The 60,948-nt window shown below is 33.5% G+C and overlaps 5 protein-coding genes, 1 long non-coding RNA gene and 1 pseudogene across 10 annotated transcripts in view; 1 reads left to right on the plus strand and 6 right to left on the minus strand.

The window, feature by feature from the left end:
* The window catches only part of LOC145606737 (COP1-interacting protein 7-like), an 8,573-nt gene extending 4,923 nt beyond the window's left edge, over positions 1 to 3,650 (minus strand). Inside the window, exons 1-8 of the mRNA XM_081662562.1 lie at positions 3,129 to 3,650; positions 1,897 to 2,076; positions 1,637 to 1,757; positions 1,481 to 1,520; positions 1,222 to 1,274; positions 1,080 to 1,132; positions 844 to 996; positions 490 to 707 (exon numbers count right to left, since the gene is read on the minus strand). Of these exons, the coding sequence (XP_081518688.1) occupies positions 490 to 707; positions 844 to 996; positions 1,080 to 1,132; positions 1,222 to 1,274; positions 1,481 to 1,520; positions 1,637 to 1,757; positions 1,897 to 2,076; positions 3,129 to 3,196 (886 nt within the window). The 5' untranslated portion in view covers positions 3,197 to 3,650. The remainder of the gene's footprint in view (positions 1 to 489; positions 708 to 843; positions 997 to 1,079; positions 1,133 to 1,221; positions 1,275 to 1,480; positions 1,521 to 1,636; positions 1,758 to 1,896; positions 2,077 to 3,128) is intronic.
* Positions 3,651 to 9,175: 5,525 nt separating this feature from the next.
* Positions 9,176 to 12,204, minus strand: LOC145607398 (epsin-3-like). Its single transcript, XM_081663065.1, has 4 exons — positions 12,110 to 12,204; positions 11,262 to 11,384; positions 10,628 to 10,789; positions 9,176 to 9,710 (listed from the first exon to the last, which is right to left on the minus strand). The coding sequence occupies exons 1-4, from the start codon at positions 12,202 to 12,204 to the stop codon at positions 9,176 to 9,178; spliced, it is 915 nt and encodes a 304-aa protein (XP_081519191.1).
* A 2,129-nt stretch (positions 12,205 to 14,333) lies between these two features.
* LOC145608542 (uncharacterized) lies at positions 14,334 to 28,944 on the plus strand. Of its 3 annotated transcripts, none has more exons than XR_014105829.1 (8): positions 14,334 to 14,421; positions 14,851 to 14,928; positions 15,074 to 15,156; positions 18,188 to 18,276; positions 21,332 to 21,599; positions 24,178 to 24,271; positions 28,021 to 28,432; positions 28,543 to 28,944. It is a non-coding gene; the product is annotated as an uncharacterized LOC145608542 (long non-coding RNA). The 3 variants fall into 3 exon arrangements; XR_014105830.1 differs by having other exon boundaries at positions 24,183 to 24,271; XR_014105831.1 differs by lacking the exon at positions 14,851 to 14,928 and having other exon boundaries at positions 14,336 to 14,421.
* Positions 28,945 to 30,962: 2,018 nt separating this feature from the next.
* Positions 30,963 to 37,789, minus strand: LOC145608975 (casein kinase 1-like protein 10). 2 transcript variants are annotated; one of them, XM_081664551.1, is made up of 14 exons: positions 36,983 to 37,789; positions 36,851 to 36,891; positions 36,219 to 36,288; positions 35,965 to 36,113; positions 35,790 to 35,885; positions 34,072 to 34,142; positions 33,187 to 33,248; positions 32,976 to 33,039; positions 32,797 to 32,881; positions 32,529 to 32,655; positions 32,331 to 32,404; positions 32,185 to 32,245; positions 31,926 to 32,053; positions 30,963 to 31,665 (listed from the first exon to the last, which is right to left on the minus strand). In XM_081664551.1, exons 1-14 carry the CDS (start codon positions 37,056 to 37,058, stop codon positions 31,387 to 31,389), a joined length of 1,383 nt encoding a protein of 460 aa, XP_081520677.1. In that variant the 5' UTR covers positions 37,059 to 37,789; the 3' UTR covers positions 30,963 to 31,386. The 2 variants fall into 2 exon arrangements, with proteins under 2 accessions (XP_081520677.1, XP_081520678.1); XM_081664552.1 differs by having other exon boundaries at positions 31,926 to 32,050; positions 36,983 to 37,788.
* Positions 37,790 to 43,722: 5,933 nt separating this feature from the next.
* On the minus strand, positions 43,723 to 46,028 carry LOC145609599 (putative pentatricopeptide repeat-containing protein At3g23330 pseudogene; annotated as a pseudogene).
* A 609-nt stretch (positions 46,029 to 46,637) lies between these two features.
* On the minus strand, positions 46,638 to 49,030 carry LOC145609223 (uncharacterized protein At4g14342-like). The gene is made up of 4 exons (XM_081664763.1): positions 48,905 to 49,030; positions 47,539 to 47,624; positions 47,323 to 47,446; positions 46,638 to 46,919 (listed from the first exon to the last, which is right to left on the minus strand). The coding sequence occupies exons 1-4, from the start codon at positions 48,908 to 48,910 to the stop codon at positions 46,872 to 46,874; spliced, it is 264 nt and encodes an 87-aa protein (XP_081520889.1). The 5' UTR covers positions 48,911 to 49,030; the 3' UTR covers positions 46,638 to 46,871.
* A 1,156-nt stretch (positions 49,031 to 50,186) lies between these two features.
* LOC145606610 (AGC (cAMP-dependent, cGMP-dependent and protein kinase C) kinase family protein) lies at positions 50,187 to 59,382 on the minus strand. Of its 2 annotated transcripts, none has more exons than XM_081662402.1 (14): positions 59,172 to 59,382; positions 58,236 to 58,627; positions 55,444 to 55,618; positions 54,312 to 54,395; positions 53,982 to 54,223; positions 53,671 to 53,890; positions 53,280 to 53,359; positions 53,114 to 53,198; positions 52,367 to 52,498; positions 52,166 to 52,279; positions 52,006 to 52,056; positions 51,202 to 51,286; positions 50,919 to 50,975; positions 50,187 to 50,639 (listed from the first exon to the last, which is right to left on the minus strand). In XM_081662402.1, the coding sequence occupies exons 2-14, from the start codon at positions 58,460 to 58,462 to the stop codon at positions 50,536 to 50,538; spliced, it is 1,656 nt and encodes a 551-aa protein (XP_081518528.1). In that variant the 5' UTR covers positions 58,463 to 58,627; positions 59,172 to 59,382; the 3' UTR covers positions 50,187 to 50,535. The 2 variants fall into 2 exon arrangements, with proteins under 2 accessions (XP_081518528.1, XP_081518527.1); XM_081662401.1 differs by having other exon boundaries at positions 58,236 to 58,632.
* Between the last annotated feature and the right edge of the window lie 1,566 nt (positions 59,383 to 60,948).

Consider the following 60,948-nt stretch of genomic DNA (forward strand, 5'->3'; position numbering starts at 1 on the left):
CATTCACTCAGCAGTCAGCACAATTTCAGCCCAAAAGGGTAGGATATTTTGCAACATTTAAAATCAAACATATGTTTTAAAAAGATAGAAGTTGTGTCTGAAATTCAATTGAAAGTGGATAAGAATTTGACAGAACAAGCGGGCTACCAAGGCCCCCGATTAACTCCAAGCAAGTCCACCCCAAAACATATTGGTATACTTGAACACTTTATTTTTCAAACAGCTCTAAAGTGTCAGTCCACACTCTTACTGTCTGAGATTTATCTAAGAACAGCCAAATTATAGACAAAGTTTATCAACTTATAGAATCTAGGAAGGACTAGGATCCTAAAAGTTCATCTGATCAAACCATATAAAGCTAAATCCTTGAGGCAATAATAAATTAATAAAACCACAATGAACTATGTGCAGACGGTGCAGTCTAAGTTTGCTAGCCTACTCTTGAATGATAAATCTTACAAAAATCACAAGGAAGATTTCATAACCCACCTGTATTAGCCACACATGGTACTCCCTTCTTTTCCTCACCCTGCGGGCTTGATTCCTTGAATTCCTTCTGTTCGCTTGGGTTCAGAAACACAATACCTGCTGCATTTGTAGAAGGCATGTCTGGCCGGCACGACATTGCATCAGCTGCTTCAACTTCAACCCACTGACCACTTTCATGCTTTGCCTTCCATAAGTCCAAAAACTTTTTGCACGCATCCCTGTGGCATGAAAATCACTCATTAGTAAAATAGTATTCCTAAACACAAAAGTAGCCAAAACACATGCAAAATAGAATTATGCTTAATCACTACACAGTTTACAGTTTTACACCACACTGTTTGGTTTGAAGCTTACATCATTCGTGATGCCCCAAAACATTCAGCGAAAGCAAGCAGTGCAGCTATGTTATCAATCTCAAAGCCAGCAGCAACAGCACGTGCAAAAGCCATCCCTTGTTCTTTTTGTAGCACAGATTTACGTGTCTCAAGAACTTGTACAAGTTGAACTCTGATAAAGCATTTCAACTATTAGATCTACAGAGCTAACACTTTACACTTATTTAAGCTCAGTACAACCACTGAAGTGCTTACTTTGAATTCTCCTGTACACTAGATGCATCTTCCTCTGATTGATTGCTGGGGGGCTGCAATACAAAAAGATCAACCATTTTCTTTTTTTTAACCCAGAGGCCAGTTTAACTTCTTTTTTTAACAAAAAAAACGCCAAAGTTACCTGGTAAAGCACAATTGCATTCTCCTCATTACAGCTCGATGCAGGTTTGGTGCCTGTTCAATGTCAAAAGTCGTTATGAAATCACAGTAGATCTTACAGCACTTGAAATAGTCCTTAATTTGCAATTAAATGCTCTTTTATTATTCCTCTGTATCAGAAAAGAAACAGTAAAAAAAATACAAATGCAAATTTTGAATTTGAAGCAGATGATAGTTGAAGAACCCAAAAGTAGTTATATTTATCAAATATTTTGAGGTACCTTCAAGCCTTTCCTCAGATTTTGCTGGAATGCCTTCTACCTGACAAACACAAGATAGTTAATAAAATGCACCAACAACATTAATCTAAGCTAAGTTAGCAGCTGTCATACAAGATAATCTTTATAGATTGTACATTTGACATTGTGTGTACTTACATTGTGCAACCCATTATCATTACTGTTCTGAAGGGAAATTGCTTTATCAATCTGTAAGATTTCTGATTCTATAGTGTAGACCCGCTCAAGGATCTCTGGACTACTCACAAAACGAACAAACCTATATACAAGGACATTAAATCATGTACTTGGAAAAGAAAATGGATAATGAAATAATATTAACTAATGCCAGGCAAAATAATAAGTAAAAGTGACGGGGAATACAAGTACAAGAAACACAGTTTTAGAATCAACAAAACCTTTCCACTGTTCCCTTCGTAAACCATGCTGCATCACTTCCATTCTTTGGTTCAAGGACAATAGAATATCCTCCCTTCCCTATCTGCTCCTCAGCTGCCTTCAAATGAGCTAAGAAAGGTTTCAGCAAACCTGATGCAATCTTCTCACTTTTCCCATTAGCAGTTATTACTAGGTCACACCTGATAAAAGAGTAGCAATTAGATTGACTTCTTCGCAAAATCAGTTGCCGGATAGAGTACTTATCGGCCAAAACATTGTATTTGGTATTGCTACTACATGAGTAAATTTTCTTCTCATAAGATTATTATTTATTAACCCAAGAGCAAAAACTAGATTTAAGTTGCTCCCTTCATTCGAAAATTCTAATCGCATTTGGCCATGACTAATTTGGGATGGTCGGATTCATTTTTTTTACACATAGAGATGTTTTATGAAGTTATAATTGAAAAACCAAAAACACCCAACTAAGAGCAAGCAACAGTGTGAGCATGTGTGGTCCAATTATTACAGCAATGAAGCCATTTCTAATCCTAAACCATGAAAGATTGGGATAATGTGTAAGAAAAATTGGACTGCCAAAACTACTCGGTTAGTCGGTTATAACTGCAACTTAAATACTTGTACTTAAATTCTTAATATCATCCACAAGCACACAGTCAATATTTACATTTTCAAATACCGGTAGGTAAAATTTTCCAAGTTATCAAAATGCAAGATTGGAGAATTTGGTACAAGTTTATCTAATTTTCCAACCCATGACCATGCTATCTTTGCATTATATTGTTCTTGCTCACCCACAAAGGCAACAATCCAATAATTTGTATGCAATAAATATACTAAATACTTTCACAATAATATACAAAAAAATCCAATAATTAGTGCCAATTTTGGCAACATATAATTACTCTATTACGGAGTATTTTAAAAACAAATTATAGGCAACATAATTTTTCACGATAATTTTGACCGAATACATACTCCATCTGTTAAATGGATTATAACAAACCTCATGTAAATAATTAATACAAATAGAAATCACCCATTTCAATCAATAATTTAACAAAAATAAAAGAATCAAAAATTCTACAATTACAAAAAGTAACCCACGAAAATAATGGGACAAATATAAAACAGGCAAGTCCCCCTATATTCAAGTAAAGCAATGCAAAAACACCCACAAAAATAAAATAAAACAAGTTAATTAAGAAGAAATTACAAGTAAAAAATTCACCTGGTTCTAGTGGGTGTGAGCTGAAAGACAATAGAATCAAGGCGAGTACTGGATTTCATTAGCTTCATGAAGAACAATCAATCAAATAAAACTAACCCAAAATTAAAAACAGAAAACCCAATTAATTTTCTTATAATTCTACTATAATTATGTTCAAATTAGCATAATTTTTTCCGGGAAAAATTATAAAAGATCTAATTTCTGGGAAATCTTTAGACTAATAAAAATTACTTTTTTGACAGCTCAAAAAAAACCTTTTTTTTGTCTAAGGAAAAGTATGGAGGAAATTAATGGGTAAAAGAAGAATTAAAAGAGGGTTTTAGCAGAGAAAAGTAGAGCTGCTACTACTTCAATGGAGAGAGAAAATGAGTGAGTGAGACCCACCAAATGGGAGGGTAAAGGTATAACGGCAACAAAGAAATTAAATTAATGAGAGGAAAGAGAAAATTAAACAAGGAAGATCCAAAGATTCCAATTCCAATGAGCATGATGTTGTGTTTTTCTTCTCTTTTCTTTCGCCTTCTTTGTGTTGTTGCCTTGTTGGTAACTCGGTGGTCGTAACTCGTAGGGGTGTTAATGAGACGAGACAAGAATAGCTCGAGTTTTAAGTTTTATTTTACGGAGTAATTCTTGAAATTCTACTTGATATGAGTTAATTGTACGAGATACATTTTATCAAAGATGGTAAATTATACATTATAGAAGGGGAAATTTCATACGGTTTGATCTTTAAACCTTTATGAGATGAAGCGATGTCACTACTCTATTACCCAACAGTCAACATCTTTGATATATCAAGTATAAAGACATTTTAATTTTTACATATAGTGTATTCTACGACTATATAAGTATTCCACAGTTCCTCTAGTTGAATTTGAGACATCAAGTACAAAGAATATTTTACTAAACATAGCTTTGGGAGTGAGGATTTCCTAATTTTCTTACCCCCCTAACTTTTAAAGTGTCTAGCCCGCTAACCTGGGTCGGGAGAATATATGAGAGGTTTTGACTCGATAGGGCCCTTTTCCTTATCAAAAAAGAATATTGTTACTCTGTGATAAATATTTTTTAATTTTTAAACTCGAATCAAGGTTCATAGTAAAAAATCTATACTTAGTATTTAAAAACACAAACCAAAATTGACACATGTCATCATTCTTTCTCACCTTTCTTTATTCATTCTCCCTCCTTATGTTTTCAAAGAAATTCTCTTTTCATCTCCCCCTTTATTTCTCAATAACTTTAATATTTTGTAATCTTTATTTTAATTCAATAACAAATTAAATTTCCTAAACCTTCTCCTCTTCTCATTATTCCATCTATCAATTCAATTTATTCACATTCATAATTCATTTCTTTAATTTGACCCCTTATCTTCCCCCTCTTCTTATATAAATACAAATTTTCAATAAAGATTTTTTCACACTTATTAAGTTTCAAAAACTTAAAAATTAGATAAACATCTCTCAAAATTCTATGTGAAATTTCTACAACAATGAGGATGATGATTGAAAAGGGAAATATTGAGGTGGCAAGAATACTATGGAAATTCCATGGGATGACATTGTTTGCGTGTCATGGGGTTTTAATTTTGAAGATATTAAGCGCAATATAAGAGACATATATTGGTAAAAACTAAAGAAGAATATCATGCCTTCACATTTGATGTAAAAATTGTAAAATTATAATAAGTGTTTGGTATTAACAAAGTAGTTTTTTATACAAATTGTTGATTAATATATCATGCGATAGAGATATGATTTTACGATTTTAAGCTATTTTTTCTACAACTATTAGTCTATTACCACTAATTCATAAAATATTATAATATGTCAAAAGACGATAAAATAATTCATTCAAATAATTTGTAAAGGGTTTTTTGTTTTTTTTTGGTGACAAGATAATTTGTAAAGTTTCAAATAAATTTATAACTTAAGCATAACCCGTGCGTAGAACGGGTCCAAAAGCTAGTTGAAGTCTAAAAATGTTTGACCACAATTAAATAAGTCCCATGAACTACATATTTACTTCCATGGCTTCGAAAATTAATATTGATAAATAAATTAGATAGTACTCCATAATTAATTGAAAAAATATTAGAAAAAGATCTACATTGTCTGATCAGCCATCTTCTAAACGATCACATACAAAATCAAAGTTTTAAGGTACAAATTAAAACCATATACAAGTAGTTATATAATATAATTAGTGACATTATTATTGTTGAATGCATAATGGGACCACTAGGAACATAATATTGTACCTCTGTTAATTAAGATCATGATCTTTTATAATGCAACTTCATGCTTAATTCGTATTAAACTAATTAATTAATTGACAGATCAATCGAAAGATACGTACCAAATTATTGCTAAATCGTTATTTATTTGTGTACAACTACACCCTTGACTTCATAGTATATCCACCCACATTTATTAGGTGCATGTCATGCATCAATTATTGGCACTAGTAATCTAGTATCATACTTGTATATTACAGTACGTAGTGTAGAAATAAATGCAATGTTTCATTAAACGAAATAAATAAATAGCCTCTATAATTTTTTACTCATAAATATTACTCCGTACTAGTGTAGTTTATTACAGAGTATGTATTTCCTTTTTTTTCAAACAGGATGTATTTTCTTTTAATTACTATAGAGTAATTTTAATTGCTTTGTTCGAATCTAATATCATGGATTTATTATTTGTTAAAGAAGAGATTATTTAATCGTAGCATAAACTTGCAAAATGATAGAATGTCCACGGCTCCACACAACACAAATTGCAAACCTCTCAACTAAACATATAGTTTTAAAAAATAATAAAAATGAATAAATAAAAATTAATCTAAATTACGTTAGAATTTGGTCAAGTTTTAATTATCCTCCCTCCTTTCTAAGAATAATTTTATCATTGTCTTAGTTTATTTAGCCGTTTTTGGATAATTATTGCATCAAATTTTTTGGATAGAAATATACCCATATACTTCGTAATTTGTACTAATCTAAGTAATCTTACTTATCCCACTTGCGTTCATTTTTCAAACTTTATATTCTCTTGTCATAGTATCCATACATACTTACAACCTTTTATTTTTTGTGAATAAAAATTTTCCACACTCACTTTAATCAACATATAATATTCTCAACTTGATCAATTTGTAGTTCTCATTTTAATTCACTTGTCTAAAACTTTTACACATAACAATATGCTTATTTAATTTAGAACCAAAAAGTGTATATAATAATATTACTATAATCAAGGATGTGAAATGACATTAATGTTTTTGAATTTTAATTAACTCGCTATGTCGTACGTGGTACTCATTGCATTCAATATTGTAAAAAATTCTAGAAAAAGACGATTAATATTGTTTCATGTTTTAAGGTTATTCTTATTTTGATTGTGAACTAGGTAATTAATAGCAACAACCAACGATCCTTTTTCCTCTCTAAAACAAATCTAAGACAGAAAAAACCAAAACATATATCAACCTAGTTTAGGTTCATCTTACATATCTAATACTCCAAATTTTTGTAGCATAACTCACCCATCAACATACATATAAATATATTGATGGTCCAAATAATAAATCTAGTCTATCTTTTATATTTCTCTTCAAATAAGACAACTAACAAGTATGAATGTATGATGAATTTATAATGGTCCATTGTCCCGCATTTACGCTACACACAAACAAACAATCTTATAGCTACAATTTATTCCATATTTTTGCAGTGGTTCCATGTCTCATATCTCTTTCATTGTCTTTAGTTGTAATTTTTTTTAGGTTACATTATAAAAATCAGATATTGTTAATTTGATATAAACTTTAAGCCTTATACCTGACATGGTTTGACTTTTTCGGATAGTGATTCTTCACTACTACAAAAAAGGGCTTAGAGAACTGTCGAAATAGTCCTTATAGATCGCCTGAGGACCGTTCTTCTGCTAAGCGATGTATAAGGTTTATAGAACGGTTTGAATAGGCGTTTTGTATACTCAACTATAGAGAACGGTTGTGTTTGATCACAGTTCTCTATTCCCGGCCTAAAATGTGATAAAAATGAAGGAAAAGAGAACGGTCATGACACTTAGCCGCTTTGTTTTCCTTCACCATAGAGAACGGTTTGGTATGCCAACAGTTCTCTATTCCTCCTTTTTTAATAAAAAAAAAAGAATTAAAATAATAAATAAATAGTGGAAATCCAAAAGTTAATTGAAAATTCCATTAAATTAATAAATTTTTTTTACAACTTAAATGTAGATGAAAAAGGAATAACAAGATTTAGAAAAAAATCTACAAGAATCTCTTATTCTTTCGAAGTTGTTGTGTTGCTGATCTTCTTTAAGCACAAAATTTGATCTTCTTTAAGCATAGTATTTGATCTTCCATTTATGATTAATCTGCATTAATATGAAAAAATACCATTGTTATACAACTAGCAAAAGAAAAATATCTATATAAATTCTTCTATCAAACGCTTATATCCACAAAACATGTCCAGCAATTAAAACAAAACTCCTACACTGTTAAAACAATTGATGATGAAAAAACATCTAACCAAAATCCAATCAAAACTCTACAATTGTGACAAATACAATTTCAAAATAACATCAAAATTAAGATTTGATTAAGAATCAAGCAAAATCCAACATAAAAAATTGAAATCATACGCATTTGGATATAACGATATCAATACAAATTTTCAATCATATACCAAACACTGATGGGTTTTTGCAGAAGTGTTCAACCAAAAAGACATGATTAATTTGAAATTTAATTTGGCACAACATGAGAAAAAAAAACGAACTTCTCAAATCTAAATCATATATATGTAAAAATAAAAATTTAAATAATGATAGAATCGAAATGGATGAAAAAATATGTCATACAAGATCTGAAACCAAATAAATATGAAATTTAACAAAATAAAGATGAAATGATGAATAATCTACCTTGAAATTGGATCTCATTGACTTCGACCTACTGATACGGCTTTAAAATAGTTCAAAAGGAGTAAAGGACCAACTTAAAATCATCGATTGTGGCCATTGGAGCAATGGGAAATTGCGGCGAAATCAACAGAGGAGTTTCATCATCAGCGTCCGCATCGCTCGCCATTGTCAAGCTTCTCTAATATAAGGTCGATCGAGTATCTCTTTCTCTACAAACAGCCAGATCAGTTAGGATCAAATTCATTGAGGGAAGAACTCTAAACGGATTTGAGGAGAAGAGAAAGAGGAAATCTATGAGAGGGATGAGAAGGAGCGGCTGTTGAAAAGTTAAGATTAAAGGAAGAAAGAGGAGAGTAGTCCTAGGGTTATATTCTTATGTTATCTGATTTTTTTTTTATTTATTATGTTAAATCAAATAGAACGGTTAGCTAAGAAAAGCGTTCTTTATGTAAAGTCATAGTTTTAAAAAAATATAATTAAAAGTCAAATAGAACGGTTAACTAAAGAGGCGTTATATAAGATTCAACATACAAAACGGTCATCTTATCTAGGCGTTCTATAAAATCCTAGAGATCGCCTATCCAACTTAACAGTTGTATACTATGTGTTCCTTATTCCACTTTTTGTAGTAGTGCTTGGCACAAATTAAGTTGTTTGTTGTAAGTCAGTTTATTCCATAATCAACTCTAATAATTAGTCATTGTACGGTTTTGGGTTTTTACATTAGGTAAGGATGCATTTATTCATTAATGCCATTCATTATTTAATATGTATATCAACCATGTTAATAAGACATAAAAGTTTACTACTAAGTACATACCATGCATGCAAGTACAACGGTACATACTATGTATTTTTAAATGACATCCTAATGGATGGTAGAAATCATATTGTTTCACTCTTCATCATAACTTTCTCATGTAGCTAAATTACTACAATTACAAATTCAAGCATTATAACAAATTAAATGATTTTCAATTGGTTGAATTTATGATCAAGTAATATATCGCTTGATTATCAAGCAAAGTTCATTATTTGAAACTTGATGTTCTAATATCTTCTTAGTGAACAATAGTGATCAACTCATCAAGTGTTCTTCTTTCGCTCACTTCCCTTCTTTAATGGGCTATAACCAACATGTTTCGCGCAAATTCCTTTGAAAAAACCTACTTTTTTCTTATTTCGATCTTCATAGTCATCATTCAAATCAATTTCAGTGAAATTTTCTTCAATTGAATTCCAATCCAACATGTCTCTATCATCCGTAAGGAAATTTGTAAGCATTTTATGTTGATAGGCATTCTCTTTCGGAGAATTAGCCTCTAACAAGTCTTGTTGATGATCAAAGGGTTGTCTATTCACTTCGCCGTGTTTTTGGTAATAATTTGTATTCTCATGCCATAATGTAGGGCTAGAAGGAGAACTAGATTCAAATGATGATCGCCATGAGCATGTTGGGGATGCGATTGATGAAGGAGACGACGATGATGAACTTCCAAATCCTTGGATTTCATTTGTAAGTTTTATTGCCTTGGATCGAACTTCTTGAAGTGATGATCCTCCTTGAAGACATTTTAAAATCCTTTCTGTTTTGTTTCTCATGTAATGCCCCCAATTCACCCTACAATAATTACAATATTGAAAATATTAGTCACCTTTTTACAATTGTTCTTGTATTTAACGTGTACAATGTGGTTCAATTATATTGGATTATCAAATTATTATCAATTAGTCATATTCTGAAATTAAAACTATTTATAAGACGCAACTTAAAATATGCATGTTTTCATATTGATACATGCATGAGATCAGTGGCGGATCTAGAATAGATATTTAACGGGGTCAAATAACATTTTACAATTTTTAATGGGGTCAAGTGAGTAATTTTTATGGAAAAAACTTGGTTTTTTTAGAAAAAAGGCTTAAATTTAGAGGAAAAAAATTTCCTTCTTTCAGGTTCAAGTGGGGTCCCTTGACCCCACTTAGTTAATGTAAGTCCGCCACTGCATGAGATAAATATTACGACTATATGATTAGCTCATAATATATTGTGGTATACAAGGTATTATATAGCCAAGAAAATAATATATAAATAATCTAAACTTTTCAATCCATGCATTCCAATTAGGGGTGTCAATTCGGATGATCGGATCGGGTCTGATATGGTCGGGTCGGGTCGGGTAATTTTAGAGTTAAGTCATACTAAATTGTTATGTCCACGTGAGTTCAAATCTGAATCGGATATTTTCGATTCGGTTTCGGGTCGGGTCGGGTGTGCTTTTGACACCTCTAATTCCAATAAGAGAAATCCAAACGGAAAAATGAATTGAAATGCAATATATGTGTAATGATTCTAGCTAGACATTAATAGGACAAAACTAAAAGTGTTGTAATTAGCATAAGACAGATAAATGTAATGTACGAACAAGTTATTTTCTATTACCACCCAATCATCTACGATTAAATGTTCAATAAACAAGACAAATTAACAAATTTTGTAAGGGGCAGGAGGGAAGGGTGTGCATATGAGAAATTTACCCCTTTTTGTCTATGTAACGAAATGTTCCCAACTCCTTAATAACGTCAACATCACTTCTAAATTCTATTGCAAAATCCTCAGGACCATGTGTTATTAAAAATTCCAGCAAGATCAATGAGTTGTAAGATTGTCTCCATTTCTTCCAATTAACATCACACAACCTGCACATTTAATTTATTAGCTAAAATTTCTTTAATTCTATACAAAAATGTTGAGAAAATTTGATACTTTGTACTAGCTAGCCTTTAATATGTTTATGAATTTCAACCAATTTTCAAATACATGTATGTCCTAATCAATTAATTAATGTGTGTATTGTTGTGTAACCTACGCAATTAAATTTTTATTTTTAAAGTGTTTTTTTCTTAAAAAAATTATTGAAGAATAATGAAAATTATGAGATTAATATATCATACTATGTAATAAAAGATGATTTAATTTAGAGTTAGTTTTAAATGTGTATTATAAACATAAAGTTTTAATGATTCATGTTATTAAAATGCAATTGATAGTTTTATTGATAAAGACATGTCACATGATATAAAGCTCGTGAAAAGGTAAACAAAATATATATATGAGTCATAATATAAAAGTTGTCACCATTCTAAAAGACTTAGTTAATTATTATCATACCTTTTGTGGAGGAGATCAACAATTTTCCAATAGCCATCAAAATCATAAGTTGCCTCGGCTATTTGAGCCATGGTTTTGGTATCAGGACACCATGGATTATCATCTGTAACTGCTTCTACTAACCTTTATAAATGTAAATTTAAACATGAAAAGTTATTTCACCATCATGATTTGTGATCGCATTAACTATATAAGTTTTCTTGAAGAAAATAATTGAAAAACATATACGTCATAACAAGTTAATTCGCATTCAAGCTAATCACTTTCTCCATATCTAGATAAATGCATAAGTTTCATTAGCACATGTGTCAATCCACGCCTTGAAATTCCAATGGCGTTCTATTGTGGTTATCCCTTTGAAAAAGCTATATTCTCTCCATTACATAATAATTGACACACTTTGGCCTGGGTTTGTTGTTTTTTTTTTTTTTACTATCCACCTAATAACTTTGGTTATCCCTTTCAAAAAAAAAAAAAAAAAAAAAAAAAAAAAAAAAAAACTTTAGTTATAACTTTTGAATACATATTTAACATGATATTAACTTTTCAATAATTTTAATAAATGTTTAATAAATACTAGTATAAATGGTCAAACTCATGCATTGTTATATTTTTGAGTTTGGCTATGTCTACTCTTATAAAACAGATAAGAGTAGTTTTATATTGTAACTTGAAATTCTCCTAGTTGATTGGAGAACTTGCTTGTTAACTGGAGTGTGTAGCCAACTCAATCGTAGCTGAAATAAGCTCGTAATTTTAAAAAGTAGAAAAAAAGATTAGTAATTAATATTATTGTCATTGTTATTATTTTTGTAAAATTTAACAAAAATAAAACAAATTATACTTACAATTCAGCTTCAGATATATCAGTTAATGCCAATCTTGCTGCTTTATATTTTTCTTGCAAGAAATTTGATGCTTGCCTCATTAACAATGTTCCCATTGTCTAAAATTCTATGTAAATTTGTGAAAGCCTTAAAAAAAATCCCCCCTATAGTAGTATTTATATATATGTTGTTGGCAATGCTCAACTATTGTTTTCTAAATAATTTGGGTTCAATTGTGTTATATATTATGATGCATGATATATATGAGATAAATACGATGATATGCGATTTGGGGAATTGAAGAATACATTTACCTCTAACCATTGGATAAATTTAAAACTAGCTAGAATCTGTGGGTGTCCATTGTTTTTCTCTTTATCTAAGAAATTTGTTGGGTGAAGATTGATTGTTATTTACAAAGGACATATGGCATACTAGCCTTTAATAACTCCTAATCTCCCCCCTTTGCATAAAAAAAATAAATAATAATAATCTCCTATATATGCATAGAAATTAAGTAATATAGTGATTTTAGGCTTTTAATTGAGGTATATGGTGAAACTAAATGATCGATGAATCTGAATTTTGTTTAGGACATTTGAATTTTTTTGGTCACTCAGGTGTAAGGTGTGTATAGTCCCAATAATATCAAGGTGTGGGCTGTGAGCCTTATGTATAAGCTTATCTTAATTCTTTCCCAGCGAATTAAGATGTTCGGATTTTGTTGACTTGAAAATTGTGTTGTGAATACGTAGTAATATAAATAAAATAATTGTGATGAGTCTCATTTTTCATTTTGACCATAATATTAATCACACCATACAATTACTCTAGTACCTCTAATAAGGCTCATGTTGTCCTACATAAAGTCTTACACGTATTATTAAAAAGAGTAAAGTATGCTTGTTATTATAGAACACTTTTATGTTTACTCTTACTTTAAAGTTATGGTAGTTAATAAGTATTGCAGTAAATATAAACAAAAGAATAAGATAAGTGTTGTGATTAGGATATATCTTGCTAACAAGCGCCTCGGGCAGTTAGATAACTAATTAATATATTACTTAAATTAGTATTAAGTTTGGAATGTAGGACAAATCATGCACAGATCAGTGTATTAATGTTAATATTACTTAAATTTACACAATTAGTTCTATTATCTATAGCCCCAGGCACTCGTTAGCTTTTGCCTGGTAAGTATGCTATATTTAATTGGAGCTGAAACTAATAATGAAATACTTGAAAATGATAATATGCTGAAAATGATAATTTGCTATTTGGTTTACTTGCCTAAATTGTTGAGTGTTTTAACTCATATTTAATACAAGTAGTAAATATTTTACTTTGTTTATAAACATAAGATGGTTGTATATATACATTTATTTTCCAAATAGAAACATAGAAAATTAAAATAAAGAAAATTTTGACTTGTTTGATATGTATTTTTTTTTTTTTTAAAAAAAATATAATTTTAATTAGTGATACATGAAAACTAATGCTACTCTATATAATTGATACCATGAATTTACAAGCATGAATCAAATTCAACATAATAAATTCTTACAATCAAGCAATCAAAGAAGTGAAAAAGGCATAAAACCGAATTAAATTTAAACAATTGACTACTCCATACGAACATTTTTTATGTATATACTCGAGTGCACACAGTGACACAGAGATATGTGCTTTTAAGGGTAATTTTTGTTTGGTTATTTACCGTAATATTTTTTTAGCTCATTGAATTTCAAATGAAAAAAATACAAGTACCATCGGATGCACCTTAAACCTTGCACACGAGTGTATATATATATTTTCCCACAAATTCTTATATAAGGCTGGTCACGAACACGGCACACGATCTAGTCATTTAGCCAACCATCATGGGTGTTACTTGTTAGTGTTATAGGGGTTATTCGGTCAATGTTAGAAGTTACTTCGTTAGTGTTAAGGGATTACTCTGTCAGTGTTTTTACTCGGTCAATATTACAAGGGTTACTTAATAAGTGTTATAGGAGTTAATTTAATATTTTACAAGCGTCCACACAGTATGGCTAACTGCACATTAGACAAGCTGAATTTTTTTTTTTACTCGTACTATGTTTTTAGTACGAGTAAATTAAATTGAATAAATGGTAAATTTTTCCATAGATTATCATGATTTATTTACTTAAAATGAATAAAAGGTAAATTAAAATGAATAAATAAATACAAGTATTGATTTTAAGGCAGATCTTTATACAGTATTCTCTTTCTCTCTCAAGTTTCCCAATGAAGCGCACTCCATTCAGTCCATTTCTTACATTTCTATCTTCCATTGAAGCATTACTTTTCAGGTAACACGTTGTTTCCTTTTTAATCATCGAATTTCAATTTCACAATCTAGGGTTTATCGTCAATTTAATTCTCAGTATTCTCAATTTAGGGTTTATTTTCCTTCCTAATTTCGATTATTGAACCATCGTTTATAACTTACTAAACTCGTCGATTTGTTCCTAAAGAAGAAAATTATGAGCTTAATTTGATATTTGAATCAAATTGTCCTTTAATATTATGATGGAGCTATGAAATTAAACCTTTTCTTTCTAATTTTATGTGCTTAATTTGATAATTGAATCAAAATTTGGTTGTTAATGTGTTGAAGAAACCCTTTAATTTTAGGATCAAACTATGAAATTGGCACTTATCTCCCTGCCCTGGGTTTGATTACTTTGATTTGTTGAAGGAGACGAAGGATTTCATTTATTCTGTTTTGGATTTTGTAGATATGATCAATTTGGGTATTTCTTAAAATTCGTTGCTGGCATTGAATGATCTTAAGATTTGAGTACGACGCAGCAACGGTTGAGCTCTTCTTTCTATTACATTTCATTATACTGAGTTTTTGGGGGTGTTTGTTTCCATATGTATATGTTTTTATTTATTTATTTATTTATATTTTTTTATTTAATTTTGGGACTAAGGCTTAGTTGTTGTTCACTTGTTTAGATTTTGCCGTTATTCCGATTACGGTAGCAGTCATGACTCGAGGCCCTGGTTTGAGGCTTAAAAAGAGGAAGGTTACCATCAAGGTACAGTATTTCAAATTATAATTCCTTTTTGTAATTTCAGTTTTTTTTTTTTATTTTTTTTTTTTTTTATTTTATTCTATTTAGTACTATTTTTTCATGATGAATCATACTATAAAAATTGTTTTGAATCCTCCAGATTTATTGTTTTGCTGTAAAGTTGTGTTGCTGTTCATTTCACACATTATTTCTAAACTTATGTTTGGAGTGTGACTTAATCATACTTCCTTCATTCAATGTTGAAATATAGACTACAATTGGAGTTCATTTGTATTTAATGTTCTGTGTGAATTGTATGCACAACTGTTCTTGTAAATTTGTTTTCGTAAGGAAAAGGTATTAAGTTGAAGTCGTAATGAGTTGTGCAATTTCTCTATGATTGAGCATACATTTTGATTGAGATTTAGTACAATTTGGAACTAGGGTAATAATTTTATGACATTACGTGTGCAACTGAAGGTTTTTGGAAATGGAGAAACTATAATTCTTTGATGTGGTTAAGAATAATGTGACGCTTATTGGGGGACCTATATAGTATTTAAGAAGGTATAAGTGTTATTGAGGGGTAATGTTAGACAAGTTAGTAGTGGTTTCATGACTTCTATCATATGCTTATCTTTTTGTCTCCCTTAAATTAACATTAGTGCACACATAGCTACTGCAAAATTTTGAATTAGATCAGTGTGTATAATTGTGGTGCGAAGGTTTATGAATCATGAATATCTCAATGGTATCTTACTTATCGGGTATTAGTTTGAGCAGCCTGCATTTGGAAAGATTTTTAGGCTAATTTGCAATAAATGGAATAATGCTGTCCTCCTCTTCTTGTTTAGACTAACATAAGCACTAATATTGGTTGCCGTTCTATTCTAGACAACCAACATTGAACGAGATCAATCCCCGCCAGCCATCATAAAACTCAAATTTTTGTAACGTCAAATCCGTCTGTGGACTTCTGGTACTGTAAAATTTTTGAGAACCTGAGATTAAGTCAGTGGAGAATTAGAGAATGTACTAATTTATTAACATTATAAACCTATTTTTGTTTCATATACTTTAAATTCTATTATATATAGGCATAGAATTTGTGTAATTGTGTATATGTGTATAATTCTTATAAGATTACATGTTTTTTTGAAAAAACTCATAATGACAACATATTATGCAGTTGTCTCCTTTTGCAATTTTTGCGTAAATAGGTAACCATTAATCTTATTGATGATGTGGCATCTAGCTAATCACATTGCAAACTGAGTTTCTAAAAGCCAAATTTGGGGGCCAGGTGCTTCTTTTGTGTTCCAACAACTAATTATTAAAGCTGACTTTACAATCCTAAGTCTCAGCAATCCTCTTTATGTTTTTAAGAACCCTTTTATGTCCAAGCTACACATGCTACTTCAGCTGAAGTATAGTCAACAAGATTTATAGAATGTAACATTACACTTTCACCTTGTTAGGCTTCTAATCCTATTATTACTCCCTCCATCTGGAAGTAATAGTTACATATACTATTTCAAAATGTGTGGAACAGTTTTGTCACATTTTCTAAAAAGATAATGGGCTTATTATGGGACTACTCTTTGACTTAAGGTTGGCATATTGTTTATAGGAAGATGCCCCCTTTTTTTTTTTTTTCATATTAAATATTTAAAATAAATTTGAACTGAACAAAAATAAGGAAGATTATCTTAGATTTTTAGTTCAGCAAGGATTTTTTTAGTAAATTATTTTCCCTGAAAGAGAATATTTTAGAAATGATTTAGGAAAAAAAAAAAATTAAGGTGAGGTTTCCACGTGTCAGTCTTTGTTATTATTTTAGTAGTAAGTATGAGTATAAATAATTTCCAAAATGTCGTTACTAAAATTAAAGTGGCCACGCTATATAAATGAACCATCATTATGGGTCTTTTCTCAAAAAGATCATGTCATAAACACGGGGTTGACTAAATTTCTTTATTGGCGATAAATTCTCTACAAGCGTATTAGGCCGTTATTTTTGAGTAATTAGTTTGTATTCGGGAGTCAAGCTCTTATAGCCTTTACTCTTTGATTGGAAATCATGACATGACTATGGAAATTTGCTTTAGTCTTTAGTGGTTTTATTTGTATTTTTCTCAACAAAATTTGAGGGCTTTGATAGTATTTTACTAGCTTTATGTTCCTGCTACTTCCTTAAGGGTGTTTTATGTATTGTCCCTTACAAGACAATACAAGACAAGCTTCAAGCAATATGTGTTTTACAGGGTATATATTTGACCTAGCACTTACAAGACAAGCTTTTTCTATGGCCACCATCTCTAAAATGAATGCATAGCATCCATGATGATAATTCAATTCTGTTAACTAGTTATTGTTTTATTTACTCAGAACACAATTTCAGCAAAAAGTATACCTATAAGTCAATTAAAGATACTAATAAGCTTCAAGCAATATGTGTTTTACATGGTATATATTTGGCCAATCATTTGTATGTCTTCTGCAAAAGCAAATGTTGACACTTGTTGTCACTTTGCGACCTTGATGTGTCAAATTTGGCTGATTTCCTTATTCAGATTAATGTAATAATTTATGTTAGTGAATGATACTGTATACACTTTCGTTTTTTCGTAATATCTTGAAAGCACCATCGTATTTTTCATTTTTGTTTGAGTAATTAGAATACAATCCATTTAGAGTTAGTCATGCTCTTGATTTGCAAAGAGAATGATCCTTTCTTTTCTTATACACTCCCTAGTGCCTTGATGGTAGGATGGACATATTTTTCTCATGCAATGACTATTATATGTTATGGTTGATACATTTCCCTAGTCGAACTATTGGGCCGTTTGGGGCCTTTGGGCTGGGTTTGGGCATTCTTCGCTCTTGATGAATGTGTCTGCCACAGTCAAATGCATACGTAGTGTGTTCTTTATATTTAAAATTTTAAATTCTCTGTCTGCATCCTTTTCATTTCTATAGCTTTAACCTTCTGTCACTGTTTTAATGATGTCAGTCTCTGTAATTCTTTATATTGAAGGGTGTTTTATTATTCTAGGTAGCTGAGGTCCTGAAATGGGACTACAAATTACTAAACTCAAGTTTAAATCTGCAATGACATGAAGTGCTCCGAAAATGTAAAATAAGGTACCTCCCTTTTTTTGTTTCGTTTTGTTTAGTACTGCATATGATAAGGATTTCTATGTTGATGTCTTGATGCTAGCTTACCTGTAGTGAACCCTTTCCCCAGCCAAGTGGGTATTACCTAACTAGTGGTTGTCTTCTGGGCTTGGCCCATCAAATGGCAATACTTTCTAGGCTCGGTTTGGCCCTTATTGCGAGTTTGCGACTTGCCTGGAAAGAGAAGAATAATGGGATGGGGGGATATTTTAACTGCTTTAAGAAGAAAATAGATCACAATTAAAGTGGTCAAGTCATTTAATGTTTGTATATTGTTACCACTCTAAATTTTTCCAGTGATTGGACAGTCATGCGTATTTTTCTCTTCTGTGCTTTGCGTTATAGTTTTGTGCCCTGTAAATTGGCTTACATTAAATTGAATGTTTAATGTAAGTACAATTTCCAAGAGATTAATTAGATTACACTTTAAAGTTTTTAATATTGAGAGTTAAGCTATAACTGATTACTTAGCCTTAACTTTGACAATCTCGTAAAGTTTCAAGCAGTTTCTTGTTTCTTTTCTTCTTGAAAATTAACATGCTACTCCCTCTATCCACCTTTATTTGCTCCATTGGGGAATTGTTACTTTTTAAGTTTTTTGTTGAAAAGAAATGAGGAGTTAGAAAGTGGTGGGGGTTAATGGAGTGGTTGGTGAGAGTGAAGATGTGGTCCAGGGAAAATATAATGGGACGAACTAAAAAGGAAAATGGGGCAAACATTAAGGGATAGAGGGAGTATATATGTATATATACAAATTTATATATGTATATATACTTGTACATTTTAAACTATTACACTCCTCATGGTCCCCAATTCTACATTCTTCAAGTCCTCACGAAAATTAGTGTGTATATGTAGTGTGGTGTGATGTGTTGGAAAATTAAAATAGTATACATATATAAATTATTACAAATTATTACAAATATTAAATTTTATATATACAAATTAATATGTCCTTGATAGATCAGCTTGACCATCCCATCCCAATAATCATAGATCTTGATAGTGACCAAACTGGTGATATAGACCAATTTGATCTCACTTTGCGACTCTAAAGACGCATATGGATAATTTTAAAATGTATAAGTATATATACATATATAAATTTGTAATAATTAAATTTGTAATAATTCTACATTCTTCAAGTCCTCACGAAAATTAGTGTGTATAATACTGTATATACATATACGCGTCTTGAGAGTCATTAGTTTTCCAACGCATATGGTCCTCAAGTCCTCACGAAAGTTAGTGTGTAACAAAAATTTTTTTTTTAAAAAAAAGATAAAGTGAGGGAACAACAGATTATTTCAGCTCTAAACATGGCCATTGTATGAGTTTTAGACCCCGTTTGGTGGTAGCGTTTGAGGTATTGGTTAGTGTTTTGACCAAGTTTAAACCCTACTTGAAGGGGGTTTTAAGGTACTGGTTCTAGTAGCAGTCAGTGATGGAGTACCGTTTGGGTAGCTTTTAGCGTTTCAAAGGTAGCGGGTGCGAGGTAGGGGTTATGAGATTTAGTTTCTTTTTTAAACAATACGTATTTTTATAAAAATTTAAACCGCTACTTTTGCCAAACACTCATATTATCCAACTTTACTTTGACAACTAATCTCTTACACTACTAATTGATAGCGATATCCTCTACTCGACCGCGAAAAGAGTAAAAGCTATCCGTTACCGTGCTAGTTTTGCCAAACAAGACCTTAGAGAAATAAAACTGTTGGATTTTGGATGTATTTGGCACTAGCTTTAAAGTAGTTTTTACTAAATAAAAAATTTGAGCGTGTGACAATGTACTAGTTTGGGACCTTTGGGTAGCTTTTAGTGGTGGAGGTAGCTTTTAAAGGTAATTTAATTTATTTAATTTATACTGTTAGGAAAAAGTATTGATTTTTATTTGTAACAGATATTCAACAGCTAAGTTTATCAAACATCCATATTTTAATTATCTCTTTACAACTAACACTTGCCTCCGCAACTATATTTTGCTGAGCACGAATTGACTACTGAATAACTGAATTCATGAAAATTTAAAATAGGTAGATAACTCTTTCAATTTGCCATGTCCGGAGACTCAATGGCTCTTTGAGTTACACATACGGTTAACAAAGTACTAGAAAGAGAAACTGAACTAGCGGGCACCTTCTTCTGTCACCTGAATGACAAGAGAGGATGGGATGTGCATGCAGCCACATCTTTGAAAGATATATGAAAATTAGACAACTACTGAAAAAGAAAATGTTACTGTCACAAGTCTCACCACCTTGGAACCATATGCGTCTTCAGAGTCGCAAAGTGAGATCAAATTGGTCTATATCACCAGTTTGGTCGCTATCAAGATCTATTATTATTGGGATGGGATGGTCAAGCTGATCTATCAAGGGCATTAAATTTGCGTTGCTGCTTTCTTGTGTTTCTTGTAACGCGATATGCTGCTCTGCTTGGACCAGTTGGGTCTGACTAGATCTCCATTCTTGAGAACCTGGTGTTCCTCTCTGCATCTGAATTCTGTTGCTTCTAGGAATTCTCCTCGCTGGCTGGGCTGGTGATGGAAGTATTTGACGGAAGGGATTGAAGAGAAGATTCCTTTCTCTTAGTTGCCGAGTTTGCTCTGCTTGACGTTGGTTGTGGATGTTGTTGATTGTTGCTTCTAACATATGACTGTTAGCATGATGTCTGATTCCCTCAATATCAACTGAGGTGAATCGACATTGTCTGCAAGAAAATCGGGCTATAAATATTTGTCTTGGTTGAATGGGTCGACCATTGCGAGTCATGATCAACAAGGAAAGATGGGGAAGTTAAGAAGGTGTAAGTGATTTGAAAGCTTAGTCTACTACCATACTAGGTGATTTGCTCAATGCATGTGAGCTTAAATAATCCCAGAATAAAAAAATTAAATTTGTATGAGATAGTTGTGCATTTATTATGTCATTTCTTACTCGCCCTATATCTGACCAAATAAAAAAAAAAAAAAATCCACGGTTGAAAACTTGATTTCAGCATTAATTGTCAACTTGTATAGGTCATCTGTGCACCCATTGTCGGGAGGCCTTTAAGGGTGTGTTTTCTACGTGTTGCAAGAAAGAGGTGCAGGTGGCTATTGAGAAATGTTCTGTTTCATGTGATGTTTTGTGTGTATCCCACATCAACTTAAATGCAGAGAGTAGTGTGGATGGCCGTTGCACTAGGAGCCATGATGAACAACCTAGTCAGATGAAACAGATGAAATAGTGCGTTGACCTAGTGGATTAGTTTTTCTTGGCAGTTTCAAAGACGTATCTTGGCAACAGGTAATTAAAGATAATATGGCATTACATTACTTTACAACAGCTTGCATTGAAAGATATTACCTGTTACATATATTGAAGTCATACCTTGAAGAGAAGTACATAATTTTTTTTATTGAATGCTGACCAATGCTTCGGTGGATTTATATTTTTTTGCTATATATATACTTCCTCCGTTACCTAAATATTACACCATTTACCTTTTAAGGAAGGTTCACAAGTATTGTACCATTTCTATATTAGGAAAATAAATACCTCCTTTCACACTGCGAATACCCAATATACCCCTTTTTTCTTAATACTTGTTATTAGTTTATGCTTGCAAGCACATGGACAAATTTGTATTTTTTCTTCTCTCTCTTTCCTTTCCCACTACGTAAAATATTGTGCACTTCCCAAATTTGGGGAAGGGAGGAAGTACAATATTAGTAGAACGAAGGAAACAAATACACTATGTCAGTTCATGAAAGTTCTTTACAGTAGCTATATTTTTTTTTTTTTTGCCAACCCCATTTTCATTATCCAACAATATATATATATATATATATATATATATATATATATATATATATATATATATATATATATATATATATATATATATATATTTTCTTACACCCACCCGCATTATTGCACTCTCTCCAATTGCCTAAATTTGTGTGCAAATTGTTTTCATTAAAAAGTTGGGAACGAAAGAATTATACCTTTTTATTTTGTTCGAGTCACTTATCGTGGATGCGTAATTTAGGAAAAAATTGAAAAAGTTGAGTGTTTTGATGTGGTCCCCTCCATGAATAATCACATTCTTAACTTCTCTTTGCATAGTAACTCACAAACTATATTTTGCTCTCTCTCTCAAGTCTCAACTCTTTTTTTTTTTTTTTTTTTTTTTTTTTTTTGTATAATTTAATTATTCTAACTTTGACAAAGTCTACATAAATAAAAATAAATCCACACCCTCTAGTCCCCTACAATTTATTCCTAAACAATATTATACATGCCCAAATTTTAGTGAACATTTATTAAGGGTGACATCGTACAATTTTATTTTCTTCGTCCAAAAATATTTTTGCTCATAAATTTTGACATTCATGCTAAAGGGTTTAGTAGGGTGGGGTAGACTATTATAGATACTGAGGATATAAGAATAAAATTATTGATTAATATGGTTTTATGAGAGAACAATGGGAAAAGCAATGAGAAGAGAAAAACTAAAATGAATGAGAACAACGGAAAAATCAATGCTAAAAGAACGTATTTTCCTAAACTATCTTTTTTTTTTTTCTTCCCCTTAGAAAGAAGAACTTAATATTGTTTAGAATATATTCAAATTCCCTCGATATAGTCTTCCTCATCAACTTCAATTGATATCAGATTAGTTTTGAAACTAGACTTTGACTCTAATAGCTTGGAATATCAATTCTAAAATTTGGTGTTTGGGTTAAGTTTGCAGAATATGAAATCTTCAAACTTAGTTGAAATTTGGACAAAATTAGGATGTCAATATAGAATATTGATTATCAATGATTTTAATTTGAGAAGATGACTTTTTTTTTATTTTTTTATTTACGAGTGTACGAAATCCTATTAGTTTTTTTATTTTTTATTTTATTTTTTATTTTTTTATTAACCAACCTAATTTTTTCTAACTCCCATTTCATTACTCTTTTCTCTTGAAATGGATTAACCAGGTAGAGGTAGAGGGTAGAGGATTCTAGACCCATTCGCTTGGTTACAAGTACCTATGAAATTGTCACAAGGTTGTTGGCAAATTGGCTAGGGATGAATTTTTTTATAGTGTTGCTCAATGCAAAAAGTTAGATATGGTTCTTGTGGGTAATGAAGTGCATGAAGTTCTCTGAAGTGGGGTACAAGGGTTTGGTTTTGAAGCTAGATTTTAAGGCATACAATATGGAAAGTTGGTGTTTCTTAGATTTCATGTTGGAGATGACAGGTTTATTGGTGGAGAACCCTTAAATAAAGGGTGCTTGTTAATAGTGAATGACTCTCCTAAAGAGTGGTTTGTTTGAGTCTATATATATATGTATATATATGGACTATATGACTTCTTTGAGTCTCACAGTTTAAATTTGCGTGAATTATCCACTTTTTACTTCAAGGACAAAGAGCAAGATATATGCAAGATGCAAACTTGAAAGAGAATGCCAAGGGCTTCAACCAAGGAAAAAGAGCAAGATATATACATGACAGCAAGATTCAACTTCAAGTAGGAAACCAAGGGTTTTAGCCAAGGGTAAAGAGCAAGATTTATGCATTACCTGCTTTCACAACTCCTTGTCAAAACCTTTGGCTTTCTGACCGTGAATCTCTTATGAATCTGGCTGTCCTTTCTTGTTGTGGTTTTACCTTCATAATTAGTATTTCTATAAGATGACCTTGAGCTTATTATATGTAAATTAGTATTTCTATAAGATGACCTTGAGCTTATAATATGTATGGTTGTGCAAGCTCTTGGTGTGTATGATTAAGTAGGCTTTATGTGGTATTTTCTTTTTAATACACAATGATAAATTGGTTTGTTTTTCCTTCAACTAACATGTATCTCATAATCTTGTGACAGTACAGGTCTGTGGAACTCTTTTTTTTTTCCTCCACTTCTATGTTATTGAAGAATGAAGATGCGCCTGAAAATGCTACCCAAAGCTTAAACTCTGGTAATGTGCATCCCTTACTTTTGAATTTCTGAATATTTGTGTGGAGGATGTACGGGTTTGTTTGATTGACATAAAAAACGTGGGAAGTGAGACTTCTTAGGAATTACAAGTTAGGTGTGTTGTTTGACTGACAAAAGTTTGGTGAAGCAGGGGAACTGAAAGAAATTAATTGCTTAATTCCCCCTAGGTAAGTAGGAATTCCCATGATAAGTTACTTCCCTCATTGTTAACCAAACAATTTTGGGGAATGCCCATGAATTTGATTATGAAAATCAATTCCCATTAATTGGAACTTCTACTTTCTTTTTTTTACACTACCCCTTATGAACTATCACTTTTCCACTCTTAGCTTCCTAATCGGAACCTCAGTTGATCCTGTCTTACATTGCCAATTCACCTTAGGCAATTCTTCCTTGTCTTCTTTTCAACAGATGTAACCCCCACTTTTATATAATTCTATTTATTTGTACAAAAATTTCTCATTCCCAAATCGGTCCTTTCTTGTATGGGCTCATATCCATAGTAGCATATACATCTCTGCCTCACTCCTTATTAACGTGATAATGCTTCACAACCTAGGTAGAATTTCTCCTTCAATTTATGGGGCATACTAAAATCATATAAGCATTATTCAACCAACCTACTTTGATTCTATAAACATCTCCATCCAATTCCCCTTCCTATTGAATAATAAGTCTTAAATATCATAAGAACTGTTTGTCCCTGCTGCCTTCCTGTTTCTAACTCTGCCAAACTTACATTCCAAATTTTAAGGCATACTTATATTCAATCTGTCTCCAATTCTCCACAATTCCAACTTACTTTTCCACGTTTTCATTCCTCTCGTTAAACAACATAATGTCATCAGAAGCGTCATGCACCATGGTATATCATCTTAAATTGAACTCGTCAATTTGTTATGACTATGGAAAAAAAAAGGGCTAACTGTAGAACCTTGATGTACTCCAATTGTAGTTGCGAACTCTTCTGTCTTGCATGAAATGATTTTCTTTGTTAATCCCACCAAATTATCTCCCTCAATACCTTATCTTAGGCCTTTTTCAAATCATTGGAAAATCATACGTAAATCATTCTTATCCCAATGGCTCTTCATTTGCTGTCTCATAAGGTGAATTGCATCAGGCTTAAAGCCAAATTGGTTCTTCAAGGTCTTCACTCTCCTCCTTAACCTTTCTTTGATCATCACCCACAAAGTTTCAAACTATGACTTGTTAGTTTGATCCTTCAATGTCGCTTTTGTTAGTAGTATCTTATTATTACCCCAAATTTTGTTGAAGAATTTTGTCAACTATTCAATATTTCTCCCTCTTTCTCTCTCTCTCAAACACCTTCAAACCTAAACGTCATCACACTCAACTAATTTCTTCAATCCCATCTTTTTAATGCCATTGACTTCTTTTTCTTACTCTCCGCCTGATGAATGATATTGTGAGGGATACTTATATCTCCAATATGTTGGATCCAATCTCCATTGAACAATTTAATAAAGTAGGATCTTCATGGCTCCATTTATCTCGTACCTGAACTAGAACTACTTTGTGATATCTCTTGTTTTTTCTATCTCGTATACACGGAAGACTATAAATGCATTTTACCCTTTCTTTCGTATCGAAGCTTGCGTAAAGGTCTTTTTTCACCTTCACTGTTGCATCTTGTACAACCCTCCTTTTGCTTTTCTTCTAGTCTCTTTTTATACTTCTCATGATTCTGATCACTCTTACATCTTGTTTTCTCTTTATCACTTGTATTTTTCATTCCACGAAGCTGATAGCTTACTCGGTGGCATGCTTCTTCTTTTGCCACAAAGTTGTGCTCCTTTTTGTCCGTGAAGCTATATTTAAATCTATGATATAAATACCAATTCTTGCATTACCATCTTTTGCACAAAGTTTGTTGGTTCTCATTTTAATTTAGGCTCCTCTTGTGGTCTTTGTTTCCATTTATATATACATCTTACCACGAAAATTAAGCACCAGTTTCACCTTACAATTAATGTAGTTATTTTCTCCAAGCATCCTTACTAAAAAAAGTCTATTTGACCAAGTCATTAGCTTAGATTTTTTTTTTATTTTTTTTTAATTTTTTTTACTTAAACCTAGTGTTCATTATACCCAAGTTGTATGCCAATGCGAAATCCAAAATATCATTTTTAACTCCATTCTTATCTCTATAACCAAAATCTCCATGAATGCTTTCTCAACCATTTCATTTAGAACCACATGTTAATTGAGATCTCCTTACAATCGTAGTGTTTAAAGGGACAATCCATGAAGACTTAACTTTAAAATCATGTTATACCAATGCAAATTTTAAGCTACCCCAAATTGGCTCCAAGTTACCTTATAAGGCTATAATAGTTAGATGTACAATTAATAAGGGTATACTAGAGTTTTTGTTCCATGAATCCCTAGTGTGTTGCTTTTTTCCTACATAAGATCTCTGTCTTAATTTTGAGAGCCTAGCTTCAAACTATGAAATTAAATTAAGGCTATTCCTTTTTGTGTTAGATTTTCTGCAAGGAATTTTTGATTTGTGTTTCTGCAAAATGGAGTTACATAACATGTGCTTAAAACTTGTAGTTACATCCGTTATAGAATGCTCTTTTAACGTATCAGCAGTTACCATATCTTATTAAAATGGTTAAACATATTGAATTCACATATAAGATAAGTCACACACTTAGTTGCATATCTTAGTGGGGGTAATGGCTTTCATAGGGTGGTCCACTAAGGGTTATAGGGGGAGTTTTCATTGCCATGGTATGCGGAAAAAGAGGGAAGAACTTTATGGAGCCTACTTAAATAGAGTGAGAAAATCTTTGTTGAATGAAGTAAAGAATACATTTCAAAACTCTTAAAATTACAACGGGGGCTTAAGTAAGGTGGAAGAGGAGAATGAGTGTCTTCAAAAATAGTCTCACATCAAATAATTTCCAAAATGAGGTGTCAAATACTCAAATTTGAGAATATTTCAAAATTGTTTTCATTTCAGATGATGTTCAAAAAATTCATATAAATAAATAATTGAAATTAATTATTATTATTTGTATGCTGTGGCTTCGCCAATGATAATTGAGAAGTGACATTTTGACACTCATAAGAGGGTCTACATTTGAGCCTCAAAATTAGTAAAACGAAAGTAGATGTTAGGTCTATTGGAAATTGATTGAAAATGAATAATAATAAGATAATAAAATAAATTAACTTTTCAATATACGATCTGCTAACCACAAAGCGTGTCTTAGCACCCTTGAGATGTTTTTTGCAGCTAGCGATTGTTAATGCAATCACAATTCTTATGCAACGCCTTGTGCCGGACCCAGGAGTCTACTTTTAACATATTAAGTGTTCTAAAATTGGTTGCTTAATTTGCTTTGCCTTTTATTATTCTCGCCTTTAATAGAATACGTATGCTCTTATCTCAATTAGCCAGGACTTGTATGAGAAAGAAAATTGCAATAGATTCCATTACACTGTGTCGTTACAGGCTTACATTAAGAAAAGAAAAGCCCTCTCTAGAAAGGCAATGCAGACTACATGAAAATCTATTGAATCCTGATTTCTAAACCTGTGTACTACTTAACAATAAATTTTAAAAGCAAAGGATGTGAAAGAGAGAAGGCAATAAAATAAAAAGATTCTTTGATAACACAGAACATATCCCTTGACTTAGAGCTTAAATGTCAGATCCAATTTTAGGTGCTCACACGTTTCATCTTCTCCATCCAGATCAATCATCGCTGGTATCGGCTTTTCCAATTGTCTGAGGTACCAAACAGTTCTGTTGTCTGCTAACTGATCATATCCTTTCTGCACTCGAATATCTGGAAATGGCACTCGTGGAGGTGAAGCTTTCTGTGCCAGTGGCAGTTGTTGGTGAAGGACAAACTGACTGCCACTTGCAACAGTCCTTCCTGATGTTGAGTTTGGAAATGGAAAGGAAACACCCAAGGTACCATGATTCACAACAGGTTGCCTTGGTTGTACCAAGTTTTGAGTTTGTGTAGAAGGAAGAAAAGGGCGACTTTGAGCTATTGGTGTCCTTCCATGCTGCAAATTTCTGACGACATGTGGGAAATATGGGCGGTGTCGCTGCTGAAAGGTGGATTTTGGAGAGAGGCGGGATTGGAAAGGATTGTTGGTAATGACTCTCTCTCTGTTTTCTCTCTGTCTAACTATCAAGGCAGCCGTTAGATTATTTTGGGCTCTCTGAGCAAACTCATTTTGATGAGACTCATAATGCTCTATCAGAGAATGGCTGCTGAGGAATACCTTCTCACAAATTCGGCATGCAAGCACCATAGGACTCATAGCATAAGGCCTAGAATGCTCGTTGCTGAAGAGACAGTGGGGGTTTGAGTTCCACCGCGTAGACATTGTGAAAACAAATTACTTGAGAGAAAAACGAAGGGACGGATAGGGGAAGAGAGAAAGGAAGAAGAGACAAGGTACACATTTCGCCGTGGGGGAGCAGGGTAATTTATAGCTGAGTTTTTCACCTTTTCTATGGATCAATGGGTAGGATAATGATCTTCTCTATCCTTTTTGGTTTTGCCATCTAAGAATTTTCTGTGTCATTTATGATTTTTCTTGCAATTTTGATAACCTAATACCTATAATGATTTCTTTATTCATAAAAATGGTCAAGCTTTTTATTATAGAAGGTTAAGGTAATTGAATGAAAGTCCCCTAATATCAGGATCTCCTGATTTCTTACTTTATTAATTTGAAAATCTGATATGGGCAAGAACATTTTCAGAAACTTAGGCTGGCATTAAAAATGTGCATGAATTATTTATTGTGTATCCACATAGAATTTATATTTTTGGTAAGAAAGCAAGGAAGATGATATAAATATTTTTACAGCTTCATATTGACTCAATTAATATCTCCACTTTGCTTCTTTTCCTTTTTTCCTAGGTTATTAAAGGTCCAAATGCAAATTTTGCCAGCTAATAAAATAATTATGTAAGCTTTTTAGTGTAATAGAAATTTTCTTGGCTTGATATTTTCCTATTGTAGTGACCTTTTACATTGATCTTAAGTAATATATCTTTCATGATCTCATTGTGTATCTATATTTCCATGCATAATGTATTTTTAATCTCATTTCTATAATTATATTATTTGTTTCATTGATATGCAGCATCTATTATGATTTTGTTAATTATTGCCCTACCTAAGAAACAGATTGTCTTATCCACTTTCTAGAACATTCATTTTCCCCCACATGTTCATATTACCTATGTTCCCAAAAGTTCTTAACAGTTATTATTTGCACAAAAATTAATGCATTTGAGAGAATTGTTAATAGAAGTTAAAAAGGTGAGTGCAACACTAGGGTATGAGCAAAGTTTTTTGCCAAAAGTAAAATACTTAGTTGTTTCATAGTAAGTTCAACACTAGGTATGAACAAAGTTTTAGGAAAATTATAGGGTATGGATTAATAGAGGATTTTTTTATAATATAAAGTAGAGTTAGTATAAGTGAAGTTGGTAGAAGAGAAAATTGATAAAGTATTTGTGAAAGCGGAGTTAGTAGGAGAGAAACAATATAATAATGGTTGGTCCATTGCAAATAAGAAAGTGTTAACAATTATTATGTAACAAATGTTAAAGGAAAGTGTTGCGATTATTACGAAATGAACTTTGGTTATCAAATCATGAATGATTACGATGTTAGTGTTGTGTTCATGATCGAATCATAAACGATTTGTTAATCAAATCATGAACGATTTGTTTATCAATTTAGCCGATTTCATAAATAAGCCCTTTTGTATAAATAATCTTGAATTCGTGATTTTATTTTAATAATCTAGCCGATTTCATAATGAGCCTTTTGCATAAACAATCTGGTTATAAATGAACTTTGTTTTTCAAAACTAAAAATTGCGTTTCACCTTTAAAATTATCAAAATTATGCATAGTAATCATATGCTAATTTAACTAAAATGATAAAACTCCTTACAGAGTTGAAAATTATAAATATACTCCAAGATTAAAACTCATACTATCACATTCAGTAATCTTGTTATTCTCCCGGGCAAATACATAAACCTTGTTACGTAGGAGTGTAGGATTCCAAACCACTCCAGTGGCATTGCTTTTCACGGCTCTACCAACACCGTGCATCATACTCTCACAGATATGCAAAAGCGACATCCTCCTATACGTATAGGGTGTGACGAGCCAAGCAAAAGCCACAATCCTCCTATAATAGGGTGTGACAAGCATAGGCGCTAAGCTGACTAGCTGAGTACATTACAATTGTTCGAACTAAGTTTGGGGTTTCCTGGCCTACATTACACATTTTATTTTCTCCTTGTGCCTTTCTTGATGCTAAGGATGCTTGCTCAAGTCTTGCTCCGTGTAGACCGTGTCCACCCTTCCATATTTAACAATCGCAAGTGCAAGGCATCTTCCACCTCAATGGATACACAGCTAAATGCCTTACTGTTCTCATGGCTCCAAAGTGGCAAACCACAAACCCACCTTCCTTGACATGGATTTTACCCAAGAATAACATACTTTTCACTCTTCCAGCCATTATACAATACATACAGTAAGATACAAGGCCTACTAGTATTTGAATCGCATGTAACATTTCAAGATAGGATGTACAAACTACAAAATGAGCAATAGAACAGGCATCCAAAGAACACCTATACTCGATAAAGTGATAATTATAAATCTGTATTAGCACAAAAAAGTAATAAAAACATCATATTGTTCTTTTGCCAGATTGTTTCATCATATAGTACAACAAAATTATTCATTGCAAACATCACTGTCCAAGTCTCAACATATAGACAATTTCCTAGTGCGATCTCCTTTTCTTTTCTTCTTGGGATGGTAGGAAGGAAAAGAAGGTTTTACAGCCATTTAATGGTGAAAGGATCTGGGAGAGCACAATCTTTGCAAGGAAATGGAATATCCCGTTAAGCTTTACGAGTGTCAGATTTGGAACTGATCATTTACATTTTCGCAGAGAACAACCCAGGTGAAAAACCTTTTAAAAACTAGGCTTGAGATCTTGATTATATCTCCATTTGTAGCAGGATGCACCCAAAAACAAATTTAAGCATGTACTTAGTGCTTACTTTCTCCTCCCGGCACCAATAGATAGAAACTCAAAGCTCCTTAGGGTGTCGTCTCGTCCAGGCCTTGCAGCAGAAACACGAGCAAGAGTAGATGTCTTTGACTCAAAACCAGGTTGAATCCTTTGGGTTGTAGACAGGCGACCACCAGATGACATCAACCTGCTTGAGCGACCGTCACTGGGCTCACCAGAAGAGCTTGGCCTACTTGATGATGCAACTGCTCTCTTTGAAGTACTCCCATTCCTAGATATACGACCTCTCTCACGATCTGCTTGCTGTACATGAAACATTTTGTTAATATTACCTTATTTTTACCCTTAAATTTAGAACAATATGCGCTAAGGATCTGCAAGAAGCCAAATAAGGCTTCCTTTACCAGCACAGCCCACATTAAATATACAAATAATACTTGTACACGTGTAAGAAACAAAACAGACCACCCCCACCCCCCCAGTTGAAACAGCTTAGTTGCTCATGGTTGGTACTCCTAGAGAAAGCAAGGATTTATATATACTTAGCATTTATATATACTTACCACATCCTTAGATGATGGCTCATCTGATGATCTATGACGTGAATCACCTTGCAAACCTGAGCTCGAATTATTTCTTCTAGTAAATGCCTCAACTGTACCAGAAAATCTATCTCGGATTTCTTGTCCTACTAGGTCACAAAACAAACAATATATTAATTGCTTATAAACAAGTAAAAAAAAATAATAAAACTGTTCTTTTCTATTTATCTCAATAGATCATTGGGAGAAGACTAACAGCACTTTCAGGGAGGAAAATTACCTGGCGTCCTCTCAGCTCTTTCAGCAGAAGGTCCGGGATTTAAAGCAGGTTTCGCAGTTGGCTGCAAGATAAAGGCACATAACAACATGAGATAATTTAAAAAGTTTTGAAAAATAGCTATATACTTATATAGCCATTATACTAACCCGTGTTCGGGAGCTGGAACCAATTTGTGGATATTTCAATATTGTCCAGTCAAATACATAGTCAAATTGGTAACCTGCACCAACAAACAATTTATGACATTGCTATTGTAATTTGACAATGCCAGCCAGGGCAATATTATACACTGAGAAGATTTATAGAAACACATAGCTCGTCACTTCATTAAAAATAATGAATACCTTCTCGAATGAAGAGATCCCGAAATAGTCTTTTTAGATATGAGTAATCAGGCTTGTCATCAAACCGTAATGACCGGCAATAGTGGAAGTATGATGTGAACTCTGAGGGATAATTTTTGCAAAGAACCTGTAATCAGCAATAAGGTTTAAAAGGCTGAAATTCACAGTTACAAAGTATAAAAGAGGAAGGTATAATCTTGTACTACTAGCAATCCAGCCCCTTTAGATAAGATAACCCAAAAGGCACAGCAGGAGCACATGTCCATACCTCTATGGGTGTAAGCATTTTCTTTTCACTTATTTTGTCATACTTCTGCTTTTTAGTTCCAGCTTTCAAGCCCTGCCATGGAAGGCTGACACAAAAAAATGCTTCATTAGTAAATCATGTTACATGAAATATAGGGTGTATATAATTGAGACAAGGGGAAAAAATCAATTGAACTCTACCTTCCCCTCAAAAAATACATTAGGACATAGCCAAGGGACTCTAGATCATCTCTTCTGCTTTGTTCTAAAAATAAAATTTTAAAAAAATCAGTTACAAGCTCAAAAAAAGAAATGGAAAAGAAAATGGAATAACAGCCACCAATTCTATGACTATATAAAGAGTTACTCTCAAACAATGGAGAATCAGAGGTAAAAAAGCAATCACACTTACCAACACCAAGATGAGTATTGACACTAGCATATCGAGCAGTCCCTGTGAGATTCTTGTTTTCTCTGCATAATGTTACTCATGAGAATACAGAGATGACATTGACAGCCAAAAAAACATAAACTTAACACTAACAAATATTAATAAAAATTGAAAGACATGATAGCCCTGTTGTGAGTTGAAAATAATTCAGGAGGTCGCCAGTGCTTTGCCACCAAATAATGAATTGATGATGATTATTGACTTAGCTGATAGCACTAGCTTTCTATCTAAAAGTGTAGGTTTTGTTTATTAATTAGAACTTAAAGCATGTAATATGACATATATGTAATGAGCACCACCAAAATATTTTACTCACTTTTTTTAGCTTTGACACTTTGATTTTCACTCTATTCACATACTCTACCTTCTCTAATTGTTGTAAGCATTATAGGAAAAACACAATCACATGAGATTTTGTTAAATTTCAAGATTTGTCTTAATGTAAAAGTGAAAGTGTTTTAACAAAATGTTCTATGATTTTTATTTGAAATTTAAACCATTTATGCTAAACAAATTAACTTGAAATCTTCTCATTCAACAAGTAATGACAACATTCAGCAAAGTTACATTTTTCCCTAAATGTATAGGGTAGCAAAATTCTACAATTTCTAACTCTTACTGCATCCGATTTAAATCTTGAGTTTGGAAACTAATAACTTTTGTTCAGTGCAATACAAGTCCCCACAGACAGATGAAACCTAATAGTTCAAACTTAAAGCACATCCAAGAATTTTAACTTTTAACGATGATGTAGGATCAGTGTGGATTAAGAGACCTCAAAAGCCATCATTTCAAAACTTAAGGTATTATTCTGCTACAAGTGGGTACACGAGGATGTCAAAGTACCTGTAAGGTATGTGTTTATGTGTTTGAAGATCACGATACTTTTTTGCAAGGCCAAAATCAATGACATACACCTGCAAGAAGAAATACAGAAATTGGCAGGAAAAGTAAGCATATTTCAATGATCTTGAAGTTTTTAGCTAACCAACCAAAACTCAAAAGGCAAGTGATCATATAATGGTGAAAATGTGAATCAATTGATCTAGTTTATTGTTGACATTTCAGTAACACTTTCCTTTGCTTAAAAAAAAAGCAATAGGGTATGATTTTGATGTTAAAATTAAAGAAATATACATATATTCTATGCATCAGTAAGAAATTTTTCTACGGCACATAAAAAAGTAGTTGCACAATGAAAGGTTTCGGCACAGATTAAATGACCAACATTGGTGCATCAACTTTCATAGTTGCAATCTAAAGCTTCCAGGATTAATTCAGAGAGGCACAAGGAAAAAGAATATACTCAAACATCAAACATCAATATTGACCAGTCACCAAACCACCTCAAGCATCTGAAAAGTCAATAATTCTGCAAACTAACAAGATTCAACTACCAATTCCCAATACCAGAGCAACGACAACAAAGAGACAAACAACATTGGAAAAAATATCATAGCTAACTAGCCACTTCGCCAGCTGCCACTAGGCAGATCACACATTTAGGCTCCACAACAAAGATATTCATCCACATGACACCTTTTTGCATAGCCTTCAGCAGTGGATAGGCAATCTGCACTGCCACGTCTTTAAGTTGCGACAACAGTCACCCAAATTGAAGCAACCATACCCAAAAATGTAACTCCATCCCATCCAATCATAATAAATCTTCATTTCCCACATCAGGTGAGCCATTTACACATGAGGAAGATACTTCAAAAAGGGAAGGGATCATAAGACTCATAATGATTGACGGGCCTATATCTTTAAATAATAAGAAAAGGCAAACAGTGGTAATTATCCAGTTTATTAAAAGACGAAAACTCAACACATGATACAAGACAGACCTCAAAAATAAGTGAGCTGTTGGCTTAACTATCATGCCCAAGAAAAGGGGTCATCAATCACCCGTATCACAGTATCAGGTCTGGGATTTCACAAACCAAGAGAAAGAAAAAGCCCTCGTCAGGTATGTGAGACGATGTAGGTATTTCTGATGGTTTCAGTTAGGGAGGAGGAAGTTCCTGATTAGTTCACGCCAAGCAAAAAGCCCATACTAACACATTTAAAATTACACACCAACAGATCTAACAAGAACATATGACTAGGACTCTGGGATAGAGATCATATATGAACATGAAGGAACAGAATATCTGGCCAGAAATGTGCAACTGTGCAAGGAATCCAAAGGTCACAAAAATTGCCTTGTAACCACAACGCGGTGAATGCACAGTCTCAATAAAAAAATGTTTCATAACAATATCACTAAACTGGCAAACCATCAAACCAAGTACCTAGAAAAATAACATTAGTGGGTTCTAAGCAAAGAGTGAGTAAAAAACTGTTTATCTATGACATATGCTTACAAGGTACAATAGTTAAAAGACCAATAGAAATTTTTACAAAAATAAAAATAATAAAACACTATTTACATCTTGAAATCTAATATTTTTAAAACAAAAGGCATTAGTAATCACGCTGAAGTAACATAACCAAAGAAACCTAGCAGTCAAATCCTCACAGTGACACCGATAAAGAGAAAATTCTTGATGTTCAAGATGTACCTGATTTGCCTTCCGTCCAAGACCCATTAAAAAGTTGTCAGGTTTTATATCACGGTGAAGAAAGCCTCTTGAGTGCATATATTCCACCCTATTGATCTACATAAGAAACCCAGGGAAATCACATTATGTGAGTTATATCATCCCAATGTAGATTACTGTTTAAAAAGCAGCTTACCATTTGATCAGCAAGCATTAGAACTGTCTTTAGGGAAAACTTGCGGTTGCAATAGTTAAATAAGTCCTCTAGACTTGGGCCAAGAAGATCAATAACCATGACATTGTATTCACCTTCAACTCCAAACCATTTTAGATGGGGAACACCAGCTGCATTACAGACAAGAGAAATAAGACAGATTAATGTACCCTACAATAATTAACAAACATTCACAAATCACAGAGGGGTGAGAGGAAAGAGGAGAGGTCACTTACTGCCTCCCTGAAGAAGCATGTACAATTTCGACTCATAATGCAACTGAGGGTGCTTTGTCTTTGCAGGTTCCTACAAAAAATAAAATATTTTAGAGTGTGATACAAGCAACAGACAGAGAGATATCTTCTGCCAGCCAAGCTGGGATGGACTGTGGTTTGTCTTCCATTTACACAAATAAAAACCAGAAAACCCTGTTGACACTGTACACGAAGAAACACAATAATGTGTGGAAGCTTAAAACTCACAGACTTCATCCTTTAGGCTATTGTCATCATCCAACATTAAAAATTAGCTGTTCATTACAATTGAGACAAGAGCGTTCGTGTTTGTTTATACAAATTCTGGTTGAACTAATACCTAAAACAACAGAAGATTGCAACAGCAGCCGAACAATTTATATATATGTTGATCTGCCATAGACTAAACTACAAATTACTCCATAATTACTCAGCTAACAAGCTTGTAGATACCAGCACACATGATCATATTAACCTATACGAAGTATATACTAACATAAAAACATACATATTCATACAATATACAGCGAAGTATAAACAAAACATTAGATTCAACTACACCAGTACAATTTCACCAATTTAAACCATAAAAGAAGGATGATCGGGACACAAACCAGCTTAACGGCGACTTCCTCACCAGTCTGTACATTGATACCTACACCAACAAGCAACACAAGGTTAGAACAACATTCCATCAAACATAATATCTTCTTAATAAATACAAATTTTTGAAAAAATCGCGGTACCTAAGTAAAGCTCCCCAAATGAACCACTACCAATCTTACGGCCGAGCTTAAACTTTCCACCAATTACATGATCCATGGTAAAGCACTCTCAAACAGCTTAGGCTAACCCAAATTAAAAACTTTGAAGAACCCAAAAAAAAAAGGAAAGAAAAACCCTTGCCCCAACTAAAATTTAGAGGAAACTAATAAATTTCTAAAAAAATTACTACTTTTATACAAGTAAATAAGAAGGAAAAAGTTCCCTTAGATCAACCAAACAGATTTTACCAAATAATTGCTACTATTTGTACAAACTACAGTTTAATCAGAAAACTTCAATTTTTTGACAAATTAAAAGAAACCCAGAAAAAATCTTAGAAAATAAAAAACGCCCTTCTTATCAGATCCAACAGTAATAAAGAGTTGAAAAAAGGGTGCTGCATAACACTATTAACCCAGAAAAAAAAAATCGAAAACAAAAAACCCTAGAACTCGAATTCAACGGCGATGATTATTGAAAATACGGAACAACTTTTCGATTATCAAACGGCATTGCCCAAAAATTGGCACAGCGATGATATAAAAATGGAGAAAAAAAGGGGAAAAAGAGTCGTTGAAGAAGAGGATTGAAATTAAAGCTAGTTGAGTAGGAAAAATTAAAAATCGAATCTTGGAAAATCGAAAATTGAGGAAATTATAGATCTGTTAAAGAGTTTGGATCTGTGTAAGAGAGAGATTCTCCCGGAAAAAAAATTGAGGAGAGAGAAAATGAAAGGAGGAAGAAGAAGAAGAAGAAGAGTTTGGCAAAGGGGAGAAATAAAGAGGAAGAGGATAATAAAAGGAAGATGAAGAAAGAAAGAAGCAAATTGTGATTATTGTTTGTTATTGCTTATTTGCGTTAATTAATTAAAGTGTAATTAGTTAATTTAATATTTTTGATTGGATCTCGCTAACAAGCGTCTCGAAGCGTTAAAAACAAATTACTCCGTGTTATATTTTCTATAATGGTATGTTAGGAATGAATTTCAAAATCAAGCGTCTGTTGATGTAGTTAATTCAATATTTCTATTTTTAGTCATCTTGTTTAACATTTTGGGGCATTTGTTAGTTTTTAACTTTTAAGTTATATAATTTTTTTCTCATGCATGCGGCATGCGCCATTCACCGTGTTGGACTGTTGGATGGGCATGTATGGTGTTGATGAATCAATTAAATATGTTATCAATTAGCAATGTTTTTGGTTATGAGGAAATTATCAATGCAAAATGTGTAAAAGGATTATTGATTATACGGAAAAATTGATTTCATGCAATGATGTTTTTGGTTATTCTCTATATTCGATTGTCAATCACCACTTCTTAGTTAGCTTGAATTAGTGAAACAAATTTTCCAAGATAAAAAATAACTATTTGTTCTACAATTCTTTATTCATAATTTCATATGCTTAAGTTGGTTGGATGGTGTTTGTAGTTTGTTGAGGAATAAACTCTAATTTCATTCAACTCATAAATTTTTCATGAGTCATCACTTCAATCAATTAATTTGATTGACTTATTATTCTTCTTTTATTTGAAAGTAAATTATACTTATCTTTATTTAGTGGTCTATATGAGCACTCAAACTTTTAAATAAATTAAGGATTATAAGATGGGAGGAAAATAAGGTAGTACACTAGTACATACATTATGATGATATATATTACAATATAGACTATAGAGTAATAAGATAATTATCCTTTAAAAAGTTATGTTGATCCCATAACATTTTTAGTCTAGGGTAGACTCGCCACTGCGTCTCCTCACCGATACCAATCAAACCCTCAACCCCCCTCCCTCCATCCCAAATTGCGAAGAAGTAAGGACCCTCTAACAAAGTTTAAATTAATGTCACTTCCTCATTGTGTAAGCATTTAGCAAATACATAGTAAACTACAAAATAAATTCCTAACTTTAGAATTTTAGATCTATTGATTAGTAGTCTATTACAAGCCTTAATAAGTCCAACAATAATGAAGCAATAGCTCATCTAGAAGGGTTAAGCTCAAACACGGTTTAATTGCAAAAACCAAGAGCAAGCCTCTAATGCCACTGTTGATAGTAAAAGGGGAGACCTCAAGGTACATTCTCATACATACAATTGTACGCATCGATACCAAGAAAAGACAAATGCTTTCACTCCCAATTGTAGCCTTAAGGAGTCATTCTAGGCAAATACTGATGAGATATTTGCCTATCCATAACAAGCAGAAAAAGACAAATAGAGAGATAAAGAGATAGAGACAAGTGACATAAAAAATACTCATTGTTGGAAAGAAAAAAGAAAAAAGAGAGTTTAAAGACGAATATATAAGTGAAGAGAAACAAAAAATATTAGGACACCGTATTATATATTGGTTTATTGGTATATATTCCACATACATCAAAATCAATATTAAAAAAATAACAAATAAAAAAATTTATGTTATTTTTTTTTAACAAAAGGCATGGTATTTATCTATGTATGATGAAATATTGAAATACATATCCACTAAATATAAGCTAGCCCTCTTTCTCTCTCTCCGGCCTTATCTCTCCAAAAAACCTCCGTTTTTTTTTCCTTTTTTACTCCAGCCATGAGGCTCGCCGGCTGGCGTGTGGCTCACCGCCCATGCCACGGCGTCAGCGAGCCTCCGATCTATTCCCTTAGGTTGTTTTTTCTTTTCCCATTTTGTTTTTTTGTCTTTTCAGCCTTACAACTTGCGCCGCTCCTTTTCGTCTGCCGCCTCTGTTCATCACCGGCCGTGCGGCCGGCTTGCCGCCGGTTTTCTTCTCCGCTTTCCCGCCGCGCCTATGCTCCACCTCTTTGGCTATTGTAGCGCGTTGAGTACGAGAACGGGGAGGGTGAGTTATCTCCCTCTGAGTCCTTCGTGTAGGGCCGTTCTGAGTCCCTCGTGTAGGGCCGTCGTTGCCGCGGCTCAGGGGTGTGTGGGGTTTGGGCTTCTCGAGCGGGTCTCGGCGGTCCGTGCTTTTATATCCGACGGTTTGTGGGTTGGGTTGGTGAACCTCGGAGCGTTGGTGGTGGGGCTTGGTCTGGCGACGGGGTGGGTTGTTAGGGTTTCGTTCGTTGTCTTAGTTTTTAAGTTTCTTCCTGTTTTTTCTTTTAGGTGTCTTTGTGTGCTTTTTAGTTTTAGTTTTGTTATTTTTTCTGTTTGTGTGGTGTGTTTGGGTGATATGGGGCATGCAGATCGGTGTACCGATCTTCTGGTGCAGGATTTAAGCCGGGTTTTTTTGGCTATGGGGCTTCGGTTTGATCTTCTGTTGGTTTGGGCTAAAGGGTTATGCTTCCATGCCGATATTCGTGTTTGAATCGGAGATCGTCTTGTCTATGGAAAAGTGTACAACACCAATTTTGATTTCAGGTCGAGGAGTACGGGATTCCGAGCTAATGAAGGTTCACGTCAGAAACTATAACATATTGCCAGACCCCTTGCAAGAGGCTGCATAGGACAGCGTTATATGAGCCAAGGGTACTTAAGAAAGTCATTTTGCGCGTGCAATTGTAGTTTCCTTTATTTCGAACTTGTAATTGGTTCTTTTGTCTTTGTATTGTTCGATTACGATCTCTTATTATTAATGAATTTAATCTCCCCCCTTCAAAAAAAAATATTGAAATACATGGAAGCACTTCGTTCGACCTTAGGCACCTCAAACATCGTTGCAATCAATCAGCTTACGCGTAATTATATGCAAGCAATCCAACCAAGCAAGCAACATCTTATCGAAAACCTTCTTACAAAGTTACCATCCCAAAAAAAAAAAAAAAAAAAAAAAAAAAAAATCAACCTTAATTAGGTCATTCTTTCGTACCCAAAACAGTAACAAAAAAATGTAGTCTACAATATTGTATTGTTGCATGATTTTAATACTAATATTGTTAGTAGTGGATAACAATATTCTGTGACCTAATAAACAAATACCATGCCAAGCAAAAACTCATGTTTAAGAACAACAAGTATGACTTGGTTATATTTGTCTATAAATTTTTTTTTTGAATAGCATATTTGTCTATAATTTAATTCTACACTAATCTTCGTTTTAATTAATTATTTTTTACACTAAGCAGAAATTGATAGATACCCCAAATGCTTTGATTACGACATGATAATTACACCTACCAATGACATTTCAACAGCTAGCACTACAAAAATTAACTAATAGGGTTTATTTATTAATATAATCCCTTAACTTAAAGCTAATGTGGCACCCAAAAAAGATATATAAAGCTATCTTATAGCAATGCTTTGTACATGTAGACAACAATAATAATAGCGGCTGATTAAGAAAAGTTTATCTTACTTTGAAATATGTGTTCTTTTGGATTATACTATTTTTATGCACTATTACACTTTCAAGTTTTACAATTTATTAATGTTTGGATGTCAATTAGATTACTCGGTTATGTTTTAATTAGTGGTGTCGAAAATCGTGATCAAAACCTATCTACGAAGGGTGTGCGAATTTAGTCACTTGATTAGTACGTAGTACACAGTAACAAATTAAGAAAAGTAAACATGTTGTGAAGGAAAACGATTGATATTGTATTGGCAAGGTGGATGACTTACTTCTATCAACTAGGAATTGTGATCAACCTTTTGTCATTTTCGTCGACAAATGAAAATACTACCAGGTGACAAGGTGACAATTTACAATAGCTTAAAGAACTTGACCAACTATTTAAAGCATGTAATTAAGTTTTTATAAATAAAACTTGTTCATGACTTTTATTATGGTTCTTTGAGTAGTTTTTGAATCATAATGTATGCAATCATGATGTCTCAATTTATGAGGATTCTATTGCCCTCTCAAACTTTGTTGCGTATAAATTAGGAACATTAAGTTAGGTAAACATTCTATAAAGTATATTATAAAGTATACTATGTTTTTTCTATTAGAATAACTTCTTAAAAAGACATCGACTTATTAGGAGGTAAGATGTCATAAGTTAAAATTGAACGGTTTGTAACGTGCACCAATTTGTGGGTGCGTGTAAAGAGACTGATAGAGAATCAAGGTCGGCTTAATTGGTTGGAGACCTTCGTTCTACACCTCTAAGAGGGATTTGATTCTCACCTTAAGCTAGTGAGATCCTCAAATTCCCCCTTATTTGCAAGGCTCCTTACAGAAACTGTAAAGGGACCAAGACACGACGCAATACTTCACGTATCAGCAAACACGCATTATTTTGACACGAAATAATTTGCCTATGTGAACAAAAGGTCACACCTCTTAGTAATCAAAGGGGAGAAGACACACACAAGGGGCAAGAAGTTTTACTTCCTCAACTCTCTTTTCTTGCCCCTCATGCATTTTTGTCTACTTGTTAACAGCACAAAATGCCAGCTATAATAAAGACTCAATCAGCCCATATTCTCTAATCTACTGCTTTATATAGAAATAGTATAACATAGCCTTGGATTTTCTGAAATAGTATAAATATAGTCACTCCAAAAAATTTCTGGCCCAAACCCTAACAAACTAGGCATTATATGTTCTAAGGCATACTGTTCACAAATCAGTCTAATCATCATTCATTAGTATAATTTAAAAAAATGAAGGGTCAAAATCAAAATAATATTTGGATAGAAATAAATTGTGGGTCAAGATATTAATATACTTAAAGAATAGTCACTATTCTAAATAAATTATTATACTTGTGAAATTGTACCATTTATAGATGTGATTTTACATACAAATTTGTGTTTGACTGTTATGCCAGCAACATGTAATCTCAACCGGACCCTTTTATATTTTGTTCTTGGACTTTTTTGTTGCATGATTTGCATACACATAATAAAACACAAATAATTTGTAGATAAAAAGGATAGCTGAATTACTTTAGCTAGCTTAGTTGTTAAAGTCGGAGTTGATACTTGAAATTTACTACCTTGCTCACCTGCATTCCTGTTGTCATTGAGCTTCTAGCTCTTCAGTGATGATGGTGGATATCAGGATCAATCTTTATTCCTTGGTACCTCTTCACTCCTTCGAGATGGTTTGTAGGGGCAACAACTAGCATAGTATCTAATCTTTTCTACAATGAGCTAAGACGTAATTTTCTGACTGGTAATGTTGAGTATAAGCAGGTATCTGATCTCATATTGAAAGCACAATGAGAGTAATAATCAGATACATATCATGGAACTGAAGTACTTTTCAACTCTTTTGTAAAATCTATTTCTTTGATTTTCTTTCTAGTACATTCTAATTACAAACTCTGTTCAAGCTCAATCCAACAATCATCGCTGCCACTTAATGACAATCTAACAATCATCGCTGCCACTTAATGTCATTATATACAAGAAAAAGGGTAGTAATGAGTATGACTTATAATGTCAAGCAAAATCGGTACTTTACAGTCTACATTAACTGCAAAGACCGTACAAATAATCAAGCAATATAGATACTTTCTACAACAACTGCAACATATTCACTTCTGTGTAATTCTGAAATCCCTGCTTCATCTGAGAGTCTGTTATTGAGCAGGTCAAACTGGCCTGGTCTGATTTTCTAGATTTGGGCAGAATCTTGCATCCCAGTTGCTGAACCATTTTTCAGGCAGACTTCTTCATCCCAAAATGCATTTTAAAGCAATGTTGCTCAATTACAGAAATTCAAGGCCCAAAAAATTTGCTAGAACCCCAGGTCTGAAGTGGAGCAAATTGTGGTAGCAGCCAGAAATATGCAGCGCTATGTTAGATACTTCGTATATGACGGACAGTCTGGTTTGCCAAGTGTTTGGCCATTTTACATATAGAGGCTTTCTACAATGCTGTGTGTGTTCATTCATGCTACCAATAGTCTCCACATGAACATTGACCATCTTTGAAATGGTGAAATCGGCTATTATCTCTAACAATTATTTCTCTTCTAACAATCTTAGATATGAATTTTATTGCTGTATGGCAGTCACTACACACTCGTATATTCTTGGTTATGCAAATCGTTGCTCCCTCTGGAGTACTTATGATGCCATATGCTATTGCTAATCTCTCACTGTGATTATAAAGTAGGCTCTTCTTCAGCTCCTCATCAATATCATGGAGCACTTCGCCTGTATCAGGAACATATCCTTCTCTCTCCATCTTCTCTAGTAACTTTTCTAGAGCCCCCTTTATCTTTTCATAGCATGGATGAGATTTATCTCCTGCCACGAAAGCATGTAATTTGTTCTTCACTTCGATCCAGCTGCAAGCTGCTCCTTTCAATAGCCCTTTATTTCTCATAGTTATTCTCACATTTGCAGCATCTTTCCATCTCTTAGCAGCAGAATATGTGTTTGATAAGAGAACGTGAGCCCCTATGTTACTAGGATCAACTCTGAATATTTCTCTTGCAACTTTTTCAGCCATATCGACATTTTTATGCACTCGACAAGCAGAAAGCAACGTGGACCAAATACTACTGCTTGGAGAAGACATCTTACAAATAAAATCATGAGCTTCTTTTAACCTTCCAGCCCGGCCAAGAAGGTCTGCTACAGCAGCATAGTGCTCCAACTGTGGAGATAGTCCATAATCATGAATCATGCTGTTAAAGTAATTCCTGGCTTCATCTACTAATCCAGCATGACTACAGGCTGTTAAAAGAGCTACAAAAGCAACAGAGTTGGGTTTTACTCCCGCGTCTTCCATTTGATTAAATAAGGAAATGGCTTCATGAGCATGCCCATGTAAAGCATATCCCATGATCATGGCTGTCCATGACACGGTGTCATGAAGTTTCATCTTATCGAATATACACCTAGCAAGCTTGATGTACCCGCATTTTGCATACATGTCAACTAACGAACTAGCAACAAGCACATTTTCCTCGAATCCACACCTCATAATGTAACCATGCAACTGCTTACCCAAGCGTAAAGTTGTTAGATGAGCACAAGCAGGAATGATGCTCGAAAATGAAACACTCCCAGGCTTAACTTTCGCCATTACCATTTTCCTAAACAATTTTAGACCCTCGTCAAACTTTCCATTTTGAACACATCCAGCAATTATAGAGTTCCAAGTAATGCTATCACGAGAAGGTAAAAGAATAAACACCCTATATGCATTCTCTATATGATTGCACTTAGCATACATGTCAATCAATCCACTTCCAACGTGCAAGTCGACATCAATTCCATTTCTAATAGCATAACCATGAATCTCCTTCCCTCTAACAACATCCACAAGTTCTGCAAACATTGGAAGAACACTTGACAAACTATAAGTATCCGCCTTAAGGTTCGCCTTTCCCATGTCCCTTAACATTGCTAAAGCGCTTTCAAACATCCCATTTTGTGCATTTCCTGCAATAACAGTATTCCAAGAAACAAGATCCCTAACAGGCATGACATCAAATACTTTCTGCACGCCACTCTTTCGAAAACCCGGTCCCCGACCCTTACTACGACTGTAATTTAAACCACTACTACCCATTACGTCAAATTCAAACTCAAACCCATCAACCACATTATCCTCAACTTTAGTGCTAGACAAATCATCACAACTCCTATAATTCATTTTTCTTTGAGGCATTTCATCGAACACATGGCGGGCTTTACCATTGTCCTCAATATTCTCACTCAAAGTCTCCAATTTAGAATACATATTCATCAATGCATTACCAGTATAAATATCAATATCAAGACCAACACGTATAATACAAGCATGAACAGATTCAGCAAGCTTCAAACTTTTCAAAAAAGTGCATGATTTTACAGCAGAAGGAAAAACATTATGATCTGGGTGTAACCCAGAAACTCTCATATGATTGAAACAATTCAAAGATTCAATGAAAAACCCAAGAGAAGTGTAACATCTAATGATAGATTTCCAAGCAAGAAGAGGAGGAGATTGAAGGGTATGAAAAAGATTGATTGATTCAGGTAAAAAATTGAGGTTGGAGTAGATAGAAAGAAGAGTGGAAATATAATATGGGTTGAATCCTTTGAGTTTGATGATCTGGGCATGAAGTTGTTTTGCTTGGGATTTTGAAGAAATGGAAGATGGGTTTTTGAGAAGGGTTTTCAGGAGTTTGGAAGATGTCATTTGAGTTGTAAATTGAAATATTGTTCATGTGATATTGTGATTCTTGCCTTCTTGGTGCGTCTATGCTCAGACAGTCAGACTGCTCGCCTGTTTTAAAGCATACGGGAGTATTGTCGTATTATACTTGAATAGTCGTATTATACTCGTAGTATATTATAACGCTCTATAGGACGTGTGGACATACGAGGTAGATCATACATTCATACTCAGGATTCATAATGTAGAATAAACATTAGGCCTTAGCATCCTCACAGTCACAAGGACTCGCAACTCACAAGTTACAACCATGAATGGTACTCATACTAGAATGGAACTTTTGCCTTTCCAGGGTTTGAAATTAGTTAAACTAAGAGATTTTGCCTTTACGAGGCTTGAATTTATTTGAACTGATAACTTCAACTTCGTATGAACTCTATGAAGTACGGTACATCAAAAACCTAAAATCCAACTCTGTCACAACACAATCCTTTGTGGTCCAAGCACAATTAAAATAAAATACGCTCCCACATCAAAATGAAAAAGAGCAAATAGACATCAGCAAATCTGCAATATTCAGTCACTATTTTTGCTGTTTAATAAAAAGGGGAGGGGTATTTCACACTGAAGAACTTCTTTGCTTCAAAGTCACTTTTCATTAGTCTAAATAATCATGTTTATAGAGACAGACGAATAAACATACACATCCACCAAGTAGCTATTACATCATAATTTTTTAATACAGGATTCAGGTGCGAGAAGAAATCCTTTTAACAATTCTATCCACCAAAACTCCCAATGGAAACATATACAATGCTCGTTGAACCAAACATCAGAACTTATGGTAGCAAAGTATAGCATCGTCTCTCAATCATCTTCTCTTTCAGGAGGAAGGCCACAAGGTAGCAGCATTTTCTGCAAGACATATAACAGTTTCATAAGTGAGAGTAATTGAGTACTATAGAAGTAACTCGCAAAGAGACCAGTTCATATAAGTTGTAACGCATGCAAAAACTTGGCATGTTAAAATATAAAGCCACTAACAAATCTAAATCAAACTCAATAGCTCAGTGGCAAAGTGTTCAGTTGTGTTTGTAAACTGAAATACGCACACCAACATCCATTTATCCCTCCAACTGCAACATTTATATGTACATATGTAGCTTCAGTTTGATGATATTCCTGTTCTGTGTTTAAATTACAAATTACAAGTCTAACTTGCATCAAACATTGGGTTCCTCTTAAGACCAATCTGACACTAACAAAACTTACATGGACAATAACAAGACAACAAACATGAAGGATAGCACGAACAAACCTGCATGAAGTTGTAACGTTCTCTTCCAATAGACTCATTTTCTGCAACAGCAAAGTATGCAAGCATTGGGTAATGCCCAGCATAGGAAGCATAGCTATCACGTTGGATGTTAACAGCCCATTCACTGTCCAGTTTAATAAGAACAAAATTAGGACCAAATAACCAATAATCAATATGTTACAAAGACATCAAAAGTTTATATGGGAAGAAATTTACAATCTGTTCAAATCTGCATGACCAGTCCCAACATATTTAGCTTGAAGGTGCTCAAGCTGGGAATTGATGTTAAATCTATCACTGGCCTACATAAACAGCAAAATAAAAATCAGCAGGTTGTACAAAAGAAAGCAGAGGAAGCAAATATAAATAGATCAAAAACTCATCAATACAATGAAGTCTATATTACACCTATATTAGCTATGAAGCCGAGGGCTTGCACTCAATTAAAAAGAAAAGGAAGGAACCCAAAATAAAATTAAACTAGGTGATGCAAGTACCAATGCTAATGGAACAACACTCAGTAGTTTGAGTGCATGAGTGCATTCTGCAAATCTGGTCAATATATCATAAGCCAAGTCAACTGGAGCACACAAATTCCCATTCCCACATACCAAACTCCCCTAGATGACATTATTGCATCTAATGGCCATGGTATTTGCCTTCTTCATCTCTTGAAGATGGTTGAGGGAATGAAAGGCAATATTTATATGCTATTACTGACCTAATTAGTAAGGGGATGGGCATGTATGAGGTGATAGAAGTCTGCATCGCTGCTTATGGATTCTCCATTCTCACCGCTATCCCCCAATAAGAATGAACCCCATTTTAGAGGACGTCCTCTTTCTTACTTGAATTGCAATTGCCTATAATAGGCAATCCGGTGGATCCCGGAAAATAGTTAGGATTCGTTTGCCTTCGATCGAGATATCGGAAATTAATTGTTGGATACTCTCAACATCAAAGCAAGGTAAAATCTTTCAATTCCCCAAACTCCCATTCCCACATACCAAACGCCCCTAGGTGAAATTAGTTGGCATGGCTCAGGCTCGGCAAACAAGCATGTCAGTGGAGAGCAGTCATAGACTCATAGCACCAAAGACTTATATGGATTGCAATTTTGAGATAGCACCTACTTAAAGAATTAAACAAAAGGGTGTTCATCCTTTTCGATTCTGAACCGTTAGGGTCAATATGTCAGAGCCTAGAGTTGATTAATTTGATTAGGGTTCTTAATACAGTACTTGAGAAATCAAATTAGATGCTCTGAACTATATGAAATCATAGAATTTAACCTTAAATTAATTGTAATTAACAAGAAACAAGAAGTTGCATAGAATTAGTTCTTTCAAATCCTAAATTCCACAACCCAATTTCTCAATACAACACATTGTTTGATTGAACAGAGTAAACCCTAAAAACCCTACAACAAAATTAAAATTTGGGGAAGTTCTAGTACAATTCTTAATTAGATAACAGATATATATATTAACAAAAGTAGAGAAATATTAATGTTACTGGCAATTTAGGGTTAGTATATGCAAGAAATAAAGAGTACGAGTAGTAAAATTAAAAAGAAAGGTACCTGCATATTCACCAATTTGTTGTTGAGAATTTGGAAGATGACCAAACTACTACAATCGATCTTTCTACTTATTTATACGCGAATGCGATGGTTGTCGACTCAACAAACCGACATTTGTATGTGCTAGTATTTCACTATTTCAAGGTTATTTTAATATTACGGAGTAAATCTTAATTATGAGGTAAAAATTTCAGGTTATTTTTTTATTTATTTTGAGGGTGAGCTTACAAATGTTTTGAAATATCATGGTATTTTATACGGGTATGTAGGAACATTTTTCGAATTTCACGTTCATTGTATTATACATCACAAAGTATTGGCTTACTTAATTACTTTTTTACCTTATATTTTAAAGGTTTAGGGTTCAAATTCTATCAAGTGAGGGTGCTTGGAGTAAGGATTCTCTTATCCTCCCCTCTACTCCCAAGTGCTTGATTCGTAAATAATGAATCAAAAAAATCGTGAGAGTTGAGGTCTGGTCAAGGTTTTCCTTAACTTGCATCTTTGTGGACCTCATGGCTCTTGCTCCATTAGCTTTCGGCTAAAAGATTCCAATGAGTCAATTAAAGCTCATCTTAATTTAGAGATTTTGCAAAAATTGCATAAGGTGAAACTTTCATATGTAAAAATTGTAAAAACATATGGCACAATGACTAATGAGTACGTTAATTGCGACTTAAGGTGTGTTCAATTCACCTGATTTTCACTTATCTGAACTTAACTTACTAATCTGAACTCATTAAAACTTATTTTAGTTGTAATTTGAAGTTGGGCAACCCTTATCAGAATTTATTTTTCCTGGACTTATCTGAACTCATTATTCCTGAACTGAACTTATCTGGACTTAATTAAACCTGAAATAAGTGAAAATAAGGTGAACAGACCCTTACAATATAAGTTGGTGTTGGTATAACACTATAACTAGCAGGCAAATGTGTTGTTCAATGCACTACATATATTCAAAGTAATTGGTAAGCTTTACACTCTTTTTACAATATGTTTAATAACAAGCCAACTTCTTATGATATACTATTCACTTTTCAGCTAGCCAAGATGAATTATCTTGAACTACAGTACTCTGTTAATAAGACCTTGCTAATACTCTACTTTCTGAATGAGTTGCACAAAAAAAAAAAAAAAAAACTTCCTACAAAATGGACCTCGCAAATTATCATCCAAACCAATTGTGTTCATAACATTTGAGCAATGTGCATAAATTATAAACCAAGTTCAAGCACAATGGGAAACAAGCTTTACAAACGTAAGACTTTTGCACAACGCATAATGTTAATGTGGTCAATCAATTTAAAAAATAATTACAATTTGTTCTTTTTAGAGGAGATGGCTCCTATGCTGTAACTATCATTTTTCGAGAACACAGCAAAAACAATCAACTGAATATAAACATATACACTTTGGGCTATTAATTTACAAGAGATTGACATCAAATTCAAGGTCCAAATAATCACTCTATATTCGGGCCTTTGCCCTGAACCCTTCCCAAAGCGTCTCTTTCCTATGCATCCACAGAGCCAATGTGCAGCAGTCAATGAACCAAAACTGTCCGCTTCAAAATCAACACTAAGAAAACCTATTTGATCATATCTGATATCAAGAGAAGTTAGCAAGATTTACAAGGAGTCGCCCTGTTTCTCAGGAACTTCAGGGTGAGGCGGCAAAAGATTGAGGAAACTCCCTTGAGCAGGCTGCTTTGACGAGGTCTGTGAATCATCATCTGTGAGGGAAACAGACAGTGACAGACTGACAGTCAATAACAATGGAACAAAACCCATTAAATGATGCAAATTTTTAATAAAATAACACAAAAAACTAAATGTTTAATGCTGAATTTTAGCAAGTATACCAAACCATATTTTATGAACAAGGGAGAAAGATGGGTTTTGCATGCATATTACAAATCTATTTGTAACAAAAGCATACCTTGAATATATAAAGACGTAAAAGCAAAGAAATGAAGAAAAAGAAAGAGGGTAAGGGGGTAACGAACACATACCGAAAAGAGATTTGATCGTTGGCCTCTTGGGTTTAGTACTCTTTTTCTTTATTTCAGCTGCAAGGAGCAAAGATAAGATAAGGCAACTCTATCAATAAATAAATTTTAGGGTAAATAATACGATACTCTCTACCAGACAGGTCTGCCAACCTAATGTACATGCATGCCGCAAAAAAATAGAGGCAAGTAAGTAGCAAGAGGCAAATTCTTGCACAAGGGATAATTCTTATGGTAGCAAATTATATACAGTGAAAGAAAATACAATTGAGACGAGAGAGCTTACAGATTCCAGGTACTTCATGATCATTGACAATTTCGAAATTTTTGTATGTATATCCAACAAAGTTGACATCCTTCGATGAGAGCATCTGCAGTGCCAATAACACCAAAATGTAAGACAACAAGAGCACTAGATTTTCTACATAAACATGCATGCAGGGTAAGGAATAAACTAAGAGAAATCACCATAATAATACAAAACTACAAATTCAGCACATGACATAGATACTCCGACATAGATCAGAAAAATTAATGCTTTAAAATCAGCAGCGCATTTTATATTGCAACAAAGTTTGGGTCCGGCCAACAAACCCACACATAAAGCACATTGAAGGATCAGGAAGACGGGAACATGTAAACTACCAAGAATTTTCCAGTGAGTTACTGTCATACAGGCATACCTATAGCTAATCCAATCATTGTGCTCAGAGAGCACATCAATGATACCCTAAGTGTTTGTACTATACTTCACATACAAACAATATTAACTGATTCTGCCCAGATTTTAATAGCTCCTGCAGTCCTGCTCTACAAATATACACGAAAGCACTTTTTGCATATCCATATATAGGGTACAAGGAAACTCTTGCCAAACCCACAACAGATTATGCCATTGCCTCAGAAAGGGGCTTAGTATGAATCTAAAACAAATCTCAAGATGAACATACAAAAGCCATAATTTAACACAATGACAACAGTCAGCAACCCTCTTATCATCCCAAGCACAAGAACCAAAGGGTTCATTTGTTAAAGGGAAGTAGTTGTACCAAGAATTCCAAAACTATAAATTGTACAACTTCTCACTGACCTTTCTCCATGGACCAGATTTGGAGTTAGCAGGATGAGCTTGCTTGTCCGTCTGCATTCCATACACAAATGATAAGTAAAGAATGAAGGATTGGGAAGAATCAGCCATTTCACTGTTCAAAATTTGGTGTGAAAGATAGCTTTAGTTTGAAAAAACAAACCTCTTCAAATTTTTCAAAGTTTTGTGTATCCAATTCATCATTTACTTCAGGAAGGAATGCAGCTTCTATTTGATACAATTTGTCCCAATCAACACCCTTAAACCACGGATGTGCCTGATGACCATTGAAAAACAGGCAAGTCAACAACTTTGAGTTCACTATCTGCTGTAATGCAACATTTAACTAGGAACCAGTAATCACCTTTATTTCATCTGCACCTTTGGTTCCAAGCCGTTGCTCAACATTGCAAAGGAGTTTACATATAAGATCTTTTGCTTCCCGGGACAGCCTAGCTTCTTCCGGAAATTTTAGATGATGTCTCCAATTAACAATCTAAATTTAGAGAGAAAGACATTCGTAAAAAGCTCAACTTTTCGAATTCAAATCTTGTCTACAATAAAGTATTGTACGATCACAATGTTCTGCCTCATTGTATGTAAGATTAACCCTTAAAGAAAAGCATCATCTTGCTGGTAAATTATACAAAAAAAAATGGATGTGCAAAAAAAATAAAAAGAAAATAAAGTTAGCAATCAAAGAGCTAAAGCACTGTTATCTTCTAAAACTTGATGGACAGACAGGAGGGAAGGGGTGGAATTTTTAACTCTTATCTTCTAAAAAACCAAAAAAGTAAAAATAGTCTTTATACACAATGGGAAACCCTCTCCTGTAGAGGTGGCAGAAAAGTGAAGATACCATAACTTGGGGAAAACTAAGAAAATCAAGTTCACATGGGGTTTTCTACACTTCTAACAGTTTATGCTACAGTCAAAAATGCTTAATGAAATCCATTGTAAGAGCAAACATCAAGATAAAATTAGAAGTAACAATATCTTAACTTGATCCTAACGAAAATTAAAGCAAACATAACACAGTAACAGGCTAAAAACTTCTATTACTGAGTAATGGTGTACAAAAAAAATAAGAAACTAAAAGGTTAAAGCTCACCTTCCTACAAGTCGACATAGGATCATCTGAATAAAAAGGTGGATATCCAACGAGCATTTCGTACATGATTGCACCTAGAGACCACCTGCCCATGTACAGATATTAAGCCATTAAACATACATTATGCAAAAAGAAAGCTAAATGTGCAAGATGTTTTAATGCTAACCAATCACATTCCATGCCATATCCTTTCTTCAATAGCACTTCTGGGGCAATGTAATCTGGTGTGCCAACTGTTGAATAAGCCTACAACATGCAAACTTTAATAGTTAAAATTCAATTACTCATGTTGCAGTAGATATCCAATATGTACTAACATATTACATCAAGAAAGATCACAGTCATCAACACTACACTTCCCAAAATGTGTGCTTATAGAAGAAATAAAAACTAAGCTCATTATAAGTAATGATCGTAAAGAAAATTCTTATGTGCCCCTAAACTGCACCATTTAACAGCCTCCTACAAGGATCACAATTTAATCGCAAACAAACCTCACAGTTATTAAGCGTTCTGAAATCTAGTAAAATATAAAGAGAAAGGACAATAATATTTACAAGCATTCTCCTGTTCTTCTGCCAGTGCAGTAACTGCTCCTGCTGTGAGCGTTTTGGAGCTACAGGCCGTCCATCACTCTGAAGAGCTCCACTTAAGTTACTTCCCACAGAAAAATCCTTTTCTTGAAGACCTCGGCAATCAAGTGGTTTACATAATCCAAAGTCTGAAAGTTTCATGTGGCCGTATTTATCAAGTAGTAAATTATCAGGTTTGATGTCTCTGCAACAAGACATTTAAAGAATTATCCTCTTCACCGCATTAAAATATCTGACAAGCTAAAGAATGCAGTCCCACAAACAAACATGCATACCTATGTATATAATTATGCTTATGAATGGATTCAATGGCAAGGACAGTTTCAGCAACATAAAACCTAGCCTCATCTTCAGTTAGTGTATCCTTACGCATGAGTAAAGTCATCATATCCCCACCAGGAAGATATTCCATGATGAGGTAAAGGTACTCATCATCTTGAAAGGAGCAATAAAGCTTTACAATGCAATTACTGTCAACTTCTGCAAGTAAGTTTCTTTCGGCTTTTACATGTTCCACCTGTACCAATTGGATTAAGTAAAATCTTAGCATCATGACTAGCCATCAAATCTGGTAATATAAAATCCAATTCAAACAAAACACATACCTGTCCTCTCCTGAGCATCTCAGATTTCTTCAATTTCTTCATAGCGTAAACATGGCCAGTTGATTTTTCTCGGCAAATTCTCACCTGGAATGACGAGAAAATATGTGATGAATACTCAATGGCTAAATCAGTAGCATCATTAGAAGTGAGACTATTGAAGTATTGAGCACAAAAAGCTTAAGAAGTGTTATATAAAGATACTGATAGTTTCAAATAGGTTTCATCTTCAAATTAAAGAGCTTGGAGTGCCGTTGGTAAAGAGGTTCAAGAGCAGATCAAAGTGACAATAGTATTTTATTTCAGTAAAACTAGCACCACATAGACTTGACAAACACAAACAGTGTCTGAGGCCCTAACTCCATCCTATATGCACACCAAAATAGCTTAAAATTGAGAAAATCATTCTTCACCATTATGATGACCGTGTCAGGGTTTCTGACTCAGGGCCTGTTTTCTCCAATTTAATTTCTATAGCAAACTGTTTTGTGGTCTTTTTGAAATCAAATTTTATGAACTTCCTTGAACTCATCATGAATATTATTTAAATATTATCATTAATCATGTAAAATAGTTATAGAGAAGAAGAAATCAAAAAAGGTAGGCTAGGGCGTAATATGCGAATACTCCAACTGTTTCACAATTGAATGAACATTGCTATTTACCTACATTTTGAAACACCTCCTTAATGAAAAGTGGTTACCTTGAGTATTTCATTTTAGTAAATAAAGAAAAGTCAATAACAAAGAACAGACTAATATAGGAGATCCCTGGTTATCTACATTATCAGAAAGAGAATTTTAACAAAACATCTGTTAGAGAAGCATGATATTCCAGGAGAGCCAAAACTAAACTGAAGAAACCACCAAGCCCTAGTCAGGCAAATCAACAAATGCAAGGGAAATATGCATATTGCACTCCCCCCAAAACGGAAACAGATTTATGAAAAAATATAAAAATAGAATAAACCTCAACATACACTATTATCTAAAGTTCAAACCCATACAGCTTTCTGGCACAGGCACAATTCAGCAAATGTCTCGATAATCAATAAGATCGAAACACTTCATGTAAGGCATTGATAGCTTGTAGGAAAAGCTGGAGACATGGACCAAAAAACGAAAACCAAATTTACCTCACCAAATGCACCCTTTCCTATCATTGTCAACGGTTCAAAGTCATCTGCTCCCATTTTATGCCTCTGAAGTCGCATAAACTCTCTTTCCTTTTTCTCTAGAAAATGAAGTATATTACTCTTCTCATCCTTTGGAACGTCAGCATCAGCCAACTTCTTCTCCAATATATCACGCCTGCATGAAGAAAAGACATGCAGCTCCATTATAATGATCTCCAAAAAAGGTGACAGAAATATTAGAAGACAGCTAAGAAACAAAAAGGTCAGCCTAGCAGCATAGAACATAGCTCTCCTAGATAGCAAAGCTACAGAAAACATAAGGTTATAGCTGTTAGACTTCATTATTCAAGCTTAAACTATGGTGAGGAGCAATATCAAAACGAAAAATATCTTTTTAGTCAACTTCTCTAAAACCAAGGCATCCAGTAGGTTCATTCGCCTCTCCCTTTGTAGAAGTTACTGCTGGGGTTGCAGCAGCAACAAGACTAAAGCATGACTTGAAGCAAAAAAGATAAAAGGAATTTTTCACGAAACCTTCCCTTTATATTTCTTACAAGCCAAAACTTGTTGATAATGCTCCATCAACTATTCAATGATGCATAATAATTACATAAAAAAAGCCACATGACATCAGTAATCATACAGAACCATTGAAACATGACATCAAAGGGTAACTCTAGTCTTATACAAAGAATGAGGGGCTGCTGTAACATGAATTATGTTAATCCATCTTGAAAAAAAAAAAATATCACTTTTGTCTAGAGGACTTACACTCAGAGAATGCAACCATCATATATGATCTCAGAAGATAACATTCTTTTATAATTCTGCTAGGACAAAAATGGCGGAGGGAAAGGGAGTGGAGAGAAGAGGAAAGAAATGCATTGACAATTTCCTTCCAAATTTCTCTGACATTGCCTTCCCATTTCCAATCCTATATCCAGATATAGAAGGATGAATCCTTCACTTTTCTTTCCCTTCACCCTCGTCCAAACACACTTTATATAATCTTAAGGTCAATTTATCATACAAACCTTGCTACTACTGCATGTGAAACATAATTTTCCAGATAAGTAAATAATCTAATTTCGAGATATCAAACCATCAGCATTGGCCAAAAACGAGGTCAGGAATTTAGAGCTTTAAATGCAAGAATGCACAAGCAGAGAGATTTCTTAGAAAATAAAACACCTAGTCATGAATGAGACAGCATTAAGAGGACACACCCGTTACGGATGATGGTAGACCTATCAGCTGACCTAGTACAAGGACAATAACTATGCGCAGATGCCCAATGTACAACTGTACACCATAACTTTGAATCACTGTCCTTAATCAATAAATTAACAATGAATCGATGATCCTTGCTGAACACTTGGCCATTTGGGTCAATACCTGAGTCTCACACTTGTATCAGAGAGGATCAAAATGATAGACAACATACAAACTGGTCCATTATCTAGGACCCAGAAAGCTACATCAATTGCTATAATCCAAATACAAGAATTTGCATATACAGACAGACCAAAACTTTACATTGTGTCTAAAGAAGTAAACCTGTATACATGCACATCTTGAGCTTGAGTCAAGCCCGGTTCATGATTGTACACCTTAAATTAGTCAAGCTTGGACTTTCAAACTCTGGACAATTACGGATGAGTTAAGCTATGGTCTAAGCTAGTTCAAGTCAAGTCAAGCAACTTCAACTCAAACTCAACACAGGTTGTTACCCCCTCCCCACCCCCAAAAAGTATGCAGCAAGTACAATCTGCATGCTTATGATATTTGGTTGTGGAGTTTAAGAAAAAAAAAAAAGGTGGGACCACATGTCAATGAAATGATAAGAAATTAAGTAATGGATCGCTTAATCATAAATGAAATGGAGCCTTATTATAGGGACATCCCAAAAAGGAAAATGGTGCATCCTTTTAGGTACAACAGAATATTACCATGATTACCCTGATACGAAAATTGAAAACACCCACATTTAATCAACTAATGTGTCGCATTAAATCATAGTCAATTCTCTTTGCACAAGCAAATGTCATTCTAAAACTAAGCCAACCCATTTATTGCATGCATGTAAGATTAATCCTTACCTTATAAGTCTAATCACTACATAAAGGCCATAAATTAGAAGTCATATAGGATCATGTTCAGCAAGAGTTACTCAGTCAAAGCAATACTGATTTTGAAAAGTGCTGTTCAGCTAGGTAGCTTGATAGGGTAACGGTGAGAGAGTGAAGCATATTTTCGCAAAAGCCAAGTTACATATAATTTCATCCAAAAGATAACTATACTCGCAATAGCTACTTTGTACCAACACTTGTTTTAACAAATCCATTGACGGCTAACCTCTAACAACTAGCCTACAATCTCTAACAGCTAGTAATTAACCCATGACTAAAGCAGCTAGTTTTGTTGAACAACCACTAAATGTTGGTAAACTACAGCTACAATAGCTGTAGTACCACTCCGGATCAATGCACTTACCAAATACAGTTATCCAGCACTATAAATCAGTAAAACAGCCTTGTAATAACTGAATAATCGGTCCAACTATGCATATCACATTTCCTTCGAAGCGATCTTGTACCTTTTAGGCTTTTATTACCAAAAATGATAACCAATGAGTACAATGATTCTAAGTTTTGTTATTCTAACAATCCTCAAAGCAATTAAGATTGTAGATTCTTCTGTTTTCAAATACAACCTGTACAGCAGCAGCATGATCCATAAACAGCAAAGCAATTTACTTTCAAGGGAAAAAACTAAAACAACAAAAGACTTACCGCTCCTTCCTTTGCTGCAAATTCTTCATCTGATCCTGATAATGCTTCTCAATATATTGTTTAGCAGCTGCAACTTTCTGCTTGGTAGCGGTGGAGGGTGCGTCCTCACTAACCGGAGCCTTCATCCCTTCTTTCCCTTTGACAACTGTAACAGCAGCCTCCTTCTTCACCCCTCTTCCTTTATCTTTCGCTTTGAACCCGGTAAAACACCTCCTCGCCGCTTCCATCCCCTCTTCCTATTTCTCTAATCTAGCACCTAAAACTAAACCTAAACACTCAAATCCCACAAAAGTAGAACAACACCAAACTAAAACTATCTAATAACAAAGAATCACCAATCACTATCTTCTTCCTTCCTTCCAAGTCACCTGACAACTGAGCACTTGCTGAACCTAACCTAAACAAAGCATTATGGACATTAGTAAACTAGTGCATCAAATTTCAGAAAGTTCAAAAAAAAAAATTTAAAAAAAAAAAAAAAACAAAAAACATGAACTTTAATTTAGCATCTTCTCCATTTTTTGCTACCAATTTAAGATTCAACTAGTTCTAAATATGAAGATTCAGCAAAAGCCCTATTGCATCAAAATCAATAGAATAAATTAGAAGTAAATATGAAAAATGTTGATAAATCATATCATCACTAAAATTCATACAGAAGTTATACATTTAATCATCTCAAACAGCAAAAAATACACCAAAATTCAATTGGAATTCTTTTTAAAAAAAGAGAGGAATTACCAAACAGTTGCAGCTTAAAATAATTATAAAAAAAATTAACTAACAATCAAAAACTAAAAAGACATAGAATTACATCGAGATCAGCAGCAACAAAAACAGAAAAGGGGAAAAACCCTAAGATTAAGGCGATAGAAATTGAATTGTGCAATAAAGCAAAAAAGAGATACATAAACAATAACAAATTAATTGAAATACCTATAAAGAAAGAAAGCGGCCAGAAAAAGTGAAGAATTGAAACCCTAAAAACCCAGAAAAATTGGGGAAAATTTTACAGAAATTGAAATTGAAGAAGAACAAGTGAAGATGTGAAGAAGAAGATACATCGACGACCAGTTTGGGTGTGGGTTTGCATGATCCCTCATTTTCTCTCTCCTCTTTTTTTTTTTTTTTTTTTTTGGTGTACTTTTAATTTAATTATAACTAATTTATTTAAATTTAAAAAAAAAAAAAAACAGGTAAAAAAAATAAATAAAAATAAAGAGGATTGGTTGTGAATGTGGGTGGAAAAAATAATTTGTTGCAGAAGAAAAAAAGGCAGAAAAAGCTCTGCTTTTTATGTGAGAAAAAAAAAAAAAAAAAAAAAAAAAAAAAAGGGATTTACTACTATTACTAGTACTATACTGCTACTTCAACATTCCTGTAATTTGGAGAGAGAATTTGGAAGATCTTTAGCTCAGAGATCTACTGTTTTTTTTGGTACAAATATACATCTTGTTTTGGTATGGAGTACGGAGTACGATGTAGATTATAGTGGTATGGGTTCGGGGAATTCTGTATAGGTCAACCTTTTGAACGTCTGTTGAGTTTTTGAGACGATGGGGAATAGATTGGGAAGTTGATAATTACGAGGATAGAACCTCGTAATTAATGGTTTGTGAGTTGATTAAAGTGTTGCGAATGAGGGAATGACTTTGAGATGAATTTTAATGCATTTTGAGCGACTAGTTACTTTTTTTAATAAAAATGAGTTATGTGATTTGATCTTGATGCATTAGGCATTGTATTGACAATCGATAATGGTAATCTTTTAGTTTTGGTAAGTCAATTACGAGTATTAAATTGTTAGTTCCTATAATTCTATTTTTGTTTTATTTGCTATTGTATAACTAACTAAGAACGTTTATTCCATTTATGGATCACAATAGTGAAGCTATTACTCTCCTTTCACTCAATTGTAGACAATTTCACGAACTTCGGTGATTTTAGAAATTATGGCATTAATCAAATATCCCAGAGTAGTAAATAGAAAACTTAACTGACAAAGTATATAAATATCTTTATCACCTTCCTAATCATAATTATGTTATCTAATTTCATTATGCTATTCAATGGGTGTATTCATGGTGTTTTTATTAATGTACATCGATTGTATGATTTGTATTACACGTGACTAAAACTAGTCAATGGCATTTTAGTATTAAAAAGTTTATTTTTTCTGTTAATTGTTCTATCCCAATTAAGTTACCATAAATTTCTATTTTAGATTTTTTCTCAACTTTAAGAAACAAGTTGAGTAAAAGAAATCATAATTAGCAAATTTGATAAGTTTTTTTTTTCAACAAATATAAGCTAAGCTTAGCAAAAAGGAAACCGGGAAAACAAAACATTTGCTACGTAAACACTTTTTTCTTTTGAAACTTTTCCTATGTTACTCTATAAACGACATCTTATTTCATATACATTAACACAAACTCATATATTAGTTTATCAACTTTGTTGAAATGTTGCACTTCTTACACCAATTTATGCATATATACTTAGGGCATGTACTTTTCAAATTATTTTCAGTTCAGTTTAGTTCAGTTTTTAATTTACCTCTCACATAAAATATTCACTTCGACTCAGTTCAGTCAATTAAAACAGACCCTTAGCTATGTGCATAAAATAGCCGATACCTGTATATAATACGGCCGGAGTACTATATATAATAATTAAGAGCAACACACATGACAAATGTATGTACATACCCTTT

This window comes from Chenopodium album, chromosome 23 (assembly GCF_948465745.1).
Source record: "Chenopodium album chromosome 23, dcCheAlbu1.1, whole genome shotgun sequence".
NCBI lineage: Eukaryota > Viridiplantae > Streptophyta > Magnoliopsida > Caryophyllales > Amaranthaceae > Chenopodium > Chenopodium album.

Excerpts from the sequence above, each read along its gene's own strand:
- LOC145607398 (XM_081663065.1), bottom strand. The coding sequence starts at position 12,204 with ATGGGAACATTGTTAATGAGGCAAGCATCAAATTTCTTGCAAGAAAAA. Across the intron at positions 10,790-11,261 it reads GTTGATCTCCTCCACAAAAG|GTTGTGTGATGTTAATTGGA; the intron begins GTATGATAATAA and ends TTAAATGTGCAG. Across the intron at positions 9,711-10,627 it reads CGTTACATAGACAAAAAGGG|GGTGAATTGGGGGCATTACA; the intron begins GTAAATTTCTCA and ends TAATTATTGTAG.
- LOC145608975 (XM_081664551.1), bottom strand. The coding sequence starts at position 37,058 with ATGGATCATGTAATTGGTGGAAAGTTTAAGCTCGGCCGTAAGATTGGT. Across the intron at positions 36,892-36,982 it reads ATTTGGGGAGCTTTACTTAG|GTATCAATGTACAGACTGGT; the intron begins GTACCGCGATTT and ends TTGTTGGTGTAG. Across the intron at positions 33,249-34,071 it reads CATAAACACATACCTTACAG|AGAAAACAAGAATCTCACAG; the intron begins GTACTTTGACAT and ends AACATTATGCAG.
- LOC145609223 (XM_081664763.1), bottom strand. Across the intron at positions 47,447-47,538 it reads CATGCAGATTTGAACAGATT|TGAATGGGCTGTTAACATCC; the intron begins GTAAATTTCTTC and ends TAAACTGGACAG. Across the intron at positions 46,920-47,322 it reads AACGTTACAACTTCATGCAG|AAAATGCTGCTACCTTGTGG; the intron begins GTTTGTTCGTGC and ends TATGTCTTGCAG.
- LOC145606610 (XM_081662402.1), bottom strand. The coding sequence starts at position 58,462 with ATGGAAGCGGCGAGGAGGTGTTTTACCGGGTTCAAAGCGAAAGATAAA. Across the intron at positions 55,619-58,235 it reads TTGCAGCAAAGGAAGGAGCG|GCGTGATATATTGGAGAAGA; the intron begins GTAAGTCTTTTG and ends TTCTTCATGCAG. Across the intron at positions 52,280-52,366 it reads AAGGTGCAGATGAAATAAAG|GCACATCCGTGGTTTAAGGG; the intron begins GTGATTACTGGT and ends AATGGTCATCAG.